Genomic DNA, 72089 nt, shown 5'->3' with positions numbered 1-72089 from the left:
CCAGAGGCAGGATTAAAGTTTAGGACTGACAATTGGAAGAGTCTTCTCTTAGTTTGTAAAATGAACAGGTTGTAGAAAGATGAATGCAAAAAGCATGATGTTTTACAGTGCTCTTACAAATCTCTTTTGCAGAACAACTGCACTGTAAGCAGCAGTAAAACTGTATGGAAAAAAGGCTTTTCTAAGGCATGGTGGCATTCTTGCAAGGAAAGATTAACATCACTGTAGCTTCACAGCCTCTTTGTCTTACGATGTGCATTTGATAGGTTCCAGAAATACATGGTTTGCCCATTGAACATAAATGATTGTTTAAAGCTGTCTGTACCAGCTGATTTTGGTAACGCAGTCTACATATCACTAATGAGAAGAAGGTTGAAAAAGGAGGACTGGAGGAATTGTGGACACATCAGTATAGCTTTGATCCTCAAAAGATGCTGAAATTATTAAAACCTGTGATTGTAGTATTCAAAAAGTAATTTTGTTTAAAGAGAATAAAATAAAAAGCTATCATGGATTTGAAGAGAAAAAGCTTATCCAAATCATTTCCTTGAATGAGGTCATCTGCTTAGTTGACAAGGAGGAAGAGCTCAAGATTGTGTCTTAACTGTAATAATGCTCTGAGAGTGTCCCACAAGACCACTTACAGTTGACAGTGTAGTCTGGAGCTCACTATTGTTATGGTAATGGCTCAAACTGGTTTGGAGAAAGAAAGGAAGAAGATGCTTGAAAGGAGTACTTATTTCCTTGCAGAAATGGAGAGGGAAGACAACTGTCAAGTGGAATCCAGATTAACATCTCTCCTGGGCTCATTTCTTTTAGTCATTTTAAATCAATGACTAAGAGTTCAGAATAAGTCTGATCAATTGAAGAGACGGCCTCAAATCTAAATAAGACATTCAGTGCAGAATACTTGAGTGCAAGAGAAACACACAAACACAGTTGTCTTATGTTCATCTGCTGCTGTGGTGTCCTGGTTTCAGCTGGGATAGAGTTAATTGTCTTCCTAGTAGCTGGTACAGTGCTATGTTTTTGAGTTAGGTATGAGAAGAATGTTGGTAACACACTGATGTTTTCAGTTGTTGCTAAGTAATGTTTAGTCTAAAGTCAAGGATTTTTCAGCTTCTGATGCCCAGACAACAAGAAGGCTGGAGGGGCACAAGAAGTTGGGAGGTGACACAGCCAGGGCAGCTGACCCAAACTGGCCAACAGGGTATTCCATACCATGTGACATCATGCCCAGTATATAAACTGGGGGGAGGGGGGGTGGGGGGATTGCCACTCGGGGACTAATTGGGTGTTGATCGGCGGGTGGTGAGCAATTGCCCTGCGCATCATTTGTACATTCCAATCCTTTTATTATTACTGTTGTAATTTTATTAGTGTTATCATTATCATTATTAGTTTCTTCTGTTCTATTAAACTGTTCTTATCTCAACCCAGGAGTTTTACTTCTTCTCCCAATTTTCTCCCCCATCCCACCGGGTGGGGGGGGAGTGAGTGAGCGGCTGCGTGGTGCTTAGTTGCTGGCTGGGGTTAAACGACGACGTGGGTGTGGAGGTGGGGGAATGGGATGCTGTGGGGAAAATGGGGGGAATAAGCTGGTGTCAGGCCTGATGGGAGCCCATGATGTAATGTTTGTTGAAAGACAAAACAAAACCACTGTGATGAAATAATGATGAAGTATTTAAAAGCATAATATATGGGTGGCATGGGTAGTATTCACTCCATCCTACCTGGAACTGAGGAGGGGAATAAATTAATTGAATTTAGTCAAGGGGTAAGAGAGGTGGGAGAGCTAGGGTGACCTTCATGGAAAATCAGAAAGAACAAGATATGTTGATTCTAGAAAAGAGTTGACTGAGAAGGCACACTGGTCTTACAATATGAAAAGTTTCTTTATAAAGATATGAAGATCTGTGTTCCCTGTGGCTGCTTTTCAGTAAGAGAATAATCTTCATCAGATGCAATGAAGACCTAGACTATTAAGAAATATCTTAAATTTAATTTTAACAAATAATTGCAAGTTTAAAATTACTTATTTAAGCTTTAAAATTATTTCATGGGGTGAAATCCTGAAACGGGTTACAGAAGTCTTGCATTCTTCTTCACTGGAGGATTTTATTGTAAGATCTCGGTGATGTTGACCGAGGCTTCCCTGATCCCATCTCATTGCAGGAGTTTCTCTGGATGATACCTGGAGCTCCCATCCATACCCACATTTCTGTTGCATTTGTCAATGGAAATTCTATACAAGAACACAAAGTAGCCTGGGGCAATAAAGAGATGTTGATTAGATGATCTAATCCTTTAGTTCTTGTTCAAAACTGAAGCTTTGCTTGTGTGAGGACTGCAAGATCAGACTTTTTAAAAGGAATTTTTCATACTCGTGTTAAATATTCCTAGCAAACTACATAAGGGATATCACAAGAAACTTGTGGTCATTCCTTTCATTACATCAGCATCTGCTATTTTCTCAGTCTAGCAAAGCAATTTAATTCCTGATGGGCTTTTCATCCATAAATCTTAACTCTTACTTAACTTAAGCCCACAATTACAATGCCTTCCGCTTTTTTCAAGAGCAGAAAAGATGCAGATGAGTGGACTTCATGTTTCTGGGCAGCAAGATGTACTCTGTGTGTTTAGCCTGCTTTGCCTGTGAGCATGCACAAATACTAGGCTGTGTTACAAAAGGAGCAGTTAAAATGTCAAGTGATGATTATTGATAGAGTACAGTCAAATACCACTAGTTGGTGGGGGCAAAGGAGAAGAGGTCTGCAGCTGCTGCTTCAGTGCTGTCAGATGACCAATTGGTGCAAATTAGTGATGTTTTTACTCAAGTGTGTGTATTCTTCTAGGTGATTTTATTGAAGGATTCCTCTATTTCTTTCATTTTACTCCAGTGACTGAGTGGCTCTTGATCTCAGCCCTTGGTGTTATGTTCAGATAGCATTTTCTGAAAGGCAAAAATAATCATCCTTCAAATAATTACCTTCAACTGGGGGAAAAAAAAAAATGCATTTTACCTTCTAACAAAAATCCGACCCTGACACCATTGTATTTCTAAGACATGCCCCAAAATCCTGCTACTAAAATTGCAAGAAAAAAGAGAGAAGGAAATCTTGGTTCTGTGGCTTTAGCTATGTTATTTCCTGGCATGAGGCAATATGTTCATGTGCCATAAATATACAGTTAATCTAAGTTCACAGAAAATTGCCTTGTGGAGAGCTGCTAATCCTGCCAATGTGTTCAGAACAGAGACGTACAAGTGGTACCATCCCATGGCCAGTGGAGTCTGAGGCAGGTAGGGCAAAAAGGCTTTAGGAAGTTGGTAAAGTTAGAGTTGTGGCTGATAGCAGCCTGGAAATAGTATTTGTTTAGCTGAACATTGGTGCTAGTACACAGTGGTGTGTGTTGGGGAACTACTGCATCCCTAGCACCTTGCTGTAGAACAGATGCCATCTGCGGTCTCCCTAAAAGTCTGCTCTGTCTGCAGAGAGAGAGAGAAGTACTTCTTGAGCGGTGCTGAGAATCCTCTTTTCCCAAGTGTGACTGGAAGAAATCACTACCTCTTGGGAACAGGAGAAGGTCAGGAGCATTGATTCCCAAGAGTAGTGCTGATAGCCCTAAAGGAAACCTACAGCTTCAGGAGCGATGGGCACCATGTCACTTTTCACAGCTGGGTTAGACCTTCAACTCTAAACTACTCAGCCTAGATAATAGTTGATGGAGAGAAGTCAGCATCCCCAGAGGATGAAGGCTTCATCTCTCTCAGGCTGTGGTTTGACAATACAGGGCCATTGGGGCCATCGTTGCTTGAGGAGCTGTTCCTTTTGGCTCTTTCTCTCCCCAGGAATTTGTTCCAGTTACCTGATTGCTGCACAGCTGGTGGTTTGGGTGCTACCGTGAGTAGGTTTCTATCATCCAACTTTGAGATCAGTGAGATTACAAAGGACAAGAAACTTGTTAAACAAGGAGCAGACTCCTGTGGATGAGCCTTCTTCCGCGAGGACATCATGAGCGGAGAAATTCCCTTCTGAGGAACCCAAGAGCCCAGGGGAGACTTCCCCATCTCTCTTCCTGGGAGGAGAGTGCTTTTCTCCTGTGTCCCTCTCCATCTCTTTCAGAAGCTGGTGGGCTCCCTTAGTTCATAGGATGTCCAGGAACTGTGTGGATGCCATGTTTTTTGTTTAAGGGTCTGCCTTGTTCCTATTACCCCCTCTAACCCATTATAGATGTGTTTTCTTGCTTTCCTGTGCCCACCACAATTGTCTTCAGAAGCAGTGATACCTTTATTATTCTGCAATTTGAAGGTCCACCTCCATGTCATTCAACCTTTCTTATGGTACATGACCCGCCGTACGTGATCTCCCTCCCACCTCCTTTACGGTGCCTTTGTAACCACAAGTTTAATTAAAAACATTAAGTCGAGATCCTCCTGCGGGAGGTCGGGGTGTGGTGTCGCCTGCCTTGCTGCCATGGTGAGCTGCCGCTTGGATAAGTCATAGGCCACCGCTGTCAAGCCCCAGCATGGCATTTGGAGCCTTATCAGGCTTTTCAGGCTGCCTAACTGGCAGCAGGCAGGAGTGTTTCTGCAGCTGGGCTTCTCCTGTCGCTGAGTAACTGCCTCCAGCTAACGTAGGCCAAGAAAAGCAGATGGGTTCTTCCACCGCTTCCCCACAGCCTCTTCGAGGACAGATGTGTGTTGTCCGGCCAGTTTACTGGCAACTGCGCTGCTCTATCCTTCTCTGAAAAGTGTAAGGATGTTCAGAGACTGAGAGCCAAACCGACCTGGCCAAGAAAACACTCCGGCTGAGGTGGAGCCTGATCTTCCCCAGACGTGGCTGCTGGTGCCTGCTGATTGCTGCCTGTCGATGCCTCCGCACGGCCAGGCTTCTTGTATCAAGAAGCAACAGTTTATGGTAAAACTTCAAACCAAAACAACAAAAGATTCAGGCAGCGCAAACTGCAGGCAGGGTGCTACAAGTGTGGCTCTTTCTTGAGGTTTCTATTGTGCCCCTCGTTGTCCACCTCAGCGTCTGCCAGGGTGGGTTAAATGCAGTGATCAGCATCTGCCATGTTGTGCTGGTTTGGGCTGGGATAGAGTTCATTTTCTTCATAGTAGCTGGTATGGGGCTATATTTTGGATTTGTGCTGGAAACAGTGCTGATAACCCAGGGATGTTTTCATTATTGCTGAGCAGTGCTTACCCAGAGCCAAGGGCTTTTCTGCTCCTCACCCCACCCCACCAGCGAGGAGGCTGGGGGGGCACAAGGAGTTGGGAGGGGACACAGCCGGGACAGCTGACCCCAACTGATCCGAGGGATATCCCAGACCATACGATGTCATGCTCAGCAGATAAAGCTGGGGGAAGAAGAGGGAAGGGGGGGATGTTTGGAGCGATGGCATTTGTCTTCCCAAGTCACGGTTAGGCGTGATGGAGCCCTGCTTTCCTGGAGATGGCTGAACCCCTGCCTGCCCATGGGAAGTGGGGAAGGAATTCCTTGTTTTGCTTTGCTTGCCTGCGCAGCTTTTGCTTTACCTATTAATCTGTCTTTATCTCAGCCCAGGAGTTTTCTCACTTTTTTCCCCGCAGTTCTCTCCCCATCCCATTGGGTGAGAGGGAGTGAGCGAGCAGCTGCGTGGGGTTTAATTGCCGTCTGGGGTTAAACCATGACACATGCCCAACCTTTCTGCTTGCATCAAGAGGTATCCTCACGCTTTGCAATGTTGTGGTTTTGTTTCTGTGCTAAACCCAAGAAAACTCAATCCCCTGGGAGGGATGGTGGTGGTGCAAGATTTGGGGTATTTTATTGCAATGACCAGCTTCTGATTTAAGTAATTCTGTGAAGATGCTGGGTAGGTACCAAGACATACCAAGGACCAAAGGTCTTCATCTTGACTTTTCTATGTATTTTAGAACAACTTTACTGTAGTGGCAAGGTTTACAACTGCGGTGGTTTCAGTGATAATGGATGGGTTAGCTGGGTATTAATGCAGGCACTAAAGCGTGTTTTATTGCCCTATTTAAAACACCACATCAAGGGCATTTAAAGCTCAGAGTGAGCAGGCTTGACCTTACAGCTGACCCTGGTTTGAGCCAGAGGTCGGATGAGGCAGTCCTCGGGTTTGTTCCAGCTGGAATTTCCCTGTAATCCACTTTACAAGTGTAATTCTTTGCTTTAAATTTCATGGAATAAATTTACTGATTTTTATTTACTTACTTATTTTAAGGATTTGCTTTCCCTGAATCGACGTCAATCCTAGAACATCTCAGCCCCGCTGAAGTCACCTTTCTTTGAGGTCTGGCACAGATGAAAAATGGCTGAACTACATGAATGTGTTTCCCTAGTCAGGCCAGGTAATTTCAGTATTTTTCCCTGGGAGACTATGAAAGCAAGTGATATGTCCTCAGAAAGGAGCCATGCAAGCAAAAGGAGGTACCTGAAGAATACCGAGCACGTCTCCGGCTGTGTGTGTAAGTATTTTCCTGGTGCTCATCTATATGTGTGCAGCCTCTCCGAGGTTAAGTCAAGTCCTTGATGTGGATGCGTAGAAGAGAGAGCGGATGTAATGCAAATCACTCTTGAATTAATGCTGCTGTGAAAACCCATCAAATACCATGCAAGTTTGGGGAATTGTATTTCACCACTTGGGACTCAGGTTACTTTAAATGCTTGAAAGAAGCTACTTTTTAGACAAACATTCACTGATTTAAACTAAACAAGCAAACCTCTCCTTTATTCTCCCCCAAGGCTCACCACCAGAAAAGATACAGGGTCATCTGAATTTCACACATCAAGTGAAAGAATGCAGTACATGCTTTTTAAACACCAAAGGGATTCACTCTTCTGGAGGTAATGTAAAAAGATGCACTCAGTTAACATGTCTCTTTATATACAACGTCTGTGGTAAATGGGAAGCAGTTATATCAGGAGCTTAGAAGTCCTTGTAGCTCGTTTTATCATATAATTCAAAGCAGCGCTGCCTGGTACTGATGTCTTTTGAAGACCTAAATTATATGGTTGGTTTCAAGCTGCAGATTTTTATCTAAAATGGCATTAAATTTATTATGTGTATTGAAGCAATTGCAAAAAAAAAAAAAAGTGAATAATCTGAAAGATACCCTTTTCCACTGGGAAAATTTTAACTTGGCATACTAGACCTGCACAGATACTCTTTGGGTTCAGTGTTTCAGATCAGTATAGAAAATATATACACATAATTGATAATTATAGTAGTGGAAGACTAAATTAGCTAGATGGGCCTACTGCTGTACTGCATAATAATTTGGCAAGTAAACATATTGTGGGGGTATAAATTAAAGGCATCATAAAAACACTGTTTACCTTTTATCTGTGGAGTTGAAAGAGCCGTTTGTACATGTAACTTTTTCTCTATAGCAGGAAAAAATAGAGAAATTATACAGCAAAAAGCCAATGAAGCTTTGAGAAAACTATGGTGCACAGTCTTGGTGCTATATAAACGAAACTGTTTTCTGAAGGGCTGTGTTGTGTTTCAGAGCTGCAACAGCATAAACCCATCATAACTCAGACTATTTTAATAGAGCAGAATTTGATCCTAAGTGGTGTCTGAGTTTTTTATTGAGGCAACTCAATAGGACTGATGCTCTGATATGGTATGTTACGCTTTGGGAATATTACAACAGGATCTGTTTTTGAACAGAATAACAAAAGGCATAAAGGAGTTTAATGTTGACCTAAACGATCCAATATATTATTTTAAAATAACTTTTGCCAAACTGCCTGGGCATTTGATTCCTGGCAGCTTACTGAAACTTCATTTGTTTTTGACCAAAATCCTCGCTGCATGGGGAGCACTTCAGCACTAACGCAGAGAAATTAACGGGCTGCGGCAGCACACAGGAAACCATCTGAAGCTCAGAAACCACACTGCTGGGACAGCGAGTTATGTGCGCTGCCAAAGGCTTTCATTTGCCATAGCACAAAAAAAAAACCAAACCAACCCCCAAAAAACCCTGAACAAAACCCCCGGCCGTTTCCAGCCCACCTTTCAGATGCCACCAGCTTGTCCCGAGCGTGAGCAAGAGCTGAATGAAGTTGGAAGCGCCGCTGCAAACCTTCACGCCACGTCCTGAGCGTGGGTGTCTGCTTGGCGCAGCTTCACGAACGCCGGCGAATTAATGTCCTTCTGAAAAGCTTGACTCTGCATTGTGTCTGGCTCCACCCAGAAACCGAAACTGGTGTTTTATGTGAACTCTCACTGAACCTGAATCGTTGTTTTCATATTCACCATCTCTTCTGCTTTGAGTAGTAAAGTCCTTCTTGTTAAACCGGGTCCTGTGGAAGAGGGTCCAGCTTCACGCAGCCCCGCAGCCTAGGTGCAGAAATGGGTGTGGGAGTCCTGGATGTATAGCCGGTGCCCGTACGCAGGTTAGCTGTGCAGCTGTTAGGTGTCCAGTGTCCCACAATCCACCTACAGCTTCTAGACATGCCGGTAGAGGAAAATCTGAATTTTATCCAGCTTACTGAACTCAAACCAGAGGTGAAAAAGCAAAAAATAAAGCTTCTAGTTAGGAAAAAAAAGGGGGGGGAAAGGGGGGTAGGTGGGAGAAGAGGAGATTTTTAAAAATTTTATTTTATTTATTAAATTGCACAATACTTAGGAGGGGGAAAAAGCCCCATTGCTGGGAAGGTCCTGCCTGGTTGTTGGAATTGTAGGAATTCAAATATATGACATCGAAATGCATGCTGCTTATTTTGGGGGAGGTGGGGCTTGGAAAGGAAGCAGTAAATGACCACCCATCTCCCGAGGACTATAGGTGTACCTGCACCCAGAAAGTCCACATAGACACTGCTGTTTTCTGTTCCTTCTTCCTAAGGCAGCTACTGCAAGAGCCGATGCTGTTTTGCTGCAAGTTTGTCTGGAAGTATCCACGGTAAATGGGATACAACGAAAACTGATGGGCTTCAGGATTTAGCATAAAATGCTGTATCTTACTCCATGCACAAAAAAATCAAAACATGCACAACTTGCTACGAAGTGCAGCTGATGAGGCCACAGGTGTAACGTTAAAGGGATGCTACTGGTTTTTCATATATAACTTCCAGTATGTTAAAACTTTTAATTTTCTGTAGACGGTCAATTACTTTTAAAATCTCTTATAAAGTATTTATTTCAATAATCAAGTTTTAAATTATCATTCTGCCCGTTGGGTCCAAGGTTCAGTCAGACAATTCCTACATCTTTTGCCTAGCAAACCAAAAATGGTCTACAGAAAAATTCACTTTTGAACGTTTTCAGAACTTTATACAATTTCACATTTTAAGATATTTCTAGTGAAGCTGAGGTCTGAAGTGATCTAGCTCAATTCCACACATGAAGTGGTGTGGTGTCTGTGTGTGTGTGGGTGTCCATTGGTAGTCTGAATTGGACCTAACCCTGAATGTACAGATTATAGCTGAGGTTGAAGTGGAATCAAAAGAAATGCCAGTTTGATTCCCTCCTATCTGAGTTGATCTTTCTACTCCTCGAAGCATATTTCAATAACCCACTTGTTATCTTCCTCTGAGTTACCGTATGCTATTATCGTTCTTATCTATACGTTCACTTGATTATGGGACTGCCTTCTGAGCCTGTCATCGCTGTCGCTGCTTCATAATCGCGTAATTATTTCTCTGTGGGCTGCCAGACCTGCTAATGATGCTGCGATGGCTGTTGCTGCTGCGAGAGCCGAGGGCTGCCTGTTCTCTTCTGCGGAGCCTAATGAAGCTGGAGCGTGGACGGTAAGGGCGATGTAGGTCAGAGCGGTCTCGGGATTGCTTCCTGGGGCATTAATGGTGGCTGGGGGTTTTGCATTGAGTTCACAACAGCTTACTCTCCTAAGGGCCCTTGGAGTCTCCTGGGCTTTCACAAAAAGCATGTTCTTGTGCGTTTATACTGTAGCTTTTGATTTGCGTGTCACCCGCAGCTTCTGATGAGATCTGCTCCCTCGGGGTCCCCGAGGTTGGTGGTTTTATCAGCTCTCTCCAGATTAAGATGCGGCTGCTTGTTCAAAGTGTGATGCTCAGAACTGGATGCTGTTTCCTGATGAAAGAATGTATCCAATTAGTGCCTCCAATTCACCAGCCAAAGCAGCCTTCCCAGCTTTCTGCATTATCTGGGAGCTGATGGTGAATCCAGTAAGCACAAAATCATTCTTTTCTGTGCTGCTCAGTGTCTTCACACGTGAATGAGCCTATGTGCAAATAGTAAATCTTGCGATGCGGAAATCACAGATAAAAAATGAGACCTTGTATTACCACAGCTTGAAATTACACTTGTTAAAGGGTAGAGAAATATTTTTTGCATTTCGGTTTATTAAACTCATGTTGCAGAAGTGTAATACGGTTAGTAACACACCAGTGCTGTGGCACAGTAAATGCAGCCTTTGCTCTTGAAGGCCTCTACGCAGCATCAGGTACAGGTCACAAAATGGGGAAGGAAGAGACCACGAAAGAAGCATCAGATCAAGATTTTACACTGTGAATGAGTTATTTCCCATGAACAAGGGTGGGGAGGGAGAAAGAGCAGGGATGAGAGGTGCCTCAGCCTCAAGATTGCTTTTGCGCAGCCTGTTGAAGGCCAACACCTAGTAAATCAGACCCAGTTTTACTTGGGTAAGCGGGGCATAAGCCCAAGAACAACATCTAAAGGAGGGCAGGACAAGGTCACAGCGGCGTGCCGGGGAAGATAGCACAACCCCTGGCCCGCAAACGCTTACGCTGTGAAGCAGTGGCTTGCGCTTCCATTGAAAACGGGAAAAAAAAGTTGAATACTGTGAGATATAGGCAAAGTCTAGCAAGTTGATGGAAAGTACTTCCCCCTCCCCCAGGAAAAGACAGGGTTGGAGGCCTTACAGGCCTTTTTTCTCACAGATAATTGGCATGCTAATTGCAATGTGTTTAAAGTGTGAGAGCCTACACTGATTGCTTTGCTTTCCCCTGGTCTAATTGCAGCACCTCAAACCAGAAACCGCACGTTCACAGTGCATGCTCTAACATGTGTGAGATCTACCGGTAAATGGTCCCTTGTGCTCTGGGTGCGTTATCCTCTCCGGGTTTGTATGTGAGGTTGCTGTGGAGGCGTGCTGCTTAGGATTTTTCATGAGAAAAGCATAATTTACCTTGAACTGTCCCAGTGCTGCATGGTATTCTGTCAGAGAGGGCTGCCTATGGTGCAAAAACCTTCCCACCGCCCTGATGTTTACAGGTTGGCTTTCACACGTGTGAAATGCTGTTTCAGCTGTTTTTTTTTAATGAAGGGAGTGAGCCCGAGAGGAAGGGAGCTCCCTTGTACACCCCTTTGCCAACCTGCTGCTTCGTGTGACCTGAAGGCTATGGCAGAGCGTTGGGGTTGGACACAAAACCACTTGGAGCCCATCTCTCGTCCCCAGATACACACTTTAAAAGAGCAAACTGCGTGGCTGTTTTAACACTGAGAAATACCCTTTAGGTAATAATAATAACGCTTGGACAGAGCAACCTTTCTCAACTCATGCCAGCACTGTGGTCGTCAGCTTGTTAGATGTGCACAACAAATGAATACTAATTTTCAGGTAGAATGTGGAAAAATAGGTTTGCCAAGTACCATCCCCCTGTGTGTCTGTCTGTCTGCCTGTCTGTCTCAAGCTGCACTTGAGATGGCTTTCAGATGGCTTCCTCAAAGAAGAGAAAAAAGAAATACATGTATCGAGAGGGCGGTAGATGCAGGGTTCAAAAAGCACGTCATGCAGTCATCGAATTCTGTTCAGAGAAATGATAAATTCTGCAGTCACTGAATTGTGTGGTTTTATCCAGTGACAGACATGTCCCTGCAAGCGTTAGTAATGAAAGCTCTTTGGATGGAGAGTTGGAACGGCCACTGAAGCTGTAACAGACTGAATTTGCTGCTACAGTTTCAATAGACAAAATTCAGAGGAAACTTTGTGTAAGCACTAGATAAAAATAATTTATCAAGCTAGTGAATCAAAGCCTTTTTTTTTTTTTTTAAGTCAGAACAATTCCTGGGATTGTCAAGATACTGGTACAAGTAAACTGTGGCCTAAGAGTTGTTCTTCTTTCTTCTGCTTCCCTGAAAGGTTTTCAAAGGGGCCTCAGGCAGCACAGGAGAGGAAGAGCTGGCTGCGGCAGTGGGAAGGTGCCTGCCCCGCTGGATCCCAACGTCCTCCCCCGTGCCCAGTGAGTCCCCAGTTCAGATCCGTTAGTTTGGGCTTGCAAACCGCTCCCCTTGGTCTAGTGAAAGCCCCGTAACAACCTGATCCTGCACAGTCCTCGGGTTTGGTTGGGCTGAAAACTGCGGAGGGGGCTTGGTTGTGATTGCTCGCTACCCCATGTCCTTTTGGGAGGGAGGACAGTGATGTGCTCACACAGACGGGACGGCCGCGCGTGCAAGTGCTCTGCATCATCTATCACCTATCAGAGGGCTTAAGTAGAGAAGGACGTAAGGGGACAGCTGAGAGGAGCGACTTTGAATGAAGGGAAGAAACCAGGATAACTTCTGTATGCCTTTTTTTTTCACGCTGTGAACACCGCGTGGGCTGTTCATCCCTGAAATAAGCCCCCAGCCTGTAGCAGCTAATGTCCACAGGGAGCCAGTCACCAAGGCAGGACTTCAGTGTAAGCACATAAAGTAGACAGGCGAGGGGGCTATTGGTATCTAGCTCAGTAATAACCACGCATAAACTACAGCTGCTGAAATACGTACTCCACAGGAACATGAAATTATAGTAATACCAGCAAGGAGGCGTGCAGTAGCCCACAGCCTTGGAGTCCTATTAGATACAGCTAATGCTCCCGTGTTTCTTGCCAGCATGATAGGAAGGAGTCCAGCTTCCATCAGTTTAGGTGAAGGTCTTATTCTTGTTATCAAAAAAAGATTCTTCCTTAATGATCTGTGTATTCGTTAATTTTACTCCCAATATTTTAAAATTATTTTGTTCTGTATTATATATACCAGAGAGCAAATACATTCTAGTTAGTGTACAGACTAGACTGTAAGGGTACTACAGCTGTGAATAAACTAGCTGCATTTTGTGCAAAAGATGTATAATTCACTGTAGAGTTTCTCGTCCCTGCCTTGTCCCATTTTTTTCCCCCATCTGTATGATCCTGCAATGAACCAACCCCTGAGACCATAAGATGAAGACCAGAGGCAGCTCACCATGATCTTGGTTTCTTTGAGAACACCTCTAAAAGGTATTTCTACTGAGACGTAACAGGTTGCATTAAAAAAAAAATATCTTTCCTAACTTGTGTGGCTTCCAGGCCCCAAATGGATGGTCCCAAATCCAAGCCCCTCCGATACTTTAGGTTGGAAACAAGTGTGTATGTTTGTGGGGTCGCTGCAGTAATGCTGCTCTGGGAATGGCACAGCGCTGCTTCTTCCCTCCTGATGTCCCCTGCTGTGCCGTGCAGCACATCCTGAGCGTGGGATTTCGTTAGCAGAAATGGTTGAGGGTTTATTTTCCTCCCCACATGAAGCTACGCTGATCCAGAGCGCAACATCAAAGCTCAGCTCTGCTTCTCTGCCCCTAGTGTAGAAGTCAGGCAAGTTTGGCTACTTTGCAGTGGGAGAAAGAGAGGTGGGAAGAAAGATGTGAAGTGATGACATAAAGAAAACTGCTTAAAAATTAAAAGCTTGAAGTGCTTTTCTCTTTCTTTTTCTTTCTCTTGCTTCCTTTCTTCCTTCACTTGCACACTGGCACGTTCTCAAACTGGGTAATTTGCAGCAGCTTAGGAGAAATTCCTGTGACAAGCAGGACTGCTGAAGACCGTATCTCAGAATCGCCCTCGCTAGCGCAGCTGCTGAGGATGCTGCAGTACAATACTCTTCCTGTCTGAGGAGCAAAACAATAAGGCCCAGACACGTCGCTTCTGGAAACACTTGCCTATAGGCAAAATTTTTACACGTGAATGTGCTGAAGCTATAAACTAGATTTTAACTGCATTGTGGAGATTTCAGCTAAAGTACTTTCCAGAATTGCAGAGAAAGCTCATAGCTGGCTTTATCAAGTAAAATTTTTATTATAAAATTTCTGAAGTGTTTCTGTTACTTATGTATAATAAATGGGGTTTTATATTACAAATGCCATAATTATAAATTATATAATTGTGCATAATTGTATAGTTATTCTATATTAATTCTATATTGTGGGTTATGTGCAATATATAGGCTATATAATGATATAAATTTGCACTTACAGTTTTCTTATGTATTTATAAACACAATTTCTTACATGTTTATAAGCCTGTAATCTCTGATTTGCTTAGCATCATTTTTTAACTATCGAGTTAAGACTTCTTCTCTCTAGAGTATGACTCAGTTCCTCCCTGGCCCTTTGGGAACTGTGATCCCTTGTCTATTTGTGCGTACATGAAAAGCAGCATTGCAAAGCCAAAACAGAACAGCGTGGCACATGTGCTAGCTCTACCATGCTAATAAAAAAAAGGTAAAAGAAATAGGGTAAGTAGGCATAAGTCTCTAAAGACTACCAGGGCTCTCATTTTGCAAAGGAAAGCCAGTGGAAATCACTGGTGCGGATTTATTGATAACTGGGGAGTGAGGAGGAAAGCAAACCACAAGCTGGGCTCTCTTCTGCAGTTAAGTGCTGATGTTAACTCCTTGTGCCTGCTCTGGCGAGGAAAGGAAGGTTTAGACACGTACAATTAATGAACAAAGCAACTGAATAAATACAAAAGGTCCAAACAAGTTAGCATTTCACATTTGTTTTGGTCTTCTGAGAGGCTGTATACAGTAACCAGGGGATAGACCGGGGTGCGGGGGGGTGCCTCGGTACTTTGAAAAGCGGAAATTCCCCTCTCCCGGCAAAGGAAACGTGCTGCGCTTGAGAAGGCTCAAGAAGCAGTTGGCAGCGGTGTGCAGGAAGAGAAAATCATCTCATCTTGAACTTGAAAGCAAAACTCAGTTTCAAGTGAACACTTGAGCAGCTGCGTCATTGGCAAAGCTTACGGTTTGGGAAACCTATACAGTTCCTTCACTGAAATGTAAATATGTAGGTAAGAAAGCATTCAGAGAAAGGCCTTTCCCTGAGGTTTTCTTTTGAAGCAATATGAGAAGCCTCCCCAGATTTTGTGCATTTATGAATTCGACCTTTTTAAAGTGAGGGCTGCAGGGGGAAGGTGGAACTGCGAGCAGGGCTGGTTCAATAGCTGTCCACAAACCGGCTTTAGTGGCCTGAACATTGTAAGGTGTCTCCAGACACCTTCAATAGGAAAGTTTTTGCCGCCCCACCCTACTCCAAGCCTATGTGAGCCACCAGGACTACCGAAAAATATATTTTCATGTCAGCTGATGCTGGTTTATACTTTTCTGTTTGCACAGAAAAAAAATTCTCTCCTTCAAAGTTGAACGTACTTTAAAACCCCAGCTTTGAAGCAAGGCTTGAGGAAGCAGTGATGATCTCCTGATTTCTGTTTAGCCTTGCCTAGAGCCTATCTGCTTCAGCCTGCAAAAGATGCCCCGGCTTTTTTGGCCATCGGTAGCTGCTCTACGACTCCGTGGGGGTTTTAGTGCCTCAGTGCCGAAGTGGCAGGCGAACACGGGGCCGTTGCTGCACCTCCATGGAGCCTGAACTGAGCTAGTCCAGGAAACCACTTTGCAGCCGGCTGCCCTGCGCCACCACAGCTTCACCAAAAGGCCGGCGCAATGTCGGCAAAGGTCGTAACTGGGGAAACGTGCTCCGAGTAATGTCTTTATATATAGCAGAGAGGACAGGAACAGAGAAGCAAGAAAGCGAACTGGGTGTTTTTTTAGATTGCGGCGTGTTTTTCAGACTCGGTTCCCCCATCGCCTTTGCACTGCGCGGTCCTCCTGCCACGCGCCGTGTGCTTTCATCAGGAGCGTGTGTGTGTAAGATGAGCAACACCGATGCTTTGCGGGAATAACCTCCGAGCCACGCAATAGCAGCTTCATCTTAGAGAAACAAAAGGAGAAAAAGGGAAAACAAGTCCAGCGCAGCCCGGTTTTATGCACTGCTAAGATCTGTGGGTCTTCCAGCATGTGGGCTTGGGCACCACCGCAGTTCTGGCCGTCACAGCAGGCGGGATCCACGCAGACCAGGTCAGCCAGAGATGTTTTGAAGGGAAAGCACGCTTTAAAAGTAAATAGAGTGAGTCATGTTGCCCGTTGGCATAAACACAAAGCACATAGGAGCAGGAAGTGTCTTTGTTTTCGTGCACTGGAGGGTGCTTTCAGGTCAGGTTATCGCCGAGGTACATTTCTGGCTAGCAAAGTAACGGCTTGCTCCGGCAGCGAGACCATCCTACCTGGCAGGGGGGAAGCAATTTCATGCAGTTCAATATCAGGTACCTGTGTCTCTGGGGTTTTTTTTTGTATTTAACACTGTATTTAACAACGATGAATCTTAAACCAGAATCCTGCCACCTACTGCCCACGAAAATGCCAGATGTGTTGTGTGCACAGTAGTTTAATTCTGGCCTTAAAAACCTTGTCAAAGCTCTCTGGGACTGGTCAGCTCTGCACAGGCTGGGAAAAATATTTGTGAGCCGCCCGAATTGCCCTACTGGGACTCTAAGCCAATGTACTGATGTCTGCAGCAACACTAGCTTTCTTTGAGAACAAAGCGTAGTTTCCTTTTGTACAAAGGAACAAATAAACATTGTGTGGGAATTGGTCATAACAGAAATACTTCTTTTTTTAAAATATCTGAGTCACTTGTTTCAGAACACTGACCCGTTTATTGCTTGGGAATGCCTGCGACTGCTGTCTGAAACTTGAAAATTACAGAGGTGTCCATGGAGGGAACAGATGATTATTGCAATAACACCAGGGATGATTCCGCATTTAAAATTTAGCATAGAAGAAGTGTCTGAAAACCAGCAGTCTGCCTAGTGCCAGAATTAATTATGAATTTGGTTTTTAATATAGTTTAGGCTAGAAACCATCCTAATTATCTTTTCTCCTTTAATTAAATGAGAAGTCTGCCATTAGCCTCTGCGTCCCATAACTCATGCTCTGGGCTCAGCTCATCCTGCCTGGCAAATGGGAGAACTGGAGAGAAATGGGGGAGAGAGAAAGAAAAAGAGAAGTCTCTGAAGTATGCAACTATCTTTGCCGCTTATCTGTCTCCAGGTACCGGCTCACTGAAACTTTTCACGCTAATATTGTCTTTCAGCTCTTCTGTTCCAGCTGTTAGCTGCTCACTGCTTAACCAAGGATTTGGACATGAATTTGTTGTTGTGTTACAAATGGTCCGCATATAAAGTGATGGTCAGAGTATAGACAAACAGACTTTAAAATGTAGGGAAGGAAAGTAAGAGAGGTTTGTGGAAATGAGGGAGGTGTAGGCTTGTGTATGCAAGTTCTGCCCTGAAGGGTTCTGATTAATTTACTGAAATTGCTTCTAACGAAACGAACTTTATGTGGATACTTTTTGTAACAAGAATTTTAGAAGTTGAGCAATGAACAATGCCTAGGAAGGATCACACATACACATTGAAGCTCTGCTCTAACACATATTACTAATACTTCTGAAAATGCGTAACTTGATGCATGTATGCTAGTTTGGTATTTAGAAATCTTTTCTAAAGAAAGAATGCCATATCTGAATGAATCCTCCATTTTTTTATTTGTTTCTTGCCAGCATCTGTTTAAATCCTCCATCTTCATAAAACACAGTGGAAAAATTAAGTACATGTATATATTTTAACATGTTAGTAGAAATATAGCTGTGGAAGTTCAAAGAGTTAATTAACATTTAAATTACTGTTTGTTTTTTTTAATAATAAACGGGACTAGTTGAACAGGTTTAATCAGAGAAGAAGTCAACTTAATTGAGAGTAGATATGCAGAAATACCAGCTCCTAAAGCCAACGTATGTGAACTCATCTTTTGCGAGATGCATCAAGCTGATTTCTTCATTTATCGCTTCTGGTTTGGGCCTGCATTTTTCAGTGATTAGATTTTTTTTTTTTTCCCTAGAATAAGAAGATGAGAGGTGTGAGGATAGCAGTAGCACCACATACAAGAGACTGAATATGAGTGCCATGTTAAATAAAATAATTTCTTTGGTGTCTGTACTCTGGTAAGAAATTCATCATCTATTCTACATATCAAAGTGTTAGAAATATTTGTTACAAATATTTGTCCAAATTTATACAAATTATTTTCCTTACATATTCCCCCCGGAAGTACAGTGCTTTCCTGTTTTTTGATTCAATTAAAAACATAACAGTTAATTTTTAATACAATTTTGAAAACTGGCTGTGGGTGCAATATTGCACCTTGTTGTAGGGCCTTGCACACCACTGGCCTGGCCCAGCCTCGCTGCTGATCCCTGCCTGGCTGAGCACTAGCAGTTCTGCCGCTTGGTCACTCTGGACCAGCAGCGTGTGGCCCTCTTCAGCTTGTATGGTAAAGCCTCTTAAATATTAGTTTCAGCCACTGCAGGGAGTCGTGCATACTGCCAGCCACAGGCATAAAAATCATGAATTGGTTGCAAAAATAAGGCTGGAGAGCTCACATTTTTGTTCACTCTTTGTACATATACATATATGTATATTTTAAATATATACACACACACACATATACATGTGTGTTTGGGTTGTCACTTCAAAGCCTTTGGGTTCTATCTGTTTTGCATTTGCCAAGGGTTTTGTTTGTTTGTTTTTCCCAGGTACCAGAGTGCCTTCATGATTTAAGGATGTAACACTCTTGACGTGCTATACATGGGGATTGAGGCCAAGTTTCTCCCTTCATCCAGGGCAGGTTGTCACACAGGAACCAGGGGAAAGTACGTTCTGTCCCTCCCATCCTGCAGAGATCCCAGATGGTTGCAGTGTCGGCTGAAGTCACTTTCTCCTTTGTAACCTCTTTCTGAAGACTAGAGGATACTGGTTCAAAAGCCAGAAGGCTTCTGTGAAACTGCTTGTGAGTCAGGGGGTGCCTGGGAGGAGAGAGTGGGGTTTTTTTGTATTTTAAAGTAATAAAGTTTTCCATCTTTCTCTAGAATTAAATCCACTTGCTGTTTAAACATTTACAGTTCTTTAATGCACATACCTGTGACATGTCTTACAAACACTTGGAAATACTGTAGTCTGTGTTTTCCATAAGCCTTCAGAAAATCAACTGTTTCAAGGGCTTACTGCTGGACTAATTTCACAGTTGTGCTGCAAAATTGGGAAGGTAAGCGGCCCAGCAGAAGATACAGTAGCCAAAACTCTTATCTCAAGACCCATTGCTTGAAGAATAGCATCAACTTCCCTTAGTCAATAATGAGTCTTATTTATAAATTCAGATACAATACAGAAAGGAAGCTTGTTGCACTGTTGTGGAGATCAAAGTTTCAATGCGTTTTTTTCTCCTTCTCCTGTTTAAAGAACTGAAGTCAGTTTGCATGTATCTGTATCCCTCCCCTTATTGCTGAGCCCAGCACAGTTGATAGCCTTGGGCATTTTTTTAAAGCTGTTTCTAAAGATAAACATTTTGCAAAAATTCCCAGAATGCAAGTGCTCAACTTAATTTACCCAGAGCTGTACTGTTTGTTAGCAGGCTGTTCCTTTATAGGGGGTTCTAAGTTCCAATTTGAGGTATCATAAATTAATATATAATGAGAAACTTCTTCTATGGTCAAGGGTGGACTCCCTGCCTTACTGAGGTCTGTACAAACAAAACCTCTATTGATTTAGTTCAGTAACATTCAGAGGTTAATCCCAAATCTCCTGCTCCTTTTTTAAGAACCATTCTATGACTGAAAAAAATATGAATAAAATTCCATACACTAATCAAAACAATCCCCAAAGTCCCTGGGCACACTCACATTCTTTAATCTTCACAACAGCTTTAAAAAGTTGATTGTCCTTAATTTTTCAACAGCACTTTGAGAAGCAGAGAGGATATGGTTTTTTGTCAATGTGCAGAATTCAGTCTGTCTTTTCTCCCAGGTTATGCTTTGTGATCTAAAATAGACAACACCTGTGTTCCTCACCGTCTACTTGGCTACAGCAGGTAACTGCTCAGCTGCATGTGTTGTGAAGACAGCTGCCAGCTAGGTGATTTCTTCTTCTCATGCAAACAGTAGACGTCTTTTCACTAGACATGCTAGGATGCTTTGGTCATATGTAATATTAGGGAGAAGGAGAAAGCATACAGTGTGTGTATATATAGTCTATATAGTATATGCATATATAGTATATACATGTAGTACGTATATATAAATACATAGGGGTTTTTAACAGACTGTAACACCCCCCCCCCTCACTCCGAGTCTTACGTGTGTTTTCTTCCACAGCAGCAAAGGGCTAATCAGGAGAGGAAATAGAAGCTGATTACCCCACCCACCTCCGAAGCCTCTGCTAAAGCCATTTATCATACTGTTTCTCACCCTTCTTGGGTTGGCAACTTTATAGGAGGACTCATTTTTGCAACATTTTTGCACGTATAAAAAAATAATGGTAAAATAACCCCAAAAGTAACAGTAATACTTGTCTTAAGCACGGAGATGGCTAGGTATGGTACAGATACATGGGAGTCCCCCGGACAGCGAGGCTGTTAGATCTAGCTGTGGGACTGAAAAAGATCAACACGACCAGAAATGTTGTAAGTATTTCAGAGCTAAATTTAGGGGAGTTCATGGTCAGCTCTTATTGCTGCAGTGTGTTAAGGCTGTATTTCCTGAATATTGGAAACATTTGTATACTTTTCCCTTAATGCTGCAGAAGTGTTTTGGTGAATTTAAAGTGGGTTTAATTCTGTGAAAGATAGGTACTGGTGTCAGTTTTTTTAATATTTATATTTTTTTTAAATCAAAATCTGCATCTTATTACATTGAAAGAGATAAGTAGATGGACAGAAACAGTGTAAAAATGAATCTAAGAACTTTATTTGCCCGGTCAATGAAAGTTTAGTTAATTTTTTGGTCTTTAAACTGTATTGGAATGAGAACACTTCTGAGATGGGATGTATTTTACTTGTCAACCACAAACATTTTCATGTGAAACAAAAAATAGGAAGGAAAAAATGCAACATAGACATCGAATACACAAACATTATTATGTAACAATGAAAAATAAAGATCAAATGATTTATAGTAAAATTTCATGGTTTAGGAAGTGTTTACAGATCATTAATTAAAAGAAGGTTGGATATAACCTGAATTTAGTTCCACAGACTTGACTTATCTGAGGGCTCTACTGTGAAACCTGAGTTTTCATATGGCATTGAGAAAACATACAGTTATGAGTCTCCAGATGTATTAGCTTAAATAGCAGTACACACAGTAATACCAGTAATTCCTAATATCACAGGCAGCAGTAACCTGGTTAATAACAATTCAGGGGACTTGAATGGTCACCAATTCTGAACTGTAAGTCTTGAGATATTAACTCTAGTTAATATCCCAGTATTTTAAAAAATATCTTTTATTAAAGTAAAGATAGCTTAATATCTTGGGATACTAAATTCAGTGCCTCCAGTCTTAGAGGGTTTCATGGTTTGGAGAGAGGTCCTCTGTAAAGACAACCTGTTCTCCCAAGGCCAGTCAGTACAACTGAACTTCCCAGGACACTACTTCAGTATATAACACCATGCAAGTAAGCGTAGCCTATAGAGGCCTTCCTAGCCATTAATTAGAGACTTCAGTCCTGCAGAAAATCTCAAATTCCACTTTGACAACACTCAGATTTTACAGAGTACAGATAATACTATTCATATTAAATTTCTACATAGCCAACTATTTTATATTTTCTTTTAAACTCAAGCACTTTTTACTGCTAAGTGTATGTCCCCTCAGGACTTGAGAATGATAACTCATGTCTGAAGCAATTTTTCCTGGCCCTTGCTGGAGGAGAGTAAAATAATACCATTTTTGCTTATTAGTATTGTTTTCCACCATTCTCCTGAGCCTTGTCACAGTTAACACCCACCACCCAATGCTTTTTGAATGGCTTCTTCCCAAACCCCTGCCCCTCTTTCTACCTCCAGCTGAAGAGCATTTCAGAGACAGGAATCAGAGAAGGAAAGGTGGCAGGCAGCCTTGGTGGGACCAGCTCCAGCACCAGAGCACTCTTACACTTCTTACTGAAATCAAAAGGAGAACTGAGGGTTGAATTTTGAAGGATCAACATCTTACGGGGACACGGCTGTTGTAGTGTTGTCAGGCAGATGTGATATTGTAGTCCTTAATATTTATTGCTATAATGAAAGCCTGGAGAATTCTTTTCTCAGTTTTATGTTGGGGGATTGAGATGCTTTGTGTGTAGATTGGCAAATTTCTCTGCTTCCAAGTCCTTTATGCAGACACTGAAAACCTAACTTGCAGCAGTGCACAGGTACTATCATTTTGATGGGCATGGTTTGACTGGATTTCACATTTGTCCCATTTAATAGTTGACCTGTGATGGTCCCATAAATATTTCTGAAATAATCTCTCAAATGTATGCCAATTATCAGCAGGTTCACTGGCAGAATTGCAATAAACAGGTCTTAATGGCCCAGTAGCTTTCTAATCCAGGTTCAATAAACAATCCCAAACCCAAACCATTACTCTGAAGGCATGTTTATTCTCTAAACGAGATTGCAACTGAAAACCTTCATATTTAAGCATATTAATTGTAGGACTCTGTTGCCAACAGAATGAAGCAGGCTCATTCCAAGCATTAGCTGCTGTAATTAAGACATCTACCGAAAACAGTTCTTAACATTGTAATTGTAAACTGTGCAATAGTAATAAAACAAAAATCTTAGCTGGAACCAAAAACGTTCATTATCTGAAGCCAGAAATTAAGCTTCAGTTGCATTCTTTTGCATAGTAGGTTATCAGATGTCTTTCAGATAAAAGCTGATTGCCTTAACACAACTAAAGAACAAATTTATTCTGACTGTATTTAAATCTATGCTTAAACATGACTCTGGTTTGATGGAACAACTTTTCATCTCATTTAGACGCTTCTTGTTGCATCATGTAGTGAAAAATGTAATGAATGCATAAGAACATACAACCTGACCTATTTGTTATTTAAAAAGGGGGGATACAAAATAAAATTTAAAAAAATTGCTTGGGAAAATTAAAAAGTTCAAGGCCAAACTAGGTAGAATAAACAGTAAAAAAAATTTTTTTTTTAGATAGTTCACATATGAAGGCCCATTTCCTGCATTAATTTACTTAGGTAAAAAGCTTGCCATACTCTTAATTCAAACGTTACAGCTAGAAACTTAAAAAAACCAACCAAACAAACAAAAAAACCCTCACAAATTTGTGAGCACATAAATAACAGTAAATCTCAGCCAAGTGAAGCCCATGGTTACCATAGGCCCCATTCGGTTTTGGTTGTGGTTTTTGGGTGGTTTTTTTTGTTTTGTAGTGGTGATGATTTTTTTTTTTTTAAATCTTTTTGCTGTCTGTGATATTGCCAGTCTTCTGTATTGGAAAATGGTGGTCTTGTCTTTCAGGAATTTTTCTTGATTTGGGAACCTTTATTAGGCCAGAATATGACTTGTCAGCCAGTGTCTGAATTTAGAGTTTGGGAGGTCCATAAAGACTGTACAAACACAAATACATCTGTAATTAATGCTTAAAGGACTTACTCATTTTTAAGATCCAGACACGTGGAACAACTTATTTCACATTAAAATTCACTGTGCACGGCGACTCGTTAACTTTTTCACAATCTATTTTAATTCTGCCTGCTGAAGTATTGCTTAGACTTCCTGATTTCAAAATCTGCCAGGAACTTGAATGGCCTTTCTGGAAAAGTTGCCTCAGAAGGACAGCGGTAACCACACACCGCTGCTTTTTTTGCCCTTTTTCTTTCGGAGAGGGGATGTTTTTACCACGTTTCAGCCCCGTTGGGTGCATGGCTGGGGGGAACACGGGCAGTTTTTCAGTCAATGGAGGAGCACTCGCGGTCTCGCCGCCTCAGGCGGCGTTTGAGGCGGCGAGACCGCGAGTGCTCCATATACAAAACCCCCGTTTTTTGTTTACCGCCCGGCGGCGGGGCCTGTGTGGCGCAGGGTGGGGGGGGCGCGTTGCTGAGGCGATCCCCACCGCCGCGATGGCGACGGCGGCCCCTCATCCCCCACTCTCTCCCCCCTAGCTTCTCCTCCTCTCCGCACTCGCACCCGTTATCAGCCCCCCGACCCCGTCAGGGAACCGAACCACCGCGCTCAACCCCTCACCGGGGCGGGTAAAACGGCAGGCCTCAGGCGGCAGGACCGCGCCATCGGGCGGCAACCAATAGCGTGCGGCCACCCACGATTCAAACGGCGCGTTGTGGCCAATGGGCGCCGTTGGCGGGCGGGAAGGGGCGGGGTGAGGGGGCGGACCGTTGCGCGGCTGTAACCGTCGCTCAGGGCGGTTGTTCCCCTCAGCCGAGAAACGCCGCGCTCGGGCCCGGCTCCCGCCGCTCCGCGGAAGCGCCTCCTGCCCGGCCCGGTGGGGGCTGGCGCCAGGTAAGGGAATGGCGGCACCGGGGCAGGCGCTGGGCCGGGACAACCCCCGCCCTCCGCGGCCTTCCCGGGGGGGAAGCGCTCCGGCCAATCGCCGCCACCGCCTCTCTCCGCCCCCAAGCGCGGGCGTCGGGCCGCGGCCCCGCTCAGGTCTCTCTCTCTCCCGGTGGGCGGACGAGCGGCGCCGTTTTCCGCCGCCCGGACCGTTCGCTTGGGTCCGGGCGGTAAGGGGAGGGGGGGGGAATTGTGTGTCTTGGGCTTTCCCTCGCTTTGTTCGGGATGCCGCCGTTTCCCTCCGCAGCGCTCCCGCGACGCCGGGCCCGGCGCGGGGAAAGGCCGCGACCACCCGGTGTGGCGGGGGAGCGCCGTGGGAGACGCGTAGAGAGGCGGCCTGGCCTGGCGCGGCCCCTCCCTTCCCCCCACCCCCCGTACGGCGGAGGCCCCGCGCCAGGCCTGGGCCGGGAGTGCGGTCGGGGCGGGGCCGCGGAGCGGGGCCGAGGGGCCGGGCCTTCCCCCCTCCCCCGGCACGTGGGTCCCTTCCTGTCAACACCGCGCCTTCCGCGGCCTTCACCCCGCCGCCCTGCCGGGGGCGGGGGGGGGGGAGTTCAAGTTCCTGACGCTTTCCCTCCGCTTTCAGTGCTTCCGGTGAAAAGCCCTTTTAAAGGGAAAAAAACTCGTTTCTCTGCCTGAGGATCGAGAGTTGTGTTTGGTTGGTTTGGTTTTTTTTTACCTTGAGGCTTTTTTGCGCTTGTTTTTGGCGGTGAAGCTAATTCGGCTGTTCAGTCGAGCCAAGCTTGAGCAGTGGTAGATGCCCCCACCATTATGGGTGTTAAAGAGCTAGAAATGTGGAATGAGTAATGGTGATCCTGAAAAGGTCCTGCACAGCTCGGTCTCTTTGGTGAATTTGGCAGTAATTTTTGTAATTTGGTAGTAATTTGGTAGAATTTCTGTGTAGGAACCTCTGTCTTGTTAGCCTTGACTGTCAGTGTTTTCTTTATTTTCTTGCATTTAGCTGGCTCTCTCCTCTGACATACACAACATTATCTACCAGTGGTGAGATGTCAGAATTAGTATATAGAAGAGGGATACGTATGAACTTAGCTCTTCCAAGAGGGAAAATTTTGTTTAGTGTTTTTTTTTAGAATTCATTTCTTAAAACTGTGCACCCAACTTCTGGTGATATGGTATGATCTTCTAGTGACTACAAGCTAGCAGTCTTTTTCTTCTGATTTTCTTGACAGGAGTGAAATATTTTTCCACATATCTAGTGAGAGGGTCGTCAAGAAAGACCAGAAATGGATGTATGGGGCAATATGTCTCTCTGCCATGTTTCTCTTTAATTGTTTTGCTGTTGGTTGAGTCAGCAGTAACTTTTCTTCTTGACCAACTTTTAAGCTCCAGGGAGTTTTGCATTAATTGTCTTGGCTTGGTATAGGATACAAAATGCTTTTCAGCCATTCCCTTAGTCTGGGTTACTAAAGGAAAGTCAGTGGTGCAGAAAACACAAATTTCTTATTGGGAGTAAGCGAATATACTTGCAATCGAGTATCTGTACAGTACAGGATTCATTGTATGAAATAATATTCTTTTGAGATCACTTGGATATATTTTGAAGCCCTGCGAATTAAAAAGTTGGCATAGGACTACTGTGAATATTAGGCTGATGCCAGCTGGTACCCTGAAAATTATCAGGGGTGTGTGTAGAGCTTGAAAGAGCAGTAAATTCAAAATATAATTTCTAAACTGTATTTTTTTTTAAAGGCTTCCTATCTTTATTTTTCTTGATGCCAGTAATGGTTTTTGTTATCTGAACAGATGAAGGCCGCCTTTAAAAGGTGTAGCTTTTTTGAAGTGGGATATATGTAATGAGGATCGCAAACCTCCCTCACATGAGGTGCAGGGGTGCAGAACAAGGTGGTAATTTTTGATAGGGCAGGAAGTAATATTTACTTTTTTAGTCTTTAATGTTCAATGTCGTTATTAAGCTTTAATATTTAAGGAAAAAATGGAAAAATAAGTAGGTCTTTCCATTAATAAGATTGTTCATTACTTTTGAATCACACGATAATATTTACACTTGCTGAAATTTATTTATTTTTCTGGAATTTTGTGTCATTGATACCCACCTCAGGCTGAATTACATAGCATTGATTTAGCTTCAGGTCCTTCAACTCCTTTTTCCAACTTCTTAAAACTAACTTCAGCTCCTTTTGAGAACAAGGTTGGAGGATGGGAAGGTCCTTCTGCCTTTAAAAAGAATCAAATAATCAGGTTACCTTTTCTTTGGGCTGTCTTCATGTGTGCGTACAAAAATGCTGGGTTTTGAAGTTTGGCAGAAAATTGCATTTTATTATCCCTATGAAATTGTATCTGAATTTTGAAGTGGTTGTTATAAACTGTAAAAATCAGTTTACATATCATTAGTAACAACTTTGTGAAAAATTGTTTCCCTTTCTCAAAAAGGACTTAAACTCCAAAGATTCTGTTTTTCATAATTTTGTCCTAGGATCTGGCAGCTTTGTCCTGGTCAGGCTCTGAGTTTACAGATGATGCCTGAGGTGTTCCAGGTCAAGAGAAGAAACAGTTGGCTGGAGTGTAGGAAGTACAACAGCAAAGAGGAAATGAAGTTGTAGATCAGGTTATGACATCTGGTGAAAGCTATGACTGGACTTGGTGGAGGACCGGTGTTTAGACTAGTTATGGAAGAGGAGGAAGAAGCTGGAACTGTGCGAGAGACTGGGGAAAGAGCAGTAGTAGACATGGATCTTCTAAAGAACTGTCTCTTGGGTGAGAAAACTGGACAAGGAGACAGAGATGAGGATTGAGATCAGATCTTGAGCCCAGAGGTGGCGAAGAGGAACTGGAACTAGTTTGGTGAACAAGGGCAGAAAAGGCAGAAAACCCCCAAGGAATTAAAGGGGGGTAAGGAGAGAATGAAGAAGAATTTGAAATGAAAATACAGAAATTGTATTTCACGGAGTCATAAGAAACAAGGCTATGAACTTGAGGGGTTTAAACTGGCATAAACAAAGTCGGAGGAGTGGGAATTCAGCAAGAATAAGAAAGTAACAAAGAGACTGGGACAAGAAACACTAGGTAGAAGACAGATGAGCTTGGAAGAGTGTGTGCCTACAGGCATAGACTAGAACTCTGATAATTTTTCTAACTGGCAAATATCAGTGAAACCAAATGATAAAACTTATTCTTTTTGCTCTTTCAAATATTGTACAGCGAAGGAGATGGCCAGATGTTTCTGTTTTGAAGCAATCAGGAATATTAGCAGTAAAATCCACATGAGGGAATTTTGCTGAGTTTTTGGTTTCTTCTTTGGCTTGGAGAGCTACACAGGTGTAAAATCTAACAGCAGCAGCAGCAGCTTCAGGAAATGCCAGAGTGAAAGTCGATTGAAAAGCCTCACTTAGCCCCATCCCCCAATGTGTTTATGAAGGTCTGTGATTGCATATTAACGGTATTTTTTGCCAAAGAATCTAACTTTTCACTGCAAGTTAGTTGATGTGTAATGAATGAGTATCTGTTGTGGTTTAACCCCAGCCAGCAACTAAGCACCACGCAGCCGCTTACTCACTGCCCCCCACATCCAGTGGGATGGGGGAGAAAATCAGGAAAAGAAGTAAAACTCCTGGGTTGAGATAAGAACGGTTTAATAGAACAGAAAAGGAGAAACTAATAATGATAATGATAACACTAATAAAATGACAACAATAGTAATAAAAGGATTGAAATGTACAAATGATGCGCAGGGCAATTGCTCACCACCTGCTGACTGACACCCAGCCAGTCCCCGAGCGGCGATTCCCTGCCCCCCCCTTCCCAGTTCCTAAACTAGATGGGACGTCCCATGGTATGGAATACACTGTTGGCCAGTTTGGGTCAGGTGCCCTGGCTGGGCATGAGAAGCTGAAAAATCCTTGACTATAGTCTAAACACTACTGAGCAACAACTGAAAACATCAGTGTTATCAACATTCTTCACATACTGAACTCAAAACATAGCACTGTACCAGCTACTAGGAAGACAGTTAACTCTATCCCAGCTGAAACCAGGACAGTATCTAATTAAATACTTGTTTCCACCTCATTTTGTGTGGCTTCCCATCTTATTTATGACTAACAAGTTAAAATGCTTTGAAACAAAAACATTTGCTAGTTTGTTTGTCGTCCCGTCCCCCCCCATTCCAAGTTCCTATATTCATCATACAAATGGTGATGGTTCGTAAGTTAGTATGTATTTTACCTTAGACTTTTAAGATGCCCTCACTTTATATGTTGAGACCTGAGTCACAGAAGTTCAGGTTAAAAGTGCCTTCTGCTATGGAAACCTGTTTTCAGAAGGTAGTGACATAATACAAGGCACTTTTCAAAGAGTTATACAGGACTTTATATTTAAAAACATAACTTTCTTTAAGCTGCAGTTGTGGTTTTCCCAGCACACTGGTATAGTGGACCAAGGGTAGTGGTTTGGTGCAGACAGAGTGATAGAATTTAGTTTTTCAGGATATTGTGTGATTGCTCTGATGCCATACTTTGTTTTCCTGCAGGCTCCTGCAAAAGCAATTACGTGCCTTGTGCTAAATAGGTGGAAAAGAGAAAATACTCAACCCAGACAGGAGCCTAAATTCTGGTGTTTCCTACCTTTTGAGTGTTTGGCATAATAAATTGAAGAACGTGTGTAATGAGGCTGTGCGTATTGAATAGATTGTGGATGTTTTATTTTAGCGTTTAGAAATTACCACTTCAGTAATTTTTGTAGAAACATAGGAAAAGAGGGTTAGAGGACATCTAGATATCGTAATTTACTTTTTCCCCCTCTAGATAAGATCAACTGCATTATGTCATTTTGGTCAAAGATATGCTTTGCCTGGTTTTGATGGTCTCTGATGGTGGAGATAGTTGCATACTGGTCTAGATGTACTATGATATACAGTTAATACATTTGAACATTTTTTGGTAACATCTAACTTCAATCTTTGCTCTATTGTAAGACTACTTCTTTTGTCTACTATTAATTTGGAAAACAGATCATTGCTTTTTTTCTTATCGGGCAGCTTTTTGCCTATTTAAGGTGAAGACTTGTTTACTTTAAAGTTTCCCTCTTCCAGCCTAAATGATACAGAAAGAGAGTAGGGAAAAATTAAGCCTAATGTTTAGCTGTTGTATGTATTGATTTATTTCTTTTCTAGGGATTCCTTTTGGAAAATGCCAAACCGAAGGTTTGCTGATGGTGAGGTGGTGATGGGCCGTTGGCCAGGAAGTGTCCTGTACTATGAAGTACAAGTGACTAGTTATGATGATGTTTCTCATCTTTATACTGTGAAGTACAAAGATGGGACTGAACTTGCGTTGAAAGAAAGTGATATAAGGGTGAGTATACATCAGACAATTATCAGTATTTCTATGGAATTATATTGATTTTTGTGATGTAGATAAACATACAACTTATAATTGGACAGTTGCCTTGCAAATTTTCATTAACTGTCTTCAAGGAATTGGTGCTAAATAATAGCTCTTTCCTGTGTGACATGTCAAGTAGAAGTTCAGAATGCTGACCCTATGTTTAAAGAAGCGTGATTATTTCCAATATGTTGAAGAAACAGTGATACATTTGGAGGAGAACCAAGTCTGGTCACTCTGGGACTCTACAGCATGATTGTTCATTAAAAATTGGGTTTGGGTGGTTTATAAAGCTAGTAAACAGTGGGTTGATGCTAATTTGACTTTTTTCCACTTCTAAATAAGAAAATTCAAAAACAAATGCAAGCATGTAGTTAAGGATCACTGTAAATATAAGTAGTGCATACCCTTTAAGCACATGCTTAAAATGTCTGTGGATAGATTGTACTGGTTTAGGTCCCCAAAGGTTTCATAAGGTATTTTGCTCTGTTTGTGACAACTGGGGACTTTTGAAAAATGGTCATGTTGTATGTGTATGAGCACATTCCCTCCTCTTTACATATCTTTATTATTTTGTTTTCTGTTACTAAAAAAGGCCTTTAAAACTCCATGTACAAGTTTCAGTTTAAAATGTGATAATGCATGAGACAAAAAGCTATTTGAATGTTTGCTGTAATTGATTTTTAAGGCCTGCTCTGAAACCTGCAGAAGTTCAAAGGTAACTTGTGTGCCTTTATGTGAACTGTAGTTTCACTTTCTGGTGGTGGTGTACATGTCCTGTAACTGGCCTTTTCTTTTGGGACAAAATGTTTCTGCCTTGAGGTATACAGCTGTTTTCACTGCTTTAAGACTTTAACTTGTTTACTTCATGCTTGCAGGTTAGTAAACTCAAGCTGAGAAAATATGTCTCTTTGTCATAAAGCATTTGTGCCTTATAAAAGTTGTGTTGTGAAAATTTTACGTGGGAAAATTAGTATTGTAGACTTCACAGAGAAATAAAACTGAATACTTTTGGGGAAAACTTTATGAAATTAGTTATCACATCTAATTTAATGATTTAGCTGACGAGGTTTTTTAATGTTGATTTGAGCTGTGTTGCCTTAAACAGATCATTGCATCTTGATATGCCGAATGTATTAATAAAGCTAAGTAATTGAAATTATAGCCGTCTCTTAAGGCTTAATTAATTTACTTACGCAAAGGCTTAAGAGGTTGGTACGCTTAAGGGCTTAGTGCTCACATTGATAGCTTACTACACCTGTATCGTGATTTCTGTAGCTTTGACAGGAATCATCAGCAGTTGGACTTTGGACAGGATTGTTTGGGTATTACTAGCAAAATGAGTATACTGTAGTTGCTCTTTCTTAACAGCCCCTGTACACCATCAGTAAAGGAAATAAGAGACAATTCTGTAGAAGTAAATGCCAGAGTCCTCCGCATCACAAAAAAAAAAAAAGTTTCTAAAATTGTTCTTTGGAACATCTAAGATAAGGTCTTGCTTTCTTCCCCTCTTTCTTTTAGTCACAATCATCATTCAAGCACAGGAAGAGCCAGTCCTCTTCAAGTTCTCCCTCCAGAAGGAGTACTAGCAGATCTCGATCTAGATCTCCTGGTCGGCCAGCAAAAGGCAGGCGTCGTTCTTCTTCCCAAAGTAGAGAACATAAAGATGACAAAAAGAAGACCATTCAGGAAACCAACTTAGCTCTACTGGTATTAGTTTTTTTGTTTGTTTGTTCTTTGTGTGGGGGTTTGTTGGATTTAAAAAAAAAAATTGCTATTTGCAACAGATTTGTTTTATGCATACTGGGTTTATTATTGTAAAAGCCAGCTGTAGTTCATGTTCCCTGAACAACATAATTAGCTGCAAAAGTGTATCTCAGAACTGCCTTTTTTTCTTTGAAAATAGGCTTTCTAGCTTGCCGAGTTGTGAGGAAATTCTTGAAGTGTAAACTTAAGTTCCACTTGAATTTGGCAGTACAGTGAAGTTCTCAGAATTCAAACACAAATTATTTAATATTGAAGTCATTGTTAGCCATATGCTCCCACTTGTGAAATGGGGCAAAGGAAGATAGCCTACTTTTAAGATGTATTGGGCAATACATAGCAGGTAGGTATTAGAATTTGAAATAAAATGAGTTCTGTTTTTATATACAGTTCATTAAAATAGTAAAGGAAAACGTGAAGCTTCTGTGGGAGAATTGCTGCAGAATTCAAGTGTAGAATATATATATGGCCTTGCTCACTGATAATATTGCAGGACTGTTTTCATTATAAAAAGTATCTTCTAAGGATTTGTAAGTTTATCAAATACCTGGTTTTTAGATGAAATTTATCATGTTTATTCTTGGCCTTTCTGTGAAGGTTATACTGAGTACTAGAAATAGTTCTGGTGTTCTGTAAGTGAAGAACAGTAGAGGTGATGTTTCTCCATTAAGAGGCAAACAGCATTTCTTCTGCCTCTTGTGCCGTTGGGATAGCTTCAGGTGATACTTGTCTGAGACAGAGTCCCTTGAATTGGAAATGCCTTCTGCTGATCTATTGAAAACAGATAGGTTTTAGTTTCAACTAAACTAAACCAGACCAATCTAAACTAAGTAGATAGGTTCAGTTTAGTAAATTGCTACTACTAAAAGCATTCTTTGGCACTGCAGTTGCTGTGGTTTTTGTTTTGCAGTGAACTACTTTGAGCTGTGTGACCCAGTGCATAGCAAGTGGAGCATATGTTCGTTTTAAGTAGTTTGTAGCCACACTTCACTTTGGACGAAAAGGTTAAAATATCTTTAGTGGTTTTTCTCCTGGCTTCTAATTGAGGAGTAGGATTGATCTGTTGGTACGACTGGAACAACCTGGTCCTCTTCAACAAAGCTTAAGCTGAAATAAAACAGATGAGTCGTGTCTTCCCAGGGTTGTGTAAGCTACACTCATTCAAAGAATTTTTGTAAGAGAATTTATTTCTTAGAAAGATATTTAATGGAAAACCAAACTTTCAGTCCTGCAGAACAGTGTCTCATATAGGACACTGAAATCTCTGTTTTCCTAATAGAATTACTAAATAGACATGTATTTTGTACTTGGCAGTTCCAAATGATGAGTTAAAAATAACTTGGAAGCTGTATTCTCCCTTAATTTCACTGTTAATTAAAAAAAATTAGTAACCTTTTCCTTTTCTTAAGTGACTTTTCTTCCCTTGTTTGTGACCTGAAACTGTCCGTACTTTGGATATTGGATGCATTTGTTTTCCTGTGGAGAAAACTGGAGCAGTTGCAGTTAAAAAAAACCTATAGTGTTCTTAATTATTCATTATATACTTACGCTTAATGCAGCTGTTATTTTCAGAAAGCTAAAACTATGTTTTTTCTTTTAACCAGAAACCGAGTGAGAATAACACCAGAAGGTACAATGGTGAACCTGACAGTACAGAAAGAAATGACACATCCTCCATAATCTTGGAGGTATGAACATTGTATTTACTCCTAGTTTTATGTCACATTCTAACTTTGCTTTCTCAGAAATCCCTAGAAAAGGGCAATACAATAATCAAGGAGAAATAGAATGCAACGTAAAACTTAGAGGTCAAATAAGTTTACTGTTCAGCTAATTTCAGGGGAGAGGGAGATGGAGTTGTCAGAAGGAAGATTACTAGAGCTGTGTAACATTAATTTTTCTTGTTTGTTTTTTTTCTATCAAACCCTCACTGGTTATTTGTGTTAATTCTCATGCTTTTACAGTGTGAATGTTTGGCCATAGAAAGTGATGATTTTTTTTGTTTTTGTTTTTTGTTTGTTTGTTTTTAGCCTAATCGGTTCTTTAGTCCTGATTGTTAGCTAATGCACAGAGTTATGGCAGAAAGAAAGGGAGGAGGGTGGGAATGTATGACCTGTACTGGAACTGCTGCTGATACGTAATCATGGCCGAAGTGATCACAATGAAACTGGTTTTAGCAGTCTCTTCATATAAATGCATAAACTTAAGTACTGTATGGACGGAAACACATTGTATGTTGGTGTTTTATAGTAAATAATGTCCTCCTAAATAAAAAATATTGCAGTAAAATAAGGTAAAGTCACTGGGAATTTTTTTTAGTAAATTCTTTTTATTCATTAACAGCAAAAGTTGAAACCAGACCTGCAGATAGAGCGTGTGCTTGAACAATACAGCTTGCGTTCAAGAGAAGAAGAAAAGAAAAAAGAAGAGATATATTCAGAGAAAAAGATTTTTGAGACAATAAAAACAATTGAGAAAGCATCATCAAAAACAAAGGAGCTAGAGTTCGGTGGAAGAATCGGTATGTGTGCAAATTGTCTTAATAGTTGAAAATTATTACTCTTTTATGTTTTTTGCTTATTGACGATACTGTCATGTCAAGAACTGTTTTTTCCAATTTTTGGATACTTGTTGCAGAATCTGGTCATATGACAGCGCTTCATGTAGTCTGTACTGGTATTGGTGGCAGTCAAAGAACTGTTACTACACTTGGTTCTCTTGTGAAATATAGTGAAGATCTTGAGTCTTCCCTTGCACAGTGAGATTAAAATATTTCCAAATTAGATTTAAGAAGTAACTAGCAAAGTTTTTGTTTTTGTCGTGGTTTAACCCCAGCCAGCAACTAAGCACCACGCAGCTGCTCACTCACTTCCCCCCCACCCCCAAAGTGGGATGGGGGAGAGAATCAGGAAAAGAAGTAAAACTCATGGGTTGAGATGATAACGGTTTAATAGAACAGAAAAGAAGAAACTAGTAACGATAATGATAACACTAATAAAATGACAATAGTAATAATAAAAGGATTGGAATATACAAAACAAGTGATGCACAATGCAGTTGCTCACCACCTGCTGGTCGATGCCTAGCTAGTCCCTGAGCCACAATCCCCCCAGTTTATATACTGGGCATGATGTCACATGGTATGGAATCCCCTGTTGGCCAGTTTGGGTCAGCTGCCCTGGCTGTGTCACCTCCCAACTTCTTGTGCCCCTCCAGCCTTCTTGTTGTCTGGGCATCAGAAGCTGAAAAATCCTTGACTTTAGACTAAACATTACTTAGCAACAACTGAAAACATCAGTGTGTTACCAACATTCTTCTCATACCTAACTCAAAACATAGCACTGTACCAGCTACTAGGAAGACAATTAACTCTATCCCAGCTGAAACCAGGACAGTTTTCAAAACCTAGGTGCTTTGAACTCAACAGTAAAGTATTCTTCATACAGTTTTTTAACAGTTTTAAAGGGTAGCAGTGGGTGTTATCCTTCAGTTTGGTTATATAGCCCCATATGGGAGTGAGAAGTATGTCTCTATCCCATTACATGACTGGGCGATTGCTGCTGTCTTGCTTCAGGAATAGATAATGACAACCTCTTCTTTATTGCTAAAGTTAATATCTAGCTTTATTAGTGGGCTTGAAACTAGTTTTTTATTTTCTGTGTTTATCTTCTAATACAGCATGATGTCTCTTTACAGGGACCTTCATGCTGATATTTTTCCTGCCTGCTACTGTATTCTACTTGCTGTTGATGTGCAAACAAGATGACCCCAGTCTTGTGAACTTCCCCCCTCCTCTCCCAGCACTTGAAAGTCTTTGGGAGGCTAGGGTGTTTGGTGTTTTTCTTCTGTGGTTTTTCCTTCAAGCTCTGTTTTCGTTACTGCCAATTGGAAAGGTAAGCGGTCAGTAGCAATTGGGTCTTTACAGATAATTAATTTGTGCGTTAGGCTTGGAAGGTAGGGTATGTTCTTAATGCAGTTAAGTTGAAAGCAAATGAATTAGTTTTCCATATTAAGCTGGAATATGGCTACTGCAGATTTCTGTAAGCTTAAGATAACACAGTTCGTTAAGAATTTAAAGGCTGTGCATTTCACAGTCTTATAGTAGAAAAGGCAGAAGGCCATATAGGAGTTGAAATCAAAGCATGGATAAAATTTTCTTGGTAGAATTCTAGAAGAATTTCAGGAATCTGACTTTTAAATCGACAAAACTGTTTGATACTCAGTTTCTTATTGATACCCAGTGTTTTGGAATGTAATCTTCACTTAAAGGAAGCTATAAACCATTCTAGCCATATGTATATTGGGCAAATACTCTGTTTCCCTCTTTTTGTAACTTGAGGGATACTGGCAGATTCTGAAAGAACACTCTAATAAATAGATCATTCAGTCATGTTGTTCTATGGTTGGACTCAATGATCTTCAAGGTCCTTTCACCTAAATGATTCTATGGTTCTATTGCTATACATGCTTAGAATTATTGGAGCCATTCTGTTTTCCTGAGGCTGGTTAGGAAGAGATTTTTTTTTTTTTTTAAGTTTTTATTTGAAACTGTTACCCTTTTTCTTTTCATATTGAAAGTATGCTTTTGAGAATAATGCATGATCTTCAGATTTGAATGTGTCCAGCTGGTTACCTTGATTCAGTGTCTTAGTGGCAGTGATGTGCTTGATTTCCCTCCCCTGCCAGTGTCCTTAGAAAGTACTTTGTTGAAACACTAGTATTTTATTCTTTGTAGGTTGTAGAAGGCCTGCCTCTTTCAAATGGAAGGAAACTGCAGTACCGGATAAATGGTAAGCACATTGCAGTTGCTTATTCTGAAACTTGATATCCCTATCTGATTTGCAGTGCTCAGTACCATGAGATACAAGTTATGAAAGATACACTCTATGGTCAAACTAGGTATCTGTTGTAAATCTTTCGTAAAATAGGATGAACCTCTTCTTCGAAGAAGAAGAAGAAGGTTAGTAATGATCAGGAACTTGCCCCAAGAGCAAGACTTTACACTATACGGGGCACCTGGTCTGCATCCAGTTGTGACTGGTGACTTCTGTCCTTTTCCTTGCCTAATTGCTAAACAGGCAGTTGCCTATCGGAAGTGTTAGTAATGCTCATGTAACAAGGGTTGTTGTTCCAGATGTTCAGGAGTGATCTGAAGAGATCTAATCCCATGTGTCTAGATCATCTTGGGATGTCTCTGATTTACAGACTAATAACTAGTAGTGTGTTGTAATTGATTTAAGATGTTCTTATTCTTGCCTGGCAAAAAACAGTTCTGAGTCCTTATTCAGATCTGATTTCACTTCCTATGAATAAGGCAAGTTTCTCATCTAGGTTTAGAGTATGGTTTAATGTATTTCAGCAGTCCTGCTTTTTCAGGCTTAAATAGGAAGTGTACTTTGATGCCTTGCAGGTATTCCAGACTACCTGTTTGATTAATTAGTCAGTTCAAGGACACTGTCTCGTGGTAATGGAATTCAAATGTTATATTACAAAGTTGAGTGGAGTTTTGTCATAGTCTGGTAAGATGCACCATTTTAAAGTTGGAATAGGGCTGTAAATCATAAGAGTGAACCGCATCCTACGGAAGTGAGTCATATTGAGGCTGCCTCCATAACTTTTTTGGTTCTGGACTTCTGTCTTTAGTAGGAGCATAGTCCTGCAATTTTTTTTCTGTATTCTGATAAAGGGAGGAAATAAGCTATGTGATTTGGATGGCTTAAAAAGGAAAAAATAAAAAGGAGGGGTGGGGGGTGGGGGGAAGAAGCCATCTTCTTGCTGCTTGAAAGGCTAATTCTCAAAGCAACTTTGAAAGCCTTCTTGAGGAAAGGAAGACGACCAGTGACAGGACAAGAGGCAATGGACACAAACTGAAAACATCATTCCATTCTACATGATTTTATACTCTCAAAGTACAAAAGTTTTGTGTTCAAGTTTTGACTTGATAGTTATTTCAATACTTTAATTACCGCTATCTCTATTGAGGTATATATGAAGATAATAAAAAAAAGAAAATATGGTTATCTAAACTGTCCCACAGATAAGATTTTGTGATCTGCTATCATTATCCAGGAGTAGTGTCAGTGTCCATTTTTCCACTAAAAGCTGAAATTGGATTGTATGTTGTAAAAAAATGTAGGAGTGCTCAGAGTGTTACTGCCTCTTGTCCTTTTGAGGAGGAGTGCAGGAAATTTCAGGGCATAGATAGAATGTCCTAGGTACATTCCTGTGCCCCAGAAGTTTGAACCTCAGGAGGATGGGATGTGTAAGACGTTATTGGAATATAGACAAATCTTGGAAGAAGTAAAAATGCAGAAAGGCTGGACTGGGTAGGTTCTACTTAGAGTGATCTTTTATTTTGGCTAATATGTTTTTCTTCTCTATCCTTTAGGGTTTTATGCTTTTATTTTGACTGCTGCAGCTATTGGAACTTTATTATATTTTCAATTTGAACTTCATTATTTGTATGATCACTTCATGCAGTTTGCAGTGTCAGCTGCAGCTTTTTCTATGGTGTTGAGTATTTATCTGTATGTTCGGTCCCTGAAAGCACCTGAAGAAGAACTAGCACCAGGTGGAAATTCTGGTGAGTTATAACTATTTTGGATAATTTATTTCCAATTGTTTGGTACAGTTTCATTTTTATGAATTAAAGGCTAGATTTAGGGCTGGTTATTACAACACTATGACTTTCTGTCAATGTAAAATTCATGTTGCAAGTTAAATGGCAATTTCTTGTTCATGCTCAGATACTGTACAATGCTTAAAATCTTGGTTGGATTGTCTTGAATAGCTTACAGAAAATTATCTTGGCTGGTCTAGTCCCCTAGCAATGAGAGGACAGTTCCTTCCTTTCTGTTTTCAGCATTTGTCTAAGAGGCTTGTCTAGTTTGCTTCATAGTGCCCTTCCTGGTGGGCCTTTTCCTGAAACAGCTGGGAATGGAAAGAAAAACTGAAAATCTAGATGTTTTGGCAGTGGGAAGTCAGGTACAGAACTTGAAATTACGGTGTATTTCTAAACTTTTATTTTCCTGTGCACTTTTAAATCTATTAGCTGAATTGAGTTTTCAAAAGAAATTTTGATTCAGTCATGAGACTGCCTACCTAGAAAGTATCAGTTACATGTATATGGTTTTTATAGACTGAGAAGTCAATTAGCATTAAATATTGACCAAACTATTAAAAATGATCATAGGGTGACTAAGAAAGAAAATTTATGGACAGAATATTTAGTGTATTAAAATGAAGTATTCAGATATCCTCAGTTCCTTTGTCAGTGCAGCATGTATGTGTGTGAAGGGCAATAATAAATGATCATAAATTGTTTTTTCTTTGAAGAGTGCAGTTCTGGTCTCTGTAAGTGGCATAGTAGGATTCTGTAACTGTTCTGCAAAGTGCTTGTTATTTGCTAACTTGGTGCAGGATATCTTGAAGTCAAGGTATTGTATTTTCCTTCTGGTCCATCTCTTTCGATGGACAGGTAATTGTCACAGCTAAAGGAATTCTTGCTCCCAGAGAAGAGCAATGAAGTAGGAGAAGAAGTAGAATTAATTAATACCATAAGATCATGTTCACAGAAACTGTGATGTGAGCTTCAGGATAAGGCTGAAAATAAGGAACAAATGCCAAGGAGACATAAGCCTACAGTAACTTCTAAAGTGTTTAGTCCTCCTGATAAATAAAATATTTGGGTCTCTTATATTATAAGCCATGTGGGGTTTGCTTTGTATTTTGCATATACTCTCACATTTTTCTTGCCCATCGAAAGGCTTGTTTTTTTTTTTTTTTCCTATAATGAGAGAACTTTAGTAGAAAGTAGGAACTCCTTTATGGGGAGGAGTGTAGTGGCAGATAAAAGGAAGAGTACTGCTAACAAAGATTGTGTCTTATCTGCAGGGTATCTTGTGTATGATTTTTTTACTGGACATGAATTAAACCCTCGTATTGGCAGTTTTGACCTCAAATACTTTTGTGAATTGCGTCCAGGATTAATTGGCTGGGTGAGTCAGTAATCTTAGTTATTTTATTTGCTTAAATATTACACAAGTTGATTATTTTTTAATATAGATATAAAATTAGTATTAAGGATACAATATGTATTTATAAGCAGGAAAAAAGTACTTACAAACAGTTTTGTGTTGCCAGATTTTTAATGACCATTTTCGTTCACTTTAGGAAAATTTCTACATTCTAGCTTCTTTGCTTTGTGGGAAATGAAAACCTTTCTTAAAGTATTCATATGTTGAGGTTATACAGCTTCAGAAATGTAGTTAGTTGTAAAACTGTGTCTTGTGAAATAGGTTATTTTTAAAACTTAAACGTTGGTCAAAAACATCTGTATTAAAATGTCTGATAGTGTAATAGAGAAGACCACTTTCTTTTACAAGGAAAATTGGTAATAAAATATTTTCTAAACTAGGTTGTTATAAACTTGGCAATGCTTTTGGCTGAGATGAAGATACACAATCAAAGTATGCCATCTCTGTCAATGATACTTGTGAACAGCTTTCAGCTTCTGTATGTGGTGGATGCTCTTTGGAATGAGGTAAATGGCAATCATATTACACTGTTACCATTTCCAATTACAATGTTAAATGAATGAAGCTTTGTAAATTCTAAATTCCTTTCTTCTTGTTGCTAGGAAGCTATTTTGACTACAATGGATATTACCCATGATGGATTTGGATTCATGCTAGCATTTGGAGATTTGGTGTGGGTTCCGTTTGTCTACAGTCTGCAGGCTTTCTATTTAGTTGGTCATCCTACTGTGATTTCTTGGCCTGTTGCTGCTGCAATTACTATTCTGAACTGTAAGTTATAGTAAATGTTATTGTTACTGGTAGTAACAACATAGCACTGATTTTGTTTCTTTGAGTTGTGAGGTGAAGCTTTAGCTAAGATGCAGTGATCGTATTTTCTGTATTACCACAGCTGGTGGAAGCATGTGTCTGACTACTGTTTAATACAGAGAATATAATAAATTTGCATTTTATTAAATGAAGGATAAATGAGACTCTGGACACCCAATCGTTCTGTTGAGAGGCGTCTTTAGATGGATTCTGTCTGGAGTTGCAGAAGTGACTTAAAACATTTTGAATGAAGTGTAGCAGATGCCTTTTGAAGTCAGTCTGAGTGACTGTGAGTGGCTCTTACAAAAAAAAAAAAGCAGTCAATAGCTTGTTGGCTATGCTTTACTGAACCTAGGGAAAAAGAGGTTTTGTTGTTTAACAATTTGCATCTCCTTCCCTGATGCCCATAGTTATATACTCATGTCAACAGAAAACATCTCCTTTTTTCTAGCGGAGTGCTTTGAGAAACGATCTTGCATCTTTAGGGGACCTTAAGTTTGCACCAATATGGATGGCCTTGTAGTTTGTCCCTTTTATCTAAGTAGTAAACCTAAAAGAAAAAGTTTTTTGTAGACATGACAAAGAATTTAAACACTTGGAAAGAATATGAAGGCGTACAACTTGGTATGTGCAATCCTCAGAAATATAGCATATCTTTTTCATGTTTGGTTAATATTTTTTCTTGGTTTTTTTTTTTTTTTAAACATCTTTATTTGAAGTAGGTTGTGATCATGTTTTTTCAATACAGCCTTGGAAAAAGCAAATTTAAGCTGCCTTGTGAAAATGTTGGGGGAAATGAGTTTCAAAACCAGATAATAATTCATTGTCTGGTTCTTTTAATATTGTGAACTTGTAAATAGTTGGTTGGTTTATGGAGTGTAGGCACTGTACTAAAATACTGGGCTGCTAATAGAGCTATAATCTTATAAACTGCAGCACATCGCCTTATATGAATTTCAAACTCAATGTTACATTAATAAACTAGAAGTCAGATATAAATGTAAAAGTAGATGTGAAAACAAAGCTTCTCCAAGATCTTAAACGTTAGTCAGCAGTGTGTAAGAGCATGTGGAACACAGGTTTCCAGTAGTATTTCTATCTTGTTAGAGCTCTGAGAAACGGAGGATATCACTTACATCTCTGAGGAAAAGACTTCAATGTCGTAAGAGTGGTAGAGAGTATGTGAGTTCTTTTGTTGAAAGAAAGAATACTGGAAAATACTGAAAATGCAAAATAAATAATATTTATTTTCAGTTATTGGGTATTACATATTCCGAAGTGCGAATTCTCAGAAAAATAATTTCCGAAGGAATCCATCAGATCCCAAATTGGCCTGTAAGTGCATTTTTTTACTTGTTCGATTGCTGTACAATGTCTCTTTGTACTATTTAAGTACACATTTCAATTGTATTGACTACAATACTGTATTCACAGATCTGAAATTTATACCCACTGCAACTGGAAAAGGGCTTCTTGTCACGGGTTGGTGGGGTTTTGTTCGTCACCCTAATTATCTCGGTGACATTATCATGGCTCTAGCATGGTCCCTACCCTGTGGTAAGTACCTGAAACTAAAGTGATTTTACCAAAAATGCTTGTATGTTTTGTCATCTGACCGGGTTTGAAATGCAAAGTGAAAATTATTTGAGATACTAAAACCTGTAATTAATTGAATGGCAAATTTCTGTGTTGTAAGCTTAATGCGACACTATTTTCTCTTACATCTTATTATTTATATCTTACTATAGATTTGATATACTATAGATTTGACTCTTCTTTCTGACACTTTTATCATTCAGTAACCATGGGGCTTGCTTGCTAATAAGTTGTTCCTTACATTTTTCAGGCTAGTGGCTGTGCTATATAGTGTTTTCAAAGGGAGTTCCCAAAAAGTGGAAGTTTGCATGGAGACAAGGGCTACCACATATAGGGATGGACTTTAAGCAAAATACATCTGGTGGAAAAAAAAAATCATCAAAACAGAAAGGAGTGGAATTCTGTTTCAGAGTTTTTGTTAATGAATACTTCCTAGTTTTCATGAAGTTTACACTTGGAGGAAATTAGGGAGCCTTTTGTCCACTGGGGTTTTGTAGCCGTGATTCTTTGCAAGAGCTTAGAAAGAGCAGTGAGAATTTCAGAAAATACATCTGATCATGGTAGTCCTGCCCCTTCTCATTCAAGTCTGAAAAATGGCTTTGGGCTTTTCCCATGCCTGAAGGAGCTTGTCTTCTATAAAAGCACAGAAATGAGCATGACAGATGTTCTTCTGAGGCCAAGCTACTCCACACCCCATGGCACAGTCTGGCTTTTGCAGACTGGGACACAGGGAGTTTTGGTAGAGTGGGACTTTGTCACCAAGTGCTTAATGCCCTGACCAGGAGCATCAGCTGAGAGAGGGTTTTTTAATTTTATTTTGGATTTTAATTGAAAGTAGACAATACTAGATTAGCTTATTCACTTGTGGACAATATCCTGGAAGACACTTCACCCCATGAAAATGAGGGACTTGAATCCTCTGTCAGCATCGTAATGGCAGAAGTGGAAGTGTTGCTGTAACTGGGCAGGGGACAGGTGGTGAGGATGGGTGAGAGGTGATCATAGAATAGTTTGGGTTGGAAGGGACCTTTAAAGGTCATCTAGTCCAACCCTCCTGCAAGGAGCAGGGCCTTCTTCAGCTAGGTCAGGTTGCTCAGAGCCCCGTCCAACCTGACCTTGAATGTTTCCAGGGATGGGGCATGTACCACCTCTCTGGGCAACCTGTTCCAGTGTCTCACCACCCTCATCGTAAAAAGCTTCTTATATCTAGGCTGAATCTACCCTCTTTTAGTTTAAAAACATTACCCCTTGTCCTATCACTACAGGCCCTATTAAAAATTCTGTCCCCATCTTTTTTACAAGCCCCCTTTAAGTACTGAAAGGCTGCAATAAGGTTTCCCCGGAGCCTTCTCTTCTCTAGGCTGAACAATCCCAACTCTCTCAGCCTTTCCTCATAGGAGAGGTGTTCCATCCCTCTGATCATTTTTGTGTCCCTCCTCTGGACCTGCTCCAACAGGTCCGTGTCTTTCCTGCGCTGAGGACCACAGAGCTGAACGCAGTACTGCAGGTGGGGTCTCACCAGGGTGGAGGAGAGGGGCAGAACCCCCTCCCTCAACCTGCTGGCCACGCTGCTTTTGATGCAGCCCAGGATACAGTTGGCCTTCTGGGCTCTGAGCACACATTGCTGGCTCATGTCCAGCTTTTCATCCACAAGTCAAGTAGTGTGCTCTCAGCAAAGCTAGAGTTACCATCTACAGCCAAAATAGGAAAAAAACTTGCGGGGCTTGTGTGGGGCAACTCAGTGCTGCAGAATTTTAACTATTTCTCTGGTTTTGATAGCTAAAAAACATAAAATATGTGCCAGCTTTGCATGTGTTGAGAGTGAGGTTGGTAGATTTTGAGACTGAATTTTAAGGAATTTTTTTTTTTTGTGGGTCTCTTCCTATCTGCATGTAATGTCACAGAATTTTTGCACTCTCCTGTTGAGTATTTGATGCTTTACAATACGAGTATAAGATGCTTTAGTCCATAACAAGTATATGTCACCAGCTTAGTACGTGTTGCTAATAGCTAACTTTTCTGGATTTTTTTTTTGTTGTTGTTGCTGTATCTAAAGTGACTTTTGCACTTTGTTCTACAGGTTTTAATCACATTTTACCATATTTCTACGTGATATATTTCATCTGCTTGCTTATTCATCGAGAAGCTCGGGATGAACATCATTGTAAGCAAAAATACGGCTTGGCATGGGAAAGGTATTGTCAGCGTGTACCATACCGCATATTTCCTTACATCTACTAGAGTGCTCCAGATGCCTGATTTGCAAATTACTTCTAAAGTTAGTTTCTTTGCAAATAAAAATATACCTCTTACCTTTGCACTTTGTCTATTTGTTATTTAGGCTTTTTTAAAAAAAAAAAAAAGTGACCAAACAGTGGAGTGCATCAACAGGTATTTACAACTAATCTTAAATGTGTGAGTTACATGAACTGACTGTGACTTCAATTTTTTAAAAGATTGTGAATTTTAAAAAGTCTTGGAGCCCTAATTTTTCAAGTTAAATTTTACCTAGAATCCTGAGTTTACATTTTTTTAATTGCTTTTAATTAAGCACTGTGATGTAAAGTATATTTTCTTAATACAATAAATACAGAAATTCCATCTAGTTCATTTTTTGGTGTTACTTGTACCATCTAACTTCAGATGTCTGACTTAGTTGCCTGCATTGGAAGAGCAACAGGGTCTTTTTGGTCAGTGGAGCTGGAAGCAGAGGATTTGATCCACATGAGGGGCCCGTGCTGCTGGCAGTGCTGCCCTGCAGCCCTGGGCCCAGAGCTGCCATGGCTCAGCTGGGTGGTTGTCCCCCTCCTGACTTTTCATTAATGGGATTTTTTTTTTTTTTTTTGGTCAGGGAGGCTCAGATGGCCCCTCCTGCCCTGCGCCTGCAGGATGGATGAAGGGATGGGATTGGGAGGAGAAGTGAAGGGGCACAGCTCTCCCCTCCCATCCCATTCCATCCTCCCATTCTTGAGGCAGTTTCAGCATGAACCAAGGGGGACTCTGAGCTGCTGTCTGGCAGTGCCTCTGACCCTTGAGAGAAGGCACGCTTCTGGCTCAGACTCCTGAAGGTAGATGATACAAACACTTGTTTCAGCTGTGGGCAGAGCTGTGGAAGTGAGCAGTGAACCCTAATCCTGCATCTGGCATTGAACACAGGGTAGCAAAAGGTGCAGTGTATGCATATTTGACAGAAAAGAATAAAATGACCAGAGTTGGCTTATTCTGATCTTTGTAAATTATATCTTAATGTACCATAGCATTTACCAAGTGTGTATAATAAAGCCTCCGTGTTTTTGCTGTACAGTGTTTGGATTTGAAAATGCAATAGCTTTTTTAGAAACAGGAGACATCAGTAACTAAATCCATTTCCAGTAATTTTTTTTAAAATGTTCATTGAATAAAGGTTTTTGTAAATTAATGTATTAATTCTTGAAACAATTGAAGTGTTCATTTAAATATTTGTATTGACAGATATGCTATGAAAATATAGGAAATGCTCCTCAATCCAAAGTTGGGTTTTTTGTTTTTGTTTTTTTTAATTTGGCATTGCTACCTCATATATAGGTTTTGCCTTTTGTACTGTTGCAGACAGAGAAAATAGCTATTTTTTTGCTATTGCTATTTAAAACAACGTTTTTTACATGAGCCTGTGGTTAAACTCAACCACTTTCTAATATATTTTTGTATATATTTGACTTTTTAACTAATGTATGTGTTCTAGTCACTAGTTGTGTTCTTCATCTAACTGGCTGTAAATCAGATGCCCTTGCAGCATTTACTTAATAAGTAGAATAATTTTATATTTTACTGAAACAATCTTGCATTAATTAACTAGCTTTTATTCTGTTATCACAACTGAGAGCTTTTCACATACTTCATACGTGAGGTTTATAGCACAAACTGTCCAAAAAAAGCTTATTAGAATCCTAAGTATAGTGCAGGTACCTCTACACTTGCTTGCAGGAAGGTTCCTAATAAATCGGAATGTTGCTATTATTATCAGTTATTTTCAGTTCTTTTAAAATGTTGATGTAATTGAAATCTAGCATGTGACTTTTTTTTTTAATAAAAGAACCCTCTATTTTGTACACAGGCATTTTTTACAGATAATTGTACATTTGAAGTGTATATAATGTAGCTTGATTGTGACTGTCTCCTCTGAAAATCTGTATGTTGGCGTTGTAAGGAAAATGTTTTAAGACAAGTACTTTGATTCCTGGAAGGAAATAGCAGTGCCTGTAACAACACTGAAGAGCATTTACTCCTGTGAAGTAGCAGATTAAACTGGGATACTTTTTTTTCATTGGTTGCTCAATGGACTAGTGGGAAATGGAGCAATCATTTAACTGTGCCAGTTTGCAGCTGGTGTTTTAAAATGTACTGAAGGGGAGGACAGTTTAACTCCTCAGCCTGTAAACTAGGAGATGCTACTACCATCCCAGTTTTATCTGTTGCCACGCAAAGTTGTTAAAATGCAATTCAGAGCTCTTGTCTTTCAGAAATAGATCTTGACCAGTGATAACTTCAGTTTATTTACATGCTGAGTTTTATGTGAATTTGATTTTGAAGTAATTGTTTTTAATACAAACAAGCCTATAAACTAAAATAAAGCTTTTGCTTAAAATTAAGTAGTGCTTTTTTTTTTTTCCCAATTCATGGGGGTGTCTAAAAAAAAAAAAAAGACAGACATTGATTTATCTTAAGATGTGAGTTTGCTGAAGTTCCTTTTGTATCTGTGGTTGTGGGTTGAGTGTTAAAAGCTCATGTATGCTGCTTCTCTTAGCCTGTCTGGGAATTTTAAGGAAAGGAGGTCTCTCCGTTTAAAAGGAGATCTCCACTTCTCCCTTTTCTTCTGCTTCTTTTTATGCAAAAGTTTACAGATGCACCATCAGCCTGAGAGCACGTTTGTTCTTTGAATCAGCTCTGTTTGTCAGCTACTTTTCTCATTGACCTGGGCTGAAGAAGATCAAAGTCCAGGGAAATAGGTGGCATGGCAGGGGAAGGAAAAGCAGGCTCAAAACCTTAGTGGCTAGTAACTTAAGTTATTATTAAGTTAGGAAATAGTGATTGTCTTTACTGGAAAAGATGGTGGCTTTGGAGAAATGAAATACTCATCATTAAACGTGTCTGAGAATTGTCAGTCACAGAGCTGGCACAGCAGGGCACCTGCTTTTGTGACTCTGTAACAGGGGTCAATCCACCACACGAGCAAGGACAAAGTCAAAGTGAATTGGTAAGCCTGGAGGTGATGGTACCCTGGGCCTTTAGGGAGCCCAGTGAAGTGGGGCAAGGCTAATGCATTACCTTTCTTTGTTCCTCCATTCTGTTGATCCAAAAATAAAATTAATGTTAACTGTAAGAAGACAGAATTAACACTTGTTTTGCCTGTATTATGTTGTATTTTCCCCCACAGCTTCTCTTAGGAGTCAAAACCAAACAACAATTTCACGTAATTGTGGGATACAGCCTCAGGAGTACTGCACAGGTAATAAATTTTGTGCTGATTTGATGTACTGTGAACAAGACTCTAGCGGAAATATGATACGTGACTAAAGAAATAGTAATGATAAATTTGCCTACAGAAGGTTACTTAGTACAGGTAATAAAAACATTACATTTACAATAGCTCATTAAAACCTTACCAGAAGCACAGCTCTTACCTTTAGCAGAGTGAAAGCTGTTTCAGGGAGTGCATGTAAAACCTCTCAAGTGTGTGGGTGGAGAATATCTTGCACTGTCTCTATATAACCAAAAATTCCAACACTGTTTTCTGGTGGGGAAGTTCCCTAAAATTAGAGGAAAATACTTTGATAATGCTTTTACATTTTTAATATTTCATAAAAGCTAAGCACAGGATTATTTTATTTTTTTTAGAATTGTATTTAAAACAGCAGTTCTACCTTTCTGTATATAAAAATATAAGTGATAACTATGTTATGGAGTACCATGAGAAAAGTATTTCCTGCCCCTTCGTGGGTGTGGGGAAACCTTTTGAAGAAAAGACTGAAGTTGCCCAACTGGATTGGTACTCCATCTTCTTTTTTTGTGTATGTGGTTGTCGTATTCACATCCATGTTTCTCCTCAGAAGACTATCCCATGCCACTGTAGCCCCATGTTTCGAGTAATTTTCCTCTTGTACCTTGAGGTAGTTTGTTCTCCTGCCATCTTGAACAGGGATGGTGTCATGGTTTAACCCCAGCCAGCAACTAAGCACCATGCAGCTGCTCTATCATTCCCCTCCTCAACTGGACAGGGCAGAGAAGATACGACAAAAGGCTCGTGGGTTGAGATAAGGACAGGGAGAGATCACTCAGCCCATTACTGTCACAGGCAAAACAGACTTGACTTGGGGAAAATTAATTTATTGCCAATCAAACCATAGTAGGGTAATGAGAAATAAAACCAAATCTTAAAACACCCTCCCCCCCACCCCTCCCTTCTTCCTGGGCACAGCTTCACTCCCGAATTCTCTACCTACCCCCCACCAGCGGTGCAGGGGGACAGGGAATGGGGGTTATGGTCAGTTTGTCACACATCATCTCTGCTGATCCTTCCTCCTCAGGGAGGAGGACTCCTCACTCTTCCCCTGCTCCAGCATGGGGTCCCTCCCATGGGAGACAGCTCTCCACAAACTGCTCCAGCATGGGTCCCTTCCACAGCGTGCAGTCCTTCAGGAGCACGCTGCTCCAGCGTGGGTCCCCCACGGGGTCACAAGTCCTGCCAGAAAACCTGCTCCAACGTGGGCTCCTCTCTCCACAGATCCGCAGGTCCTACCAGGAGCCTGCTCCAGCGTGGGCTTCCCACGGGGTCACAGCCTCCTGCGGGAAGCCACCTGCTCCAGCGTGGGGTCCTCCCTGGACCTGCAGGGGGATATCTGCTCCACCGTGGACCTCCATGGGCTGCAGGGGGACAGCCTGCCTCACCGTTGTCTTCCCCACGGGCTGCAGGGGAATCTCCGCTCCAGCGCCTGGAGCATCTTCTCCCCTCCTTCTGCACTGACCTGGGGGTCTGCAGGGCTGTTTCTCTGACATGTTCTCGCTCCTCTCTCCGGCTGCCGTTTCTGTGCCCCCTGCAACTTTTTTTCCTTCTTAAATATGTCATCCCAGAGGCACTACCGCCATCGCTGATGGGCTCGGCCGTGGCCAGGTCTATCTTGGAGCCGGCTGGGGTTGGCTCTGTCAGAGACAGGGGAAGCTTCCAGCACCTTCTCACAGAAGCCACCCCTGTAGTCCCCCGTCCACCCCCCAGCTACCAAAACCTTGCCACACAGACCCAATATAGATGGGAAATGACACAATCTGTTCGTGGTCACAGGCAGGCGGACTACAGCAAAACCTTTTTATGTCTTTTACAGTGTTGCATATCAAATTACGTACACTTGGTGGAGCAGGTTATTTACTAGTTGCTTTTTTACTTCACAGCATCAGCTCTGCACGTTCACATCAATGTATAGTTCAGTTCCCTTCTCAGCCTCGGCTGAAGAAAGGAAAGCAGAACATGCAGCAGTAATGCCTTAAAGAAGAGCTATTGGATCATAAGCCCATCCTGGGGACCTGTGTGAAATGTAGATGGAGATGACTTGCAGTTGAAAATGGGGATTTCTGAGCCAGTAATATTTCCCTTGTAAAATATTTCTTGTGGAAGACACAGATGCCAAGAGAATTTCAGTCAGTCCATGCAACAGCCATGAGAAATGTCTCTGCAGATGTTCAGGAGAAATACTTAACAGAGATCCCAAGGGTGAGAAACATGACTGATCATATATTCATCAGCAGAAACATACTCTGACACTTAAAGCGATACATATATATACACACACAATGCCTTGTTCACTCTACACAACCAAATATTAATGTGACCAGACTGTCTCGAGAACGCTGAGACGTGAGCTGTGCACAGGTAAGCTTGTCCACTCTTCTAGGACAAGCTTCCCAGGACTCCCGTTCGGTGCTTGTATTCCCTGTTGGAGCTGTATATTGCCAGGGTTAGTCAGCCTGACTGAGAACCGTCTTGCTCCTGTATTTCAAACTGCAGAAACTTCTAATTGTTAATCACCTGACCAGACAGAGAATCCATCTAAAGCTTAAAATCAGATGAAGTGAATTCCTGTGAAAAGTACTGTAATACCTGGTAGATCCTTAGGAATATAAGCACAAATCAATGAGCGGAGCAAGGGAAAAAAAGGAAAAAGGTTGAACTCAAAGCCACATTGAAATTCAAACCATTTGCTTTTGGCAACATAGCTTTAAAAAAATCCAGTACTGTAACTATCAATAGAAAAGCCTTTGTACTGGTAAGACAAACGATGCTCATGCAAAGTTGGGTCAAATAGAATAATGGTTTAAAGAATCAAAGCAGAACTATTTCATGCTCTTTTCTACTTGTGATTTTATAATCTTGTCAAGACTTCTCTGAAAGCAAACTGATACTGTAGACAAAAGACTGCCATTGGACTCAGATGGTGATTTCTGTATGTGTCTATATCTGCTTATCACAGCCTTCAGGGAATGGAACTTCGCCAGACTTAAAAACTCTCAATTCTCACCAAAATAAATGGGAGTTGAAAGTCTTAGCAGCTAATAATACTGTGTCTGTGGAAGGGCAAATTTGGAACCAATCAAGAAGGACATCGTACCTGAGCATATTCTGCAACAATCCTTGTTTCTACAAGGGTGATTTCTTCATCTTATTTAACAAGTATTGAAATCTTTTTCACAGCCAGTGTCTCTGCAGCTTCCACAGTGTCTTCTGTCTCTTGCTTTAGGAAAAAATCTTTTTGGTAGGAAAACACTTCCTTGACAGAATTTCAAGAAAATATGACAGAGTTACTGAGTGACTGACATCTCCAAAATGAGCCAACAAGGAACATCACTGGGTTTCACTGTGACTGAATCGCTTTCATGACACATGCACGCACACACATATATATGGAGTGATAGAGTCCTCAGATCAAACTGGTACGACTGAAAAAAATACAGAGGTTTCTATATGCTCATGAAGTGATGGGGGAAAAAAAAGGGTTTTCAATTTAATTTTTAAGGGCAAGCCACACATATTATATATAGGAATTAGATTTTGAGGCAAAATAATAGAAGATGACACTGAAGATACAGAAAGATACTGAATAAAAACAACAATGTATTTTGAATTACCATTGTTTTTGTTCTATTTGAAGACCAAGGACAAGTAACTCATCCTGCATTTCTGCAACCAAAAGTGTTGCTTCTACGTTTGGTTAGACCATTATGAAAACAATCCCTAAAAATAAAATTAATTGCAATGTGCATTCCACAGTTGTATTCTTTTAAGTTTGCTGTTAGAAATAATAGCCCAGATTCAGCTCACTGTTTCAACCAGCTTTAATACTGAATAGCATCTGTTGGTGGAATGAAAGCTGAGATTCTGTGACAGTGGAAAATTGGCAAAACTTCCCCTCCACCAGCCCAGAGGACATCACGAGCAGCTGCACACGTGCAGCACAGCTTGCAGAGGTAATCGAGGACGTTCATCTACTCTTGCGGTAAGTCATAATTATAAATAATTGTGTGTGTCCCTGCCCTCGTTAAATTATAGGGAGATGTAATTTACACAGGCTTAGCTACTGCTGCCTAACAAATGCACTTAGGCTGGTTTTAATATCATATGGGGATAACCCCAAATGTAGAGCTGAAGCAATGATTAAATAAAAGATGGGGGTTTGGGTGCTTTAAGAAACAAATAGACATTGAACTTGTCACCATGGAGGCATTTATATTCCATAGTTACCTGCCGTAAACTTCAGACCGCTCCTCCCTGCCGCACGACGTTGGTGTACACGTGTGTGGAGGCAGGTTTCACGGGCAGAGATGAAGTTTTTCTCTATAAAGATCAGCGCTGCCTGCTGCGGTACCCCGGGGCTCCACGAAAAGTGTGTGACAGGTGAGTGATGCTGGTTTGTCACCTGTTAGGCAGAGGTTTCATTTCTGATACCTGTAGTCGTCTTCAGAAGGTACCTACGAACTCCTGGAGTGACTTAGTCCCACCGTGTTGTGCCGGTCAAGCGGTTCTTCGTTATCCTCAACGTGCTTTTGTGGGTTTCAGCACATGCAGTTAGATTTTGGAATAGAGTACAATTTAAGAAAGAAAAAAATGAAACCTGTGTATTTAAGGTTTTAATTTAGGTGTACTTCCGATTTAAATTTAAGTGATATTGTTACATGCACTGAAACACGCTATATTAGTATTTACATTAGCCACTTTTATGCTAAAGGAATACCGTATGATTACTGACAAGAAGGTTAAGCAATATAGATGGCTGAATTCTGCCTCCTCTGGTTACAAAGTGATAAAAATGAAGCTGAATTACAATAGTGTACTTTAACGAAAAAAAAATCTGAATTGTTGAATTTAATAATACAGCTTTGCGTAAAATAGGCACTGATGTTGAAAAATGAAAGTCTTGTCATCATTAGTTTTGGGAAACATAAAAAAATTTCACTTCATGCCAAATGTATGCTCATTAAGTTGTCCTTTGATAAAGAGCAGCTTTGTGCAATAAGTATATTTTTAAAGTAAAAATTATTTTTCAGTGAGAAGCAATAATATCTTTATCCTGATTTTTTTTTTTAAATGACAAACATTTTTTTATGACAGTCTTGCGTCCTGTGGGCTGATATATTTTCCTGGTTATTCTGAGATTACAGTATTACAGCCACATTGATTTCCATGGAATAATTTCTGATTTGTACTCATGTAATCAGGCCAAGAAGGCTCAAATATTCCATTTAAACCATTTTTAATACAGTTGTAGATTTTAATGCACTTCTAGGTCTGAGTTCTATACTAACTATAAATGGGAAAAATATAACTGTGAAGAAGGAAAGAAAGAGAGAAGATATGCTTTATTTATACCACCTCATTTTGATTAAAAATCAGTCATGGCTAAGGCAGGTTTTTGCAGCATGCAGGTGCTTTTTCAGGCCAGTTCCACAGCCGTTACATACAATAGCATTGGGTTCAAAACAGCTTTTTAGCTGCTTTTGAGAGTATGTTAAATTTACCACTTTTTACTATTGTTTCATTATTAACAATTTACAAAATTAGGCAATCATTTTTAAATCCTGTACTCTGACTATGCAAACCCATGGTTCGAAACATTATTTACCTTATCTAAAAGAAAAGCTACACATATTAAACGCTAAGGAAGGTTTCCTCTTATAGCACTATTTAAACCTGCAGCCCCTGTGTAGGCATAATTCTTAATCAACTGGTTTTCCGTATTTGTAAGAATATTAGGAATTCATCTCAGCTATAGTGGAAGTTTATCAGCAGATGACCACTTTGGTCTTTTCATGAAGAGAAAATGCCAACAAATTTATAATATCAAATGCATCTATAATATCAAATATCAAGTGGCCCAAGCCAATGTACTTCTTTGGATACAACAGAATTAAACTTGCACTTTAAAAACCATAAATGAAACAGAGAAAACTGACTCAAGAGACTAATTTTCTTCTGAAAAATTACTAAATGGCTAAATGTAAGTTTCAACGTTTTAAATAATTAATGTTTAACATATAACCTGCAGAAAAATTAAAAGAATAGCTTGTCTGCTATTAGAGTAATTAAGCTTTTTCAGCAACAGCTGTAAGATTCACAGCAGTATCATCCAACTTCTCCTTCTCATACAAATCAAGCACTTCTCCAGAAGTCAGATGGCAGCTTAAACCTCCTAAAAAACATTCCTAGTAAAGGACATCAATTAATCATCTTCCCATCCCTGAGAGCATCAGGGCTGAGAAAACTCTGAAACAATTTGACATGTTTAAAGAGAAAACTGTTTTGAAGAGGGAAGGTCTTGTCCTGCTACTGTGCAAAAAGGAGAGAAGCTGAGGCTATAATCTCCGGGTTTAGTTTTTCTAAAACGTTTTGAGTGCTTAGAAAAGCAAGAATTTGTCAGGGGGTACTCTGCTGGAAAGGCAAGACCTCTAGAATGAAAAATTCCTAATCAATTTATAACATTATTTAGCATTAAAATAATTCCATTTGGAATACAAATTTCAGGTTATTAGGATGAAGAAGCTAAAGACTTTTACGTTAGCTCAATTTTTTTAAGATGCACTTACTAGGCAGACTGCAGAGAGGCAGATAGCTTGAAGTAACCATCAGATCAAGTGAGGATTATAAATGAAAAACTGTTTTCACAGGGATCACACATTTTTACTTCTAGGATAATTCAGAAGAGATTCTTTTTCTTACCAGCACTGTGTGGTCACCTGGCTGTCAGAAAACCCTTGCTGCCCCTCTAACATGTTCAGCAGCTTCCATGGACACTGTGGGAGTCTGGGAGAGAGTAAGAAATCTTCATTCTATGAGAAAGCAACCACATGACATTTGTTGTAACTAACTAGGAAAAAAGAGTTGAAATTGGTGAATGAATGTAGAAAAGCTGGAAAGGACGGGCAATTCTTGCTGCTAAGCAATCTAGGTATTTTTTTCTTCTCTCTTTAAACCTCTTGGTTCCTTTTTTGAAATAGTTACTTGTAAAGAACAAGGCATGGCCCAAATCCTGCACGTTTTTTTCTGTTCCAGGTACTGAAGAACCTGAGTTTCCCATGCTTCTTCCCGTCACGGCCTCACTGATGCCGCCAGCGCTATGCAGACTCCCTGCGTGGATTACAGGAAAGTTACAGCTGTGCACAAACAGAGGCAGGTGGACTAACAATAATGCGGATTTAGAAAATTTTTAAACAACCCTTACAATTGGACTCCCTTTAATAAGCTTCATGGTGTTATTAGGATTTGTGTGTAAAAAGTGTGTTATTTTTTAATTATCCGGATTCTGAGAAGTGACATAGCCAATGCTGGGCTTGACAAGTCTTCTGTTATCAGAAGTCTCAAAAGCCCAGCAACAGATTTTAGGATAGAAAATTTGAACATTAATCATGCAGCAGTTGCATTGGCTTGAAGCGGCCGTAGCAGGATCAACAGCTAGAGTGGCAACATAAGTATTTCAACCATATTTCTGGCTTCTGGATCTGAGGCTCTCAGAGGAGTAGCCTGCAAAGAAAAGCTGTCAGTCCTCAATCGGCTTGAGAGAGCCAACTGTCAGCCCAGTGCAAATGCCTTTCCCTACATCAAGAAGTAACCTGAGCCTTAGTCGAGCTGATGAACCCGCAGTCCTCCTCACAGTCCAAACCAATGAGCAACCACAAAAGAGCTTCAGCGGTTCATTGCAATCACCCTGACACTAAGGAAAATGGTGCGAGGTGCCTTCCGCGAGTTCCTAAAGCACGGTCGATGCTGCAGTGCTGGTCATCTCCCCTTTAAGTCAACGGGACACAAATTATGAAAATTACGCAATGAATGTTTATTCAATAAACAAACAGGATACTAATTAATTTTCTTGTAATGTTTTTGATCCTTCAGACTGAACAGATGTAACTGTTCCATAGATCCAAAAGTGCTAATCTAGAGATCAAAGTGCCAAAGCTGCAACGTCTTTCTGTTCCTTTCAATTGTGCAGTGAAGAAACAGAAAGTCTTCAGCAGTGCCAGAAAGAGTAGGGTCCTGTACAAACGTCATTACTACTAATTATTTCTAATTAATCCTGATCACTAGTTATTATTAAGCACAAAATTATTATTAAACCTGTAATCAAAACTGCCTATATTCTAATTTCTTTAGATTTGTTTGTCTTGATCTCTATTCAAAAGAAAACCTCCACCAAAGACTCACGTAGCCCCATAACCAGCGAGGGAGAGCAGATGTTACAGCTGGAATGGTATGTCCCCACGGTTATTTGTTTGTCTCCAAAAATTCATGGTTCTAAGGCTTCCAAAATGAAACACATTATTTTTGTATTTAATAGCACTCGGTAAATTTTTCTTTTATGAGTTTTCCCAATCACTGTTTGAATCCATATAAACTCCCAGTCGTTGTACATTAGCGAAGTCTGAAGGCACACTGGAGAGAGTGCAATCCAGGAGAGAACGACGCTCTCAAAGTGAGCATCAGGCCAAGACTTTTAAATCACGAAAGAAGAGATATTATCCTGTTAAAGCACAGAAAAATTCATCCAGCGGCTTTATTCTGTACAGCGAGAACTGCTGCTCTCCCCTGTTTAAAGGACGGCGTTTAGGGAGCTCTGCCTGTTTGTTGTATGTGCCCGGCAGAGGGCTCTGATATATCAAAATTTATTCAAAAGCAGCTTTGAGCAAATCTAGAAATGGCAGTGGGAGCAGCCCACGGCTGCAGCCCACCATCCCCATCCCCACCGGCCGGCCAGAGACACGCCGCCAACCCGGAGACTTGCTCCTCAACCTCAGCGTCAGCCTGGGGCAGCCCTGAAACCCCCAGGGCAGGGCTACTGCAAGGATGGAGACTTCTTTCTGGAGAAGCTTTCACTTGACTCTTTTTTAGCTGCTTCCTTCAGCCGGTGCTTTCTTGCATAATGTGACAAGTGACACCAGCCTCTGGCTGTTTTAAATCTAGGGTATGTCCATAGGGGTCTGGGGTCCATACCTGGGTTCAGCTCCCCATACTTTGGAAGTCAATCAGTGTTCCTGTCTGTGTTCAAAAGCGTGGGAGTGGGGTGGGGGGCACTTAAGCACAGGATCTGCTCAAGCAGTATCCAATATCTGTGGTCCCAGTTCCACAAGGCTTCCTCGAGGGCACTCCTGAAACCTGCATGGTTTCTGTGGTTGTTTTGCTTGCTTCAAGGTAAGGAGGTAGAAAGGATAATGGACACTGCTCCTCAGATTTAGCTCTTAGCATGTAGGAGCAAACTATAATCCTCCATGTGTGCATATGTAATTATTAATATTTTCTAAATAAATAGAAAAAAAAAATCTTAAAAGAAAAACCTTAAAATCAGTTTCACAGATGATTAGTCTTGTTAAAAAAACTTGCAAAAATTACCTTTAAATAATGACTTTGACAGAAGTGTCAACTGATGTCTTTTCATTCCTGCAGATGAAGAAAATGTGAATTATATTCCTCTTTATAATTACCATGTCATTAGTGATGTCATAGTTCCACTACATTCCACGTTCACCAGTATAACCCTTAACTCCATGAAAATAAAGGTTAGATACAACTGACCCTACTAATATACAATCATGTAAAGCATGTGCTGCTGTAAGGCTTGTACATTATGCCCATCATATGAGAACAGGGATATTAAATGTTTGCGATCTCTTACACACAGGCTGGACTCGACTAGGGAGCAAAAGCTCCAGCTCCAGCACCGTCTAGTCAAGGCTGAAATTTGCCCAGGTCTTTTCATGCTTACCCACAGACAGGCCACCAGGAGCTTTTCCTTCCTAGGACTCCAAGCCAGAACACTTATGGCAATAGGAAAGTTTATTCCCACTCGCCTCACATGTTCCCTGGACTTGCCATGGGGCAGGGGCTCACTTCTGAAGCTCTCCCATCCTCCGTTTTCCTTCTGTATTTAATAACACATTTTGAACAGCCTTGACAATTGTGAAAGTAAAATAATGAGCTGAAGGGAAATCTTGAGGTTTTATTTTATATACGACCAAAGCCAAGTGGAAACCACAGTACTGGTACAAAAAGCCAATGGCTGGTTCAGTCATAGAATTTCAAAATCTCAACAAGATTCAATATAAATTACTGGCTTCTGGTTTTTCCTGTTTAGTCTACTCACAATCCGAAATATTCTCACATTGCTCTTGAATGTGTAAAGCGATATAGCATATCTTGAAGAGATCTTAGTGCTTAAATGTGTGATAGCACTTAGCTGGTGTTGGGAGCATCTTGTGACACATACTGCTGAATACAGCTATGAATGAAGATGCTGCTATATCCTTACATCTCTGAACCTCAGGAAAAAAATCTATTGTTATAAAGGTATGTTCCCAGATTTACCTAAATAAATGCAGATAAGTTTCTTAAATATCTTTATTAAAACAAGACAAACTTGTAATTTTCACCATTACTTTAATAGCAAACCTACAAATTTCCAGTCTCACGCTTCACCTCCATGTTTATCTTGTGTTTTTATGTACTCAGTTCCTTTAATGCAGTTGAAATTTATATTATAGAGTACTAGCAAAAAAAGGAAATTGCTTAATGTCCTCATAATTTTTGTCAGCAATCTAAACCATAGTTTACTACTAACCTCATTAACTTTTAAAGTAAGGGCTTGATTATATCATTTCAGCCACATTAGCTGTACCTTATGAAGTCCTACGCTTTTTGGCTGCAGTGCTCCCCCAATTGATATTTCATGGTCCACACAATTTACAGCAACTTTTACCTACAATGAGCCATTATCTGAACTGTAAAAAGTATGCTAAATAAACATCCTCTTTCTGAAACTGCTAGCTGTATACAACCGTAATGCAAAGACTCCCCATTTATCTACATGACTCCAGTAGCGCTTATATATGTAAAATACATACTCTAATTGCATTCATTAATATTTCTGATAACATATGTCTATATTCAGAGATGTAATTATAAAAAAGGAAGGTAATATAAAAACATAATCTATTTCATTCTAATTATTGTTTTATTAAGTGTACCTGGTATTATTTTATGCCATTCTGAAAATGGAACCAAATCAAACAAAAATAAGTATTTCTTCATGACATTATGAAAACTCACCATTAACACTGAAATGCTAATAGTAATATAGATAACATGACTTACTGAATTACAATAGTGTAACATTTTCAATACTATGTTTAAGACTGCATCAGGTCTCACCATGATACATTTCTATTTTGAGAAGTTACATAATATTAGATTAAGGATACATAAGCTCCTCCATAAACACGTTTACCTAAAATTTCATCCATCAAATTAGTCATGTGTTGTGCCTGTGTATGCTGTTACAGAAATACATAATTTTCACAGCTTCTTCTAAGTGATATGTTAAGTGAGAAAATAAGAAAATAGGATAAAAACATCGCATCAACAAAACCAGCTTTTAAGTAGTAATGGATTAAAATAGCAACTGGCAGAGAACATGTGAAATAGATGCTGAAATATTATATTGACTTGATCCTCCCAGTCTGCCTCTCCTCATAAACGTCTTTGTGCTCCACACCTAATTTGTTCAACTGGCTTATTCTCAGCTGCTGCTCTGCGAGGGAGTGTACTGCAAGCTTCCTACCACTTCAGGCAAGTATCACCACAGGTTGGGAATAGGATTTATGTTCGTGAAAAATAAATTGAAGTTGGTCTCCCTTCCGTCTGACTAGATATATATTCATCACTGGGTTTGGATTCCTGTAATAGTTAAGGGTCGCGTCATGCTGGGAGAATATACATGTAATAAAAATATCAAAGTCTACAAGATTTTGTAATCTAATATAAACAATGGATGACAAAATTTTTCATCCATTTTTACAGAAAATGAACATAAAGACTAGAACAATTGTTGTCCATCTTTGGATGCCCATGAAGATGTGTTGTTCATATAGACATGCACATGCAAATATCTCTTTTGTGGAAACAATGCAGCAAGGAGTCCTGCTGAAGGCTTTTTTTACATCATAAATAGAATGATTGGGCATGTATGGCATTGAGGAAATTAAATTATGCTGGAGCTGTCATGGTATAAGATCCAGGAAAGACCACCAGCAAATTAATTCCTGACTAAGTTAAAATTCAGAGTCCACTCTAGGGAGAAACTGAGGATGCATCCTGGGAATAACCTTATCCCAAAAGCAACAGGCACCTGGATTTTTTCTTACTGCTTCAGAGGAGGCGGCATCAAGAAAGGACACTGACAAGTGAAGTAAGAATGAAGGGCTTCCCCACGCTGGCTAAAAGAAGTGAATTTAAATTGCCTGAGAAGAGATCCTTAACTAGCCTGTGTTGGCTGAGCAAGCCCCCAAGGAATCTCGCTGTGGTCAGATAAGAAAGTGCCACTTTTTGTCTTCAGGCAGGTGGTGAGCAGACATGGCTGCGCGATGAACCTTAGCACAACTAATGAACAGCCGCCCCAATTTCAAGTTGCTACGGTTGCTGGAAGAGGTCTTAAGAAGTGACAGAACCTTCCTGAGTGTCCCACAAAAACTCTGTGTGGCCATTTAACTACACTCCTGGGATCCTTTCCTAGTGTTATACAGCATTTTAAATCACAAAAGAGGGACAGAGTGGTTTAACGTTGAGAATAAGCCAACATCCAGACAGGCACAAAAGCAATGGGTAAAACTGTAGTCCTGATTTCTGTGAGTCCAGGTTTGGCTTGTTAAAGCTCAGTGGGAGCATACTGCAAATTAAGAATTAAGTGGAGTTTCAGATGGCTGCTTTGCAGTTTCCATCTGCAGGCATATTCCATAAAAAAAAAAAAAAAGAAAAATCCCATTTTTGCCCAAGCTCTTACTGAATGAGGCCTGTCTGGTGCAGAGGATTCCCTTTTAATGATCTCGTAACATGTCTGCACAAGTCAGTTATGCCAGGGAGAAATTTTCTTTAATGAAATATGTAAATCTTAGGACTTCTCAGCATCTGACACTAAAAGATAAGGAATGCCTTTAAAGGATTTTGTCATGTTGGTATAGAAAGATAAAGCACAACTAATAGTACATGACAGCAAGCTCCTGCAGTGGATTCACATGGGTTTGGAAGAAATCACAGGCAAATTAATTTTGTGACTTACTTGGAATACAGACACATGCAAGGTGTTTGGAATGTCCTGAGAGTTAATTCATCCTCAAAAAAAACCAAACCAGTATAAAGAAAATCAGCTATCAGAGGTTTGATTTTTTTCCTTCTCTAGCAAATATAATTGCTATCAGAAAGACTAATGAAGATGCAAAAATTTTGCCAGGAAATAAAGGACTTTCCTATTAAGAAGTAAACAGGATTTCCTGTAAGATTGAAGTCCCATTGGTGGACTGGTTTAGAAAAAAACTCTAAACAATCTCCTCAGAAATGTACCATGAGAAAAAACGAGCAGTCTTCAATCTAATCATAGAATCACAGAATGGTTTGGGCTGGAAGGGACCTTTAAAGATCACCTAGTCCCAACCCCAAACCCCAAATCTGGAGATACAAGGCTGAAAAAGCTGCAATCTAACAGACACATGATATTTTCAGGTCTAGGAGATATTTTCAGTTCTAAGAGAGTCCAGAGTAGAAGACATGAATGGTAACACAGCAGAATGTGATCTGGTTGTAAACCCTGCCATAAAACAGCCAATTTGACAAAAAAGGTTTGCTCAACAATTTCCTAATAATACTAGCACGTTGCTAACAAGATTATGGCTGCTCTGTAGTAAACCCTGGCGGTGTCCAGCACCCAGGTCAGAAGGAGGAGAAAACAGATTCTGATGTTTAAGTTGATCTCAATGTACAGAGAAAGACCTGACAAAATGTCTCTGGGGTGCTTGAACTCACCAGCCTGTGAGTCCTGGAATAAAACCAACCTGGGCCAGGTTTTTCTTTTTTTCTCCTGGTAGGAAGCAGAGAAATTTGAATAAACTTTCCTGCCATGGGATCAGGAACAGATCTAGAGAAGGGAGTGACCCTGGAAAATAGTTTTGTGTGCCTCCTATTGACCTCTGAAGAAAAAAGCTTGATCCTGGGAGACCTTTAGTCCTAAAAAATTGTTGTTGAAAGATCCTTGCAAATGTCCATTCATGACACGGCAAATTTTGGGCCTCTGTGATATTGATTTGATTAAATCGATTTTTTTCTTTTAAATTCCTAATAATTTCTGAATGTTGGGTAACTAAAAGCTAGTCATTAAGATATGCTTGGCTAAAGTGACTGCAGTTAAATGCCACCCCAGATTTCAGTACGTTCCCTCACACATTTCTTCCATCCCTCTGCTCTTTCAGTTGAGTTTCTCAGGCACAAAGAATGAGTTCTGTGTTGAATAGGTACAAGCTGCAGAGGGGCTCTGTAACATTTATGCATGGGTGCAACTGGGTGTTTTATTGACATCAGGACACAAATCCAATATAGCATAAAAAATGAATCCATCTAAATTCCTCCTAGGACACAGTCTAAATTGTGTAGTGCACTTGGCTTTGTAACTTGCAGTGATTGATGGCATTTCGGCTTGAGATGGGATACAGTTTATCAGTAATATCAGGAGCGCAGTGAAATGTATGCGGCCAAGCACAGCTGCGGCAACCAAAGAGCACTCAGCATATGCTATTTCAACCTTTTCCATCAACATTTTGGCTTAAGGAATGATAAGTTCAGAAATACAAATAAAACCGATCAATTTTCAGAACAATAGATCCTTAAACTTTAGACACGTTTTCAGTTTCACTCAAAGTGAAATGAAACAACTTCTAGTTTTTTAAACGGAAGTTCTTTTCAGACTTTAAAGTCTTTCCCAGTGCTGAGGGGCAATTTGATCACTGTCTTGTATCAGAAAATATTCTCACAGCTGAGAAATCTCATTCTGTTTTGGGGAGATACTTGAATGTCTTCCTGCATTTTAGCCTCCAAAGTTGATTTCTTAATATCTAGAAGCCCCCCCTCTTTATTGTACAAAAAGTAGGTACAATTGCAGAGTGCAATATGAAAAAGAAAAAAACCTATTATTTCCCTCAAAATGTTAGAGAGTATTCATTCTTTTTTAAGCATCCATCTGATGTGCTGATCCCTCCAAAATATCTGACCTGTTACCAGAAAAACATGTTACAAGGATTGTAAAGAAGGTGGAGGGAGAACTAATGTTGCAAAAATATGAGAGAAAATGGTAACTGACCTTATTTCTTCCATTGCTTGAAGACGCACAGTCTGCACCCAAGGAAACATCCTAGGCCTTCTACGGATAAAGAAACAAGAAAAACAGAAACTTAAACAACTGAGCTAACATTTCAAAATAAAATCAAATTTTAGAAAACAAAATGCAATTACAACTACTACTTTTCTATATCTAAATCTTCTTGCTCCATCTGGAATAAATGGAAGTTTATTTCTGATAGAAGATCAGACAACAGCTTTAAAATATTGCCTAAAAATATGTAAAATTTAGATTAAATGGGGGAAAGAAAGAAAAGTGCTTGGACATAATAAAACTGTTCAACAATAACTAAATAATCTCACTTGAAACTATTTTTCAGAGTATTTAAATACTTCAAACCTAATTCTGAATGCAGAAAACCATTAATAGTAAGACAAATATTTACATTTTACTTAAAAGCTAGTGTTAAAAAAAGGATCTATGAGGGGCAAAGATAAAAAAGTCAACTAATGATGTTATGAAACTACCTTCACCTGCCGAAACGTCTGTTTAGCCAGCTTCAAGCTGACTTCTGTGCCACACACAAAGTTGAAAGTGAAAATAGAGCTGACAAATCATCGATCTTACTTTCTTCATTATTTTATTATATCCTTACTATTCCACTACCACTATTTTCCTAACTGGCAAAAAAAATCTAGAAGTCAAAGTTTGTTTTCTTAACTCCGTTCTGATTCTTGTGTATAGTTTCCCAGACAACAAGCAGATAGATATTTTACCACTACTTTTAACAGTAAACATTTTCAATGTATTGCTTATCAAAATTACAGTGAAGTAGGAAAAGTCAGATTTTAAATAATCACTTGCACTACCATTTGCATTGTCACCTACATTAACTTATCTGAAAGGACTGTAAAACAATATTTCTCAAGATTTCCAGTTGATATACCATTCTGTGATAAAAAAGATACTGTAAAATCAGCCAGCTGCCAGAAAGAGAGAAATGATAATGATTCCAACCTTCACTATAAACAACAATTATCTTTTTCTGTATGTAGATAAGAATTGCTTCTTGTCAATTTGTCATCTACATATCTCACATTTATTTAACCTGTGCCAAAAATATATAGATCCAGAATTCATAAAACCCCCAAACCGGTTGTTTCAGCTGATAATTGCTCTCTAGTGTTGGACAAAAGCAGAAGATCAGGCAGAGTCTTTCAATAGTCTTTGGTATTTACAGTCATAACACTTTGTTGACTTGTCTGTGACTCATGGTTAGGTCAAAGAAATAGTCTTTATGCTTTTGCTCTCTTTCAGTTCTCAGAGATATGCAGGAGAAGGACATGAGTTAACCTCCCAGTTAACCCCAGATTTCTCTAACGCACTGGTGTCTAGGATGCTGTTCTCAAATGCCTGCTGGTAAGTGTTCATGTGAATAAATATGAAAGACCGTGTACGCTGAGGAACAAGCAGAATACAGATGAGGTCTGCTTTATATTGTAAAATAACTGAGCACAGCGCCACTGCGCTAACCATTGGACAGGCGTGCCTGGTGTACAATTACGTTTCCAAGATGCTGAGCTGTGTGCCACAAAAGCACTTCTTACTAAACCTCTACAGAAGCTATTCGGTCTGCTAGTGATCTCACAAATTTTTATATTTTGTAATAAAGATATGTCATAGTCTTACTTCATAACATAATCTCATATGATCATTTTTGGACTTAAAAGACCCAGATACTTAAAAGTCGTCAAGTAATTGATAAACCCATGATTTTACTTACAAATTTAAATGCAAATGTGAATGCAATAGCTGTAATGCTCATGGAAAATCTGATTTAAAAAAACAAGTGTTTTTCATAGCTTCTGCTGGTGCCAGTATTTTCTTCTGGACACACTGGACTACACGAGTAGTTAAACACAATTTATAACATAAATTATTAGAATTTAATAATCTGCTGCTTTATGAAGGATGTTCACCAAGTCACAAAAAGTCACAAAAAGTATCATTCAGAGTAGAAACCATGGCTGATATAACCTAATACTCTACCTTTTCTCAAAAATGTTATTAATTTGAATATGACTGTGTCTAATCCTTATAATGACAGACATGGTTTGTGGAAGATGATCTGGCACTGAATTTGAAAATAGAGAATTACTCATTGGATTTTCTTCTTAAACGTACGTCTTAAATCAAATAGAAGGCTTTTAAAACCAATCAAGCATATTAATTGAAGGTTTCGGTCTTGAAAAAATTAAATAGCATAGCAGAAACACAATATTAATGAATGACATCTAATGTGTTTCATATATAAAAATATGAAGGGGTGGTTCTCCTTCAAATATATCATGCACAAGGTTATTGAAACTAAATGTTATTCCTGCTATTTTTACAAGAGTTTCATACAGGGTGGTTACACTGAAAGAGAATCATCTTCATAATTATCCTCTCATCCCAAAACACCTCCAGATGCCAAAGTAAATGCAAATATATGAAGTTTCCCTGATAATGACTGAAACTCATCAAGACACTTTTCCAGAAATTATTTTTTTCCCTGAAATGAATGAAACAGAAAAAATGATCAACAATTTAAGCAGATTATTATAATCTTCAAATAGTTCACTGCAATAAACTAACATACATTACAACTTTTCAATACATTTCAGATAGTTTTATAAACGTATACACTAGTTGGCTGGCATTTTCAGTAGTGCTTGCTTACTAGAAGCCAAATGGAGTGTGAAACTTTAAACCACTATTAAGAGGGTAAATAATTTTGCAGTACTGCTACTGAAATTCAAAATGCATGAAATATGAAAAATATAGTTGTAGATTTATACTGCTTTCTGAATAACTGTTCCACGTTTTTGGGTGGGTAAAAAAGTGTAGATTAACCCGCTAGCGCTCCACTATAGGTGCACAGGCAGCACATGGTCTTAACCTGTTGGAGGTTGACATTTTCTGAGGTTGGTTGTCTTTTGGGTTTGGTCCCACCAGTACCCACACCGTGTATGTGCATTCTGCTCTTCCGTGTGTTTTGCTAAGATTATAAGGGATCACGCATATCATCTATTGGGGTTTTGAGTTGTTTGGGTTTTGGTTTTTTTTTTTCCCCAGCTGGAACATCCCAGGTTGTATCAACTGTCATGAAAAACCAGATAGGGGTGGAACAGACTGCAGAATGTGCAAAGATATCACGGTCTCAAATAACTTTATGGTCAGTAACTTTGTTTTCTCTTTCAAGTATTTGTCCTGTATGTATGTATCATACATGTAACCCATGAGTTATGATATTAATTAGCCTTCAGGTCAAACAGGATCACTTTTCCAGATACAGAATCCAATCTTGAAACTTCTGTAAAGTTGTAATACATGGGAAAATATAAGCAGAGATCCAGGAGCTCCAGAGATGTTCTTGAGCTGACATGTGTGGCTTAGGGTCTTACAGAATGTCCTTTGGCCACATCTGGGCTTCACCTTTCTTATCTCCCAGCCCACTTTACAGTCTTTAAAAATTAAGAATATCTAGAAGGTGAATCTTGAATGAAAACTAGATTGACTCAACTGAAATTACCAGATAGCATGGTTAAAACTACCAAATAAAAGTACATTTTTTTAAACAACTGTTGGTTAAATTACAGGGCTCATTTACTTTGCCCACAGGATGCTGTGAAAGCAGAAAGTGTAACTGTCTTCTCAAAGGGATCAGACAAGTTCCTGGGAGATAGTTACATCTTTGGGCTGTTTGCTGTGATATTCTGGCTGTAGCCTCCAGCTCAAGAAGTATCTTTGTGTTGCTAAGGTCAGAACAGTGGGCAGTAAGGGTTCTTGAGACAAGGGTAGTTAATTTTATAATTAGAAGGATGTATTTTCTTACCTAATTTGACTGCAGAGTAGGGAGCAGGTATTGTTATGACAAAAAATCTCCCAGTTTAATAGCAAATGTTACACATACCTCCACCTATAGATATGAACTAGAAGGCTAATAAATTCCAAGCAGCAGAAGTCTGTCTGTGTCCACAGAAACTCATTGCATGCTGTCAGCAAAACTAGAATGGAACAGAAATACAAGAAAGACTGATTTCTTCTTTAATAAAGTACAAAATTTAGGTCTTTACATTCTTAAATTGAAAGCAGGTATAAGCAGTCAATTATCTGACTTTGTTTAATATTTCAGTTTGCATACGCAGGAGGTTGCAGCAACCTATGTATCTTTGAGAAAACTCAATACACAATATGAGGGAGATAAAGCTCAGTCATGCAACTGTTCAGTGTCTCGGGAAATTTGGAACAAGATGGTAGAAAATCAGAGGCTTCTCTCAAAAGATAGGAAAGGGACTTCATAAGCCAGTATCCAAAATGCCTGGCTGGTGTTACTCTGAAGAGTGCTTGGACCACACATACCATGGTACATACCATTACAAAATTAAATGCAGTAACTAAACTTCACCTATTTTAATGGCACTAATATAAGATTAATGAATTATCTTTATCCTTCAATGATAAGAGCTCACTGCAACAGCAGAAACTGTCCTAAAGAATCATGTCATGGAGACACATTCTTAAAAACGCAAGGCAACTCCTGATCACTATTGTTAGAAGGAATTTACTTGTTTACTGTTTACTTAGTCTGTCCAACACCACCATCGGAGATTCTTCACAATATCCTTCTGATGCACAGAAAAGGCTGCATTTTTTTGTGGTTATATAAAAAGTTTCACCCTTTTCCAAACTGCTTGGAAACAAACTTTCAAGTTTCTGTGTAACTGTTCTTGGAACTTTTAACAGACTTTTAGTAATGAAGGGTTCCCATCTTTCATTGTTTTGATTCTGTTAATGAAAAAGACTGTTTTTTTCATTATATCTTCAAATACCTTTATAGTCTGTATAAATATATACATATAGTTAAGTTTAATCTTGCTCCCTTTGAAGCAAATGCTTGTTCTTGTCAAAGATTCCAAAAAGACCATGAGCAAACACAAGTACACCAGTTAGTTAAAGTCACTGCATTAATATTTACTCCTTAGTTTCAACTAGTAATTGGAAGAAGAAATCAGCAGGGCCCTAGCTTTAATCATACTACAACCTTTGCTATAACATTTAACTGTCCCTTAGGGCATAGTAGATTGCTTTTTATACAGAGTAAACAATAAAATTGCTGCATCATTACACAGTAAAGAAAAAGCAGGACAAGAACAGCAACAAGATATAAGTCCTTGAGTGACCATGTTGCCTAGTGCTACTTCTGGCATGACTGCTTTTACATTTCATCTTTGTGACTTTAGTGATAGTTATGCTCAACCTAGCAATGTGAACTCAGAGTCTGCAAGTGTAAAATTGTAGTAGTGAAAGAGATTATTATTTAAAAAAAAAAAAACAGATGCATGCATTTGTCAGAGCAAAATGGTACACATGAATATTGCAGGGAAAGCACAAAAACCTGAAAATCCCATTAAGTCACGAATTTACCTGCGAGTAAAACTTGGTGTCTCTTACCATCTTTGTGTCTTTGCCTTTTACCTTTAGAATAATAAATTATTGTTTAAAACAAGAAAAGCTTACATTCCTACTGCAAATCTACTAACAGTAAAAGTATTGGCTTGAGAAAGACATCCCAGTTCCAACATCATTCTGACTCTCAATGGTAAATTTTATAAATATACACATCCATATGTATATAAATATATGAACACTCACGTACATATATGACAAATATATGTGATAGACACAAAGAGCTCACAAGCAGCAGAATCTGTCTATAAGGTAACAGTTTTTTGGATATTGCAAGTAAGATACAGATCATTCCCTGTTACGAAAGATTTCTATTCTACCAATCACCTATTTGATAGCTAAAAGAAGGTACAGAAAAACATGCTTTTCTAATACTGCTTATAGAGAAAAGCATGCCTTTAGAATGCTTCTTTTACAGAAAAACATTTTTTTCTAATGCTGTTTTTAATTGAATGTCATGTCCTAAGAGAGATGAGCTACATCATAAAATAAAGATGCCGTGTTTGTCTCTGTCAAAAGAAAAACCCCTGCATTTTAAGGATTTTAATTAAAAAATACACTTGTCAGAAAAAGCTTTTAAAAAGGAAATGAAACCCTTCTGCTGGGTTTCCTGCTTGAAAAGAGAATTCAAGCTTTAAATTTAGTGTATGTGATACTACAGTCACAAACAGACTTTTCCAGCTTTGCTCCACTATTGTCTATAGAAGCTTGTTATTGGAGCCAAAGTCTATTAACATATTTGCTGAAATACATGTTTCCTTCTAACTTTATTAATTTTACTAGTAGTAAGTTTTATAACACATTTTATAATAAATTTTCTTTATTTTGGACACAGTGTCTGAATAAAGTTGAAAAAAAAAAGACAAAAAAGGACCTATTGAACCACTAAATCAAGTCTATCCTACATTTGGAAATGAGTCATTTTAACACTGTGGTTTGGGTTTGTGTGGTGGGGTTTTGGCAGTGGGGGAGGGGCTGCAGGGGTGGCTCCTGTGAGAAGCTGCTAGAAGCTTCCCCAGCTCCAAGTCAGACCCACTGCTGGCCAAGGCTGAGCCCATCGGCGATTCTGTTAGTGTCTCTGGGAGAATAGATTTAATAGGATATTTAGTGGGAATGTGGGAGAAACCCCTCTGCAGACACCAAGGTCAGTGAAGAAGGCGGGGGAAGAGGGGATGCCCCCGTAGCCCGTGGTGAGCCGGCAGGCTGTTCCCCCCAGCCCACGAAGGGGAGCAGGGGAGCAGATGCCCACCTGCAGCCCTGGAAGGAGCCCACGCCGGCGCAGGGGGATGCCCCCCAAGATGGCTGGGACTCCATGGGAAAGCCCACGCTGGAGCGGTCTGTACCTGAAGGACTGCAGCCTGTGGGAAGGACCCACGCCGGAGCAGTTCATGAAGGACTGCAGCCTGTGGGAAGGACTCATGCGGAGAAGTTCATGGAGAAGGTAGAAGCGCATCTACTTATAATTTTAAAAAGGTCTTATTGTCTCAAAAGTATTCTCTATAAGTAAGGTTTTTAACATGCCTGAAAAGGAAGGCTGTAGATTATAGTAGTAGCTCAAATGTAGTGCCCAAGAATATAGCTACCTGCTCCTTGTAACAGGTTATTATTTTCACAACCAACCATCAGCTTCTGTTAAATTTCTCCCAACTCTAAGAAAATTAAAAAATGTCACAATTTAATAACATGCATCTATCTGTGGAGTAATTTTCTAATTAGTATACGTAAAGCCCGAGAAGCTGGTCTTGTGACATTTGTGAGATGCTTTGTGTTTCCAATTGTATCTCAGTAAAATTTCTTAAGCATGTACAGTTACAGATTCTGGCTACATCGTTGTGGAGAGAGGAGGAAAAGAAGCAGAAATGAGCTAAAGTCAAGTCAATTTGTTTCATTATGTTATTGACATTTTTTCCATAATTACATATGAGCAGTTATGGTGACTTGCTTGCTTCTTGCAGTCACGACAGCATCAACCTGACCTTGGGTGTTCAACTAGAGTAAATAGCAGTAGTCAGTGGTGAAGCATTATGAGATCTTACAGATAAACATTCAGGCGAGGTATAAAATACAGGATATTTCAAACATAAAACCTGTTTTTATCAATACCCTGAGTTTACCATACGTGCTCCTTATAGGTGCTTTAATTTTGGGCGATGGTGGAACACAGGCATTTGGCTCCAAAAGCCTTTTTTGTCCTGGCATTAACATGAGGGTACATCCAAGCCCTTTTCCCCACCTTGACACATTTGGATGCAGGTTGGAGCATACTTCTAGATGTTAAGTTTCTCTGAGCATGGAGTTTAGGAGTAACACTGACCTGCAAAAAAGAAGGGAAGAAGGGATACAGTGTAAGATCATGTATCTTGAAGAACTCCAGCTATCGGTAATAACTTTCTCTACTCTGAATAATAGTCTACATATTATTATTTATTATATTACATATATTTATTCTATATTTAGGTGATACCAAATGCCATAAAGGCACAATAAATTAGAGAAAGATCTTGGAACTCTTCATACAAACACAAACCTTAACAGCCTTTTGCCCAATACAGCATTGACCCTGGATGACATACTGATTACTTGAGGGGAGCAGAAATCCAGGTGGTTTCTCTGAATATACTTAGGAAGGAATGATTCTTGGGCAAGAATGCTGACACAGCTTCAGCTCTGTGGGGTGATTATTTGGAAACAGATCATGACATAAGTGGTAATAAATAATACAGACTTTTGCCCAACTTAACAGCTCCTTTACAAACATGGCTTGTATCTTTAGCAATTAAATGGAAAGATTTGGGGCAGCACCTGAAAAATTTGACCTTGGATGTAAAATGACAGACTCCTCTTGATGGTCACAGTGTGCAATGATTTCTCCACCCTGAAATTGTGAAGTCTGGAAGAAGAGGAAAAAAAAGCTGCAATAATTAACACATTACTAGCAGTATAAAGAAAGGACATAAAGAACTACTCAGCAATAAGATATTTGGTGGAAGGAAACATCCTCACAAATCCTGATGTAGTTGTAGAAAACTGGAATGGAGAAGAAAGGTGGATTTCAGCATCTCACTAGAGTGCTAGTGGGCAGAGGTTTCTGCTAACTAAGCACAGTCCAAGCTCATGGACAATCTAAATTCTTCCAGCCCAAGCAGGGAGTCATATGAGAGGAATTAAGATCTAAAGCGTGGACTTAGATTTGGTAGAACAATATCAAAAGAAGTTATTTCACTATAGCCAGCTCATTATGTCTAGTGAATTGCTTTCTACTGACAGTAAATATTTCCATTTATGCGAGACTTGCTAGGATCCACGATTATTAGCTATAATGTTATAGACATAAATTATGTAATTTATAATGTCGAGTCTTCTTCTCTCTGTTAGCATATCTCATGGAAGGAGCCATCCCTGAAAATATACTTGTTTTTAAAAAATGTCCTAAGAAACATCCTCCCTTATTTTCTGCTAATGATCTGAAATGCGCTCAGGCTGTCTGTCAGCGTGCTCCGTGCTGCTGGTGAAGCAGCCTATTGGGAGTCTAAAATTGAAACATCACCCAACAAACCAACAGCTGTTCAGTAGAGAGCAAATGATCTTTTCCCCATCCTGCTTCTCAATTTAAGATATTGCAGTATGACAGCAGTCATGACTCATCGGGTTGACTTCTCAGTGTTTTGAGCTCTGGAAGACACATTAACAATATTAAGGATATCTGGATGTTAAGGCTCCTCTCCTCTATTTCCCGCATGTCCTGGGTTCTCAAGCTGCCTGTGTGGCACCCGATTCGATGACCAAGGCATCAATCAACCATCACTGACCTGGATCAGCAAGAGAGGGCTGGGAGGACATGGCAATGCGTGAATTGA

General features: G+C 40.0%; 2 protein-coding genes across 2 annotated transcripts; one reads left to right on the top strand and one right to left on the bottom strand.

Annotated features, from left to right (window-relative positions):
* Positions 1–24085: 24085 nt before the first annotated feature.
* Positions 24086–26739, bottom strand: LOC104838214 (proline-rich protein 2-like). The gene is made up of 2 exons (XM_010577842.1): positions 26718–26739; positions 24086–25080 (listed from the first exon to the last, which is right to left on the bottom strand). The coding sequence occupies exons 1-2, from the start codon at positions 26737–26739 to the stop codon at positions 24086–24088; spliced, it is 1017 nt and encodes a 338-aa protein (XP_010576144.1).
* LBR (lamin B receptor) lies at positions 24294–44656 on the top strand. The gene is made up of 14 exons (XM_010577706.1): positions 24294–24444; positions 29642–29822; positions 31374–31562; positions 33221–33304; positions 33960–34137; positions 35313–35509; positions 36352–36406; positions 38005–38199; positions 39510–39613; positions 40033–40158; positions 40255–40423; positions 41717–41797; positions 41897–42019; positions 44139–44656. Exons 2-14 carry the CDS (start codon positions 29658–29660, stop codon positions 44297–44299), a joined length of 1827 nt encoding a protein of 608 aa, XP_010576008.1. The 5' UTR covers positions 24294–24444; positions 29642–29657; the 3' UTR covers positions 44300–44656.
* Positions 44657–72089: the final 27433 nt, after the last annotated feature.

Source organism: Haliaeetus leucocephalus, unplaced genomic scaffold (genome assembly GCF_000737465.1).
Source record: "Haliaeetus leucocephalus isolate CR32 unplaced genomic scaffold, Haliaeetus_leucocephalus-4.0 Scaffold577, whole genome shotgun sequence".
Classification (NCBI taxonomy): Eukaryota; Metazoa; Chordata; class Aves; order Accipitriformes; family Accipitridae; genus Haliaeetus; species Haliaeetus leucocephalus.
Note: the sequence above shows the minus strand (reverse complement) of the source record. Positions and strands in the feature narration are given on the sequence as shown.

What these genes read in the sequence shown, in the direction of transcription:
- LBR (XM_010577706.1), top strand. Translation starts at nt 29,658, where the DNA reads ATGCCAAACCGAAGGTTTGCTGATGGTGAGGTGGTGATGGGCCGTTGG. An exon ending in CATCCTCCATAATCTTGGAG is followed by an intron (nt 33,305 to 33,959) that starts GTATGAACATTG and finishes ATTCATTAACAG; the next exon opens with CAAAAGTTGAAACCAGACCT. An exon ending in TGCAATTACTATTCTGAACT is followed by an intron (nt 40,424 to 41,716) that starts GTAAGTTATAGT and finishes ATTTATTTTCAG; the next exon opens with TTATTGGGTATTACATATTC.
- LOC104838214 (XM_010577842.1), bottom strand. Translation starts at nt 26,739, where the DNA reads ATGAAGACAGCCCAAAGAAAAG. An exon ending in GAAGACAGCCCAAAGAAAAG is followed by an intron (nt 25,081 to 26,717) that starts GTAACCTGATTA and finishes TTTCACCGGAAG; the next exon opens with CACTGAAAGCGGAGGGAAAG.